General features: G+C 37.5%; 2 protein-coding genes, 1 long non-coding RNA gene and 1 pseudogene across 5 annotated transcripts; 3 read left to right on the top strand and 1 right to left on the bottom strand.

Annotated features, from left to right (window-relative positions):
- Positions 1–1692: 1692 nt before the first annotated feature.
- Positions 1693–26592, top strand: LOC121762589 (protein SHOOT GRAVITROPISM 6-like). 3 transcript variants are annotated; one of them, XM_042158518.1, is made up of 51 exons: positions 1693–1840; positions 1951–2041; positions 2152–2206; positions 2315–2446; positions 3255–3326; positions 3864–3954; positions 4050–4145; positions 4701–4779; positions 4862–4925; positions 5028–5131; positions 5343–5451; positions 5853–5942; positions 8087–8164; positions 8357–8424; positions 8506–8605; positions 8685–8861; positions 9363–9452; positions 9566–9631; positions 9760–9858; positions 10264–10338; positions 11255–11314; positions 12188–12277; positions 12618–12739; positions 14595–14724; positions 14845–14924; positions 15354–15489; positions 16413–16494; positions 16909–17054; positions 17481–17561; positions 17640–17740; positions 18337–18575; positions 18735–18844; positions 18982–19110; positions 19255–19329; positions 19442–19575; positions 19680–19752; positions 19918–20049; positions 21309–21490; positions 21566–21688; positions 21783–21843; positions 21920–22015; positions 22745–22845; positions 23629–23734; positions 24255–24368; positions 24452–24526; positions 24637–24735; positions 25200–25271; positions 25382–25467; positions 25558–25651; positions 25804–25911; positions 25992–26592. In XM_042158518.1, the coding sequence occupies exons 1-51, from the start codon at positions 1801–1803 to the stop codon at positions 26166–26168; spliced, it is 5190 nt and encodes a 1729-aa protein (XP_042014452.1). In that variant the 5' UTR covers positions 1693–1800; the 3' UTR covers positions 26169–26592. The 3 variants fall into 3 exon arrangements, with proteins under 3 accessions (XP_042014452.1, XP_042014453.1, XP_042014454.1); XM_042158519.1 differs by lacking the exons at positions 1693–1840; positions 1951–2041; positions 2152–2206; ... (4 more) ...; positions 4701–4779; positions 4862–4925 and having other exon boundaries at positions 5125–5240; XM_042158520.1 differs by lacking the exons at positions 1693–1840; positions 1951–2041; positions 2152–2206; ... (5 more) ...; positions 4862–4925; positions 5028–5131 and adding an exon at positions 5146–5237.
- Positions 26593–29368: 2776 nt separating this feature from the next.
- LOC121762608 (UDP-glycosyltransferase 73E1-like) lies at positions 29369–31093 on the top strand. Its single transcript, XM_042158556.1, has one exon. The coding sequence runs from the start codon at positions 29477–29479 to the stop codon at positions 30917–30919; it is 1443 nt and encodes a 480-aa protein (XP_042014490.1). The 5' UTR covers positions 29369–29476; the 3' UTR covers positions 30920–31093.
- Positions 31094–42784: 11691 nt separating this feature from the next.
- LOC121760768 lies at positions 42785–44033 on the top strand (annotated as a pseudogene).
- Positions 44034–54735: 10702 nt separating this feature from the next.
- Positions 54736–56683, bottom strand: LOC121762653. The gene is made up of 4 exons (XR_006042267.1): positions 56406–56683; positions 56273–56332; positions 56147–56201; positions 54736–54910 (listed from the first exon to the last, which is right to left on the bottom strand). It is a non-coding gene; the product is annotated as an uncharacterized LOC121762653 (long non-coding RNA).
- Positions 56684–64687: the final 8004 nt, after the last annotated feature.

Consider the following 64687-nt stretch of genomic DNA (forward strand, 5'->3'; position numbering starts at 1 on the left):
AATGGACTCCGAGAAGTTTCGGGCAGGAGTCGATGCTGGCTGGCCGAAGAAGCAACGCCTGAACTATATCGGTGATTACGCCGGCGGCAGCAGTGGCGGTTCCCACGACCTCCCTGAAGATGCTCAGGAGACCCCGTCCCTCCCGCGTTTACTCGCCGCACTCGCCCGGTTGGTCAAAGGCGGCGCAACGGGCTCGCCAGAGGTCCGAGGAGGTCCAGTCGCCATCCCCCACTATTGGCAGCCCGACAGCTGACCTCGTCTTCTTGGCGCGTCAACAAACGCGAGCTCAGATGTACAAGGTCATATCTGACTGGAAGAATGCCACTGACCGCGAGAAGAAGAGTTTTTTTCACGCACTACTCGTGAGTGTGCGAGCCGATTTGACTGCCACCGCGGCACAGGTGGAGGGCTCAGACGCGAGCTCAGATGCCGCAGATTTGGGGGTCCAGGATAGCGGCGACAACGGCGGGGCGTGAGGCGGAGACGGGGGGCTCGTGCGTGGAGTAGGAGTTTTTTTTTAATTAAAGTATTTTTTTGTGTTAATGTATTTTTTATAATTAATGTACTTTTTAAAATTTTAATATTATTATTGAATTTTCCCGTATATGTGTCGTAAATTTAATTCCGTATTTTATGTGATTGTTAATTATTTGTTTTTAATAATTTTGTTTATTGTGGCTGAGCTATGACTGGGCTATTGCTTATCTAGTTGCTTGTCCTGATGATGTGGCAGGAGAAGTTTTAGTGCTGATGATGTGGCAGGAGGAGTTTGTAACTGGGCTATAAGGCCATCCACAATAGGAATAGCCCAGCAATAGCCCAACCATAGCCCAGCCACTGCCACATCAGCAGCACTAAAAATCCTCCTGCCACATCATCAAAACAAGCAAATAGCCCAGCAATAGCCCAGCCATAGCCTAGCCACTAATATCCACATCACTATTAACAAATATATACAAAATGAAATAATTAACAATCACACAATATGCGAAATTTAATTTACGAGACATATACGGGAAAAGTTTAATAATACTATTAAAATTTAAAAAAGTACAATAATTTAAAAAGTACATTAATTAAAAAAATACAATAATAAAAAAAAGTACATAAATTTAAAAAAAATACAATAATAAAAAGGAGTGACAATTCACTCCTCGTCTCCGTCGTCACCGCCTCCGTCGCTGTCGCCTCCGTCGCCACCATCGCCGTCGCCACCATCGCCGCCGCCGCTGCCGCCGTCCTCCCTCCGTATCGCCTCCGAGATCCATTTACCGTTGTTGATCTTGAACAGAAATTAAGATAGAGAGAATACTCGTTAAAACAAGTGGTGCGAATGAAAATGACGAACAAAGCGCGTATATATAGTGTTTCAAAAAAAAAAAAAATTTATTTTTTCGCACTAGGCGGTGCGCTGGGCGATCCGGGCGCTGCAATAGCGCCGAACGGACCGCCCAGCGCTGCGCGGTTTCTCTCTCCAATCGCCCGCTGGGCGGCTGCAATAGATCGCCCAGCGAACCGCCCAGCGCCTGCGCTCGGCTGGGCGGTCGCTGGGTGCCTATTGTGGATGGCCTGACTGAGCTATGGCTGGACTATTTTTATTGGAGATGCTCTTTGTTTTCTGGTAATGATCTTAATGTGAATATCAAAATATAATACATTATTCTTTAAAAAAAGCAGCAGAGACAGCGCACCGTTAGGCACTAATTGTAAATTATTTACTCATTTTCTTTAATACTCCCGGCATTTTTTTTATTATTCTTCTTCGTCATTTCCTCCTCGATCTCAGTCTTCCCGGCATCCATGGCGTCTTCTAGTTCCGGCAATCATGTGCCTGCTCCCGGTATGCTCGATGACAATTCTGATTCAATTTCGACCAATTTTTGCGTGTATTTCCTGATGATAGTTTGCACTCCAAATTCTGTTGTGTGGGGGCTTCTTTCAAATTCTCAGAGGCAGTTCAAGTTCTCGTCTCGTCGTTGGCGGACGACTCTCCGGTGGTCAGAGAGGCGTCGGCCGCTACTCTCAAGGACATTGCTTCCGTGTAATTTCTTGCTCCTGCTTCTCCAATTTTGAGCCTGTTGATGTCTGTAGTGATGGAACGAATTGTTTTAGTCATGTTCAAGCTTGAATAAGTTTCTTCAATGCCTACAGGAATCCGCTTCTGGTCCTTGATTGTTGCTGGACCGTGTCGCGTGGTGGTCGAAGGGTACTGTCGCGTTTCATGCTCTTGTTTGAGCACAAATTGTGTGACTATTGAGTCTGAGTGATAGTATGATATCAGTAGTAATGAATGAGCATTTTACATGTATTTCAGAGATTTGGGAAAATTGCTGGATTATTTCAAGTTATGTCTGTGGCAATTCGCGCGTTGGATAAAGCTGATGTTGATCCTCAATATCTGGCAAAGTTTGCTAAAGTTGCCTCTGCCGAGATCATCTCAACCAAGGTACTATACTATACTATACTAGGTTGCACGTATCTGAGCCTGCAAGGTTAAACAAATGTGAACTTAGGCCTAATCAGCTCTTCTGATTTTAATTGATCTTATTGACAGAGCCATGGAGATGCTGTTCATCTCATACCTCATTTTTTCGTTTCTGCTACATCTATTTTTTTAGCTCTGAACCAGCACAAGATTTTAACAGCCCTGAACTTAGTCTAATCTAATCAACTCTTGAGATTCATCGAGCTTCTTTTGAGAGTAATGGAGATGCTTTTCTTGTGAGCTTCACTAGTTCTTTTTTTAGTTGCCTGAGTACTTGAAATGATTTAGTCCATGTCTTAACGCAACAAACTGATAAGACAATCTTTACCACATGAATTATGACAGTTGAAGGGTCAAATTTGGTCCTGGTAAAATGCAAGGAGTTCAAAATTCTAGGAAAGCGATATTTCATTAAATATCGGCTTTATGTTTGTCTTTGTTTAAGTTTAGACTTTAGACTCTCAAGAATATTATTGAATTAAATTAGAGAAATGCCATCATAACCTCAATCATAAAATGAAAATTTTGATGAAACGCCAGGGCAAGATAGAAGTTTCTGAAGTGCATAGCCACATGGGCTACATGATTGAATATTTGAAGACACGTCGTACTCATTAGCTTGATAATGTCTTTATCCAGTTCACAACTTACAAATTCCTGGTAGAATTCATATTAACGATTCAAATGCTGTTTGGTCCAATGTTTTCATTTGTTTGTGGGTATAAACTGATAATGAAATACTATATAAATGTTTCTCTTCTTCTTCCAGGAACTTAATGCAGATTGGCAAAAGGCTGCATCAGGTGTGCTTGTTGCGTTAGGTTTACATCTCCCTGACCTGGTAAGTTCCTTGCTTAGATCAATTAAGATGAATTTATTTATTTATTTATAATTTTTTTTATTTAGAAGACTCAGCAAATGAAGCATGTTTTTTGAATTTTTACAAAATGACCAAATGAGGTTTTACAGTCACGCATAGTACTTCTCTGCACTTACATTAACATTTCCTCTGGATTACCTAAAACCTGCTTCAAGTTTTGATCCTTGACTTTTGAATGGAAAATATTTCATAACCTTAATACTAGCAGTTCATTTGGTGTTGGAGCTGAATCATCAAAGTATTCGTCATTTGAGAATAGTATACATTTAAATTTACTCTGACATGAATTATTGGTTTGCTATCAGAGTTATGTGACCATAGGAACATCAAATTGTTACAGTCTGATGGCTACTCATTGTAGCCAACTCTATTTTCATTAGCTGCGAGTCTACGACCTGCCAAGTCATTGGCCATAACTGATAATGAGTGTCAACAACTTCTCTGTTGACCTGTGATGCAGATATGCTATACATGTTGTTTATCTACTTATTTTTTCAGATGATGGAAGAAATATTTCTTCATCTCTCTGGAACAAATTCAGCTCTTCCTGCCATGGTTCAAATACTTGCAGATTTTGCTTCTTCTGATGGTATTCTCGTATCTCTAGCCTTTTTTTACTCTGACATATAGTTACATACATCATTTTAAATGGGTAGTTGATGTAATTTTCTTTTATATGTGAAGCTATTCAGTTTACTCCACGACTCAAAGGTGTACTTACAAGAGTGCTTCCTATTCTTGGAAATGTGAAAGACATACATCGACCTATTTTTGCAAATGGTATGCTAACTTTTGTTGCATCTATGATACAAGAGTATCTTGTGATTTATATTTTCTATTGCTTCAGTATTCTATTGAATGCCAATTGCCAAGAGAATAAAGCATGCTATGCCTCTAGCCTGACCATTCAGTCCATTCTATTATTCAAGACTCAAACTATAATAGCTAAGATGATGAGATTCAATGATAATGTGGGCTGTTGATGATAGTTTGATTCATACATGAACAACTCTATTTGGTTCTCAGCCCAACAGAGGTGAAATTGCATAGGGCTTGTAGAAGTGAATTGGTAGATGCCATGCTCAGCGATGAAACAATTTTCAGATGCCAGTGATACAAGAACGCACAAACTATAGATCTCTTATTTGGAAGAAGTCATAATGGTCATTTATGCCGCTGTTTCAATTAACTCTCCCTTTTCTGCCTCCACTTTAGGCTGTTTTTTTTCCCATTGATTTATTAGTATTTAGTAGAAATGGCATCACATTATGATACTCTTACAGAAACTTTACACCATACTCTACTTGAACCAAGAAACTTTTTGTCCTCTTGCAGCATTCAAGTCGTGGTGTCAAGCCTGTTGGCAGTATGGAGTTGATTTCCCGATGCATACAGCTATTGATGGTGATGTCATGTAAGGCTTGTTTTGAGATTTTGCTCTATTCTGCATACCTGCGCACCTTTACTTTAGGCTGTGCTGAGGCATTTTGGCGCAGGTCTTTCCTGAACTCTGCATTTGAGCTTTTATTGAGAGTTTGGGCAGCTTCACGGGATCTCAAGGTTGCTACTTTTGTATTTAGTGATTGACTATCTCTGCTGAAGTTCAGTAGACAATTAGAAATGTCAGAGCTTTGTCAAAGATAGTTTGTTTTGTTTCTGCAGGTTCGTGTATCTACAGTTGAGGCCTTAGGCCAGATGGTTGGTCTAGTTACACGGACACAATTGAAGTCGGCTTTGCCAAGATTAGTGCCCACTATGTTGGAACTGTGAGCTGTTAGCTTGATCTTTTTGGTCCATGTATCTTCTCAGTTCACTAATACTATGCAATATTCCTGCTGTAGAAGCCATTGTTCAGAGTTTAAATCTGACTTGGTGGTGGTTATCTGAAGTTGGTAACTTGATAATATATTGTTTATCAGCTGAATAAATTGGCTAATATTTCCCATTTCACCCCCCCCCCCCCTTTTTCAAATATAGGTATAAGAAAGATCAAGAAGTGGCAGCATTTGTGGCAACATGTAGTCTCCACAATCTCTTGAATGCTTCGCTACTTTCAGAAAGTGGACCACCTTTGCTGGACTTTGAGGTTGAATATGGTTGTGCTTTGAATATTGTGAAAGATGAAGTTTCGGGTTTTAAGTAGTATGTTTTATTGCATGTTTGGCATCATCATAGAAGCTTTCCGGCTTTCTAATATATTTGGCCTCCCTTTTCTCATTTTGTGGTTACCTACTGAAATGTGGTTTGCTTGATTTTCTGAGTAATAGCAATGCTCTCATCAAATGAGGTCGAACCATTGTTGCTGTTTTTTAGCTTCCAACTTTTTCTTAGATCATACTGACACAATGAGAACTGCGGACAGATTACTGTTGAATAATCAGTGGAAAGTTGTGTTAAAAATACATATACTAGAAAATTACATGATGGATTTTCTAACTTGAAGCTTTTGTTTTGTTTGATTTGGTAAACCTGTCCTCTTGTTTGCAGGATCTCACTGTCATATTGTCAACCCTTCTTCCTGTGGTTTGTGTCAGTAATGACAATAAACAGCAGTCAGATTTTCCAGTGGGATTGAAGGTAGGATCTAGTGGTATTCCAATGGGTTTATAATTACAAATAATTTGATATGAAAAAGAACAAGTTACCAATGCAAAAAAGAGTTAAGTGCAGGGGTTAAAGATCCCAAAGTGGAACATAATGCAATAGATAGTATATTTATAGACATAATGTAATCTTAATATAATATGGCAGGATTACTTTCCTGGAGTGTGAATGCGTGACTAGTTGTGCATTCTCAAAATGAGTAACACCCGTTTTCAGAAGTAAAAAAGTGACTCATTTAGGTTATTTTGATTAACCCATTTTGAGAATTTTGCCCCTCTTTACTCTGAACTTATTGTACACAAGAATATAATTATCTTCGTTCCTATATGTGACCTATTTCTTTCAAACAAGATTTAGTATTTTCTGCAATGTTCATGTTACAGTTGTTTACATAATGGCTATTATTTCCTCCCTCTTTTCCCCACTTATATTCATGGGACGGATTGCAAAGGAAGTTTTTATGTTTTTATATTCAACATTTTTGTAGATTTTTTTATGAGCTTGCTAGGTGAGAACAAAAAAATTTAGACTTAAGTGAAAAAGTATAGAAACATATCAGAGAAAAGTAGTACTCCAGTTCTTTCGTTATCACTTTCTCCTTTATAATATTACAAGAGACTAAGCCTGACTAAGGATACATAACCAATGTGGGATACTTATTCTACAACATTCCCCCTCAAGCTGGAGCATGTATATCGATATTGTCCAACTTTGTACAATGTTCTGATTTTCCCTCAACAGTTTAGTGAAGACATCGACAACAATAGTAGTAGTAGTAACAAGAGTGATAACAGTATTAATAGTACTAGTTGGAAACATTTAAAATGGTAGTGCTCTCTGAATTAGGTTTGGAATTAAAATATTCAACGTTATCGACGATTTGAAGAAGCCAAAAACCTAAACAAAAGTTTTAGTAGAAATCGAGCTAAGTCGGTAGAGTAGTTAGTAGCAGCGGCAACACTTAAGAAGACTTTAGTGGCAGAGGCAGTCAGAACCGAACAAAGTCGGCAGACCAGTTGGGGAAAAGTCCCAAAGTGGATTTTTAGAATCTCTGTTCGACGTTAGAGTAGGAATTCAAAGTAGTGTTAGAAACCATGTAGAGTCTGCTATGAACAGTGTAGCAGTGGCAGAACAGGATAGGGAAGAGCGGAGATGGTCCTGGTGAATAGCCTATTCGCCAGGACCAAGTCATGACAGAGCAATCATAAGCAGACCAAGTTCCGTAGTTGGCATCTACTTGCATCCCAATATAAAGTTTATAATAGGACATATTTAAGACAGAGAGCAAACCCTAAGCAGATCAGCCACGGTCGTAGAACGGTCAAAGTATAGCAGATCAGTTGGAGTGGTAGAACTGGTGGAGTAGAGCAGCAGAACAGACAGAGCAGTAGCAGAGCGGCAGAAACAAAAACCTTAATTTCATTTTTTACAGACTAAATTAGCGACATATCTGATTGGGTGATTTATATTGCTAACTTTTTAAGCTGCTAACTCATCAACGCAACGCAATGTATTAAACATGTCAACACGATGACATTAAAATGTCAACACATAACGTCAACACAATATATTGAAGTGTCAACAAAATTATGTGTTGACATATTAATGTCATCATGTTGACATTTTTAATACATTGCGTTGATGAGTTAACAACTTAAGAAAGTTAGCAATTGATCACACCTCCATATCTGATGCCAGTAGAATAATAAATAGACATATGTGGAAAATTATAGAAAAATATTAGAGATAAGTAGTAAGTAGTTCTTTTATTATCACTTTAAAGCTCCTATAGTATATTACAAGAGACTAAGCCTGGCTACAGATAAATAACTGATGTGGGATACCTATTCTACAACACTAGGGATTTCAGGTGACCATGGTTTTGTGGTTTTATATTAGGTAATTATGAAGTTTCCTAATGGAGATCCTTTCTCTTGGAGTACCGAGCATGAAGAAGCTTAACAGTTTTAGCCCCCCCCCTCCCATGAGATATCCCGTAATGTGAATTTGCTCATGCATTATAGTGATCATGCCCTACTTCATATTCTTTTTTCTTTTTCTGTTGGCCAATACAATCTTCTACTTTAGCTTATATGATGTTTGTTATGTATATGCAGACCTACAATGAAGTTCAACATTGCTTTCTCACAGTTGGTCAGGTTTACCCTGAAGATATCTTTGCGTTCCTTCTCCATGTGGGTAACAATTATAGAATCTTGTCTTAGTGAAATTTTGTTTAGTTATTTTTCTGTAAGGCATAAGGTTCAACATGAATCACTCTCCCCCTTGAGAAAAACCCATGCCCCAAGAAATGACAGAAATAAAACAAGTTGAAAAGGTTGGATTTTAATGTCTTTTGTAGAGTATCTGAATGATGTATGTTCCAGAAATGCAGGTTAAAAGAAGATCCTCTTACTTTTGGTGCACTTTCTGTCCTAAAGCATCTTTTACCTAGGTTAGCATTCTTTCTTCTTCTTCTTTAAACTTTTGGATTTCAAGATCTTATACCAACTTATGCTCTCACTGGTTTCTTAAGATTGTCTGAATCTTGGCATGCTAAACGGCCTTTGCTAGTGGAAGCAGTGAAAAGTTTGTTAGATGAGAGGGATTTGGCTGTGTGCAAGGCACTTTCTGAGGTAGTGTCTCCATAGCAAAGATGCAATGTCCATATACAATATAATGGCTTGCACTTACAATGGTTACCTTTGATTGCAGTTGATTGTTGTTATGGCTTCCCATTGTTACTTGGTTGGTCCAGTAGGGGAGTTATTTGTGGAATACTTGGTACGACACTGTGCTGTAACAGATTTAAATGGGTCAGATACTGAGAGTTCAAAGGATTTTATTAAGTCGACTGGCTCTTTCAATCCTTTCATGTACAAGAAATCAGAGGTTGGTTGTCTGCTTACTGTTTAGAATGTCTGGCTCTCTTGTTTGACTGCATATTGTTGGACATGATCATCTGCTGACAGAATATGATGATAATACACTGTGGAGTGACTGTCCTTTACTTATGTCATCACGGTATAGTGTGTGCATGTATATAATATGCTTCATCCTTTAGTAAGAATACGGTACTTGGATGATCAACATAAGATATTTTCTGACATCATGCTTTAATTTGCTTCTCCTACTGAAATATCTATTTAAAAATACATTAATTTGGGTTTTAAATGATAAATATGAGACTTATTGAACACCATCCACATGAATAGGTCTGCCAACTTGTAATAGTGGTAGTATTCCTGCGATATTAAGCATGGAAGAAAACAAATGGTTTTCAGGTGAAGATTGGAGGTGTATTCCTGCGATACATTATTGGACCATTTACAAGTATAAATGGTTGTCCTCGCGTAGTCTTCTCTTTATTAGTAACTCTTGGGTCATTTGCAGGTGAAGATTGGAGGTGTATCCCCAACTGAGCTACGTGACACCTGTGAAAAAGGTCTCCTTTTGATAACTGTGACCATCCCTGAAATGGAGGTATAATAATGCCTTGGGTTAATTCTTTTGTCTGTGGTACTCCTTTTCATAACCATTTTTATGCTAGTTATGTTTAAAACTCAAATAGAAGCTATTGTGTTTGAAACTTACAGCATGTGCTCTGGCCATTTTTGCTGAAAATGATCATACCACGGGTTTACACTGGAGCAGTTGCCACAGTAAGAAACACTATATCTCTAGCATTTTGGCTCAGGATTCTACTCACTTAGTTTTCTCTATCAGCTGGAATATGATCCTCATTATGTAAATTGTGTTTTTCTTCTCAGTGATTTGATGTTTTATGTAGGTTTGCAGGTGCATCTCCGAATTATGCAGGCATAAAAATACCCAAAGTGATATAATCGTTTCTGATTTTAAAGCTCGTGCAGATCTCCCGATTCCAGAGGTTTGATATCCTCTGTTAATGTCATTATAATTATAATTAGAGTGAAGGTCAATTTTGGTCCTAAACATATGACCAAAATACTAATTTGGTCCAAAACATTCACCTTTTGAAAAACAGGTCCATAGCAAATAAAAATATCGATGAAGTAGTCCTTTTTTTACGGTTCTGTCAAAAAACTAACGGTCAACGCTAATTGCACAGCGGCATGACCCTTAGATTTTTGACGGAACCGTAAAAAAAGGACTACTTCGTCGATATTTTCATTTGTTATGGACCTGTTTTTCAAAAAGTGAATGTTTTAGACCAAATTCGTATTTTGGTCATATGTTTAGGACCAAAATTGACCTTTATTGTTATAATTACTCTTCTGATAGAAAATTATCACCTAAGAAACATAAAATTCAGGATCTTTTTGCACGTCTCGTGGTACTTCTTCATAATCCACTTGCGAGAGAGCAGTTAGTGACTCATATTCTGGCTGTAAGTTTTCTTTACCACTGTCTAATATACTATATATTACAGTAATGTATTACCGAAGAGTGATTGTTTAAATCTGTAGCTTTGTAAGCTAGCAAGTATTGCCGACCATTAGATAGGGAACTTGGCATACCAAGTTTATTCACCTACTTAGAAAAATAAATGTTCTACCCAAAGAAAATATACAATTACCAAAAGTTCGTCTTCTTGATTTGATTTGACTATTTCTTTTCGTTTGTTCACATTTTTCATTCTATTTTGTTTTACTTTTATATTAGTTTCGAACAAAAGAACACAACTTCTGAGTTTTGAACATTGATCAAAACAATATAAAATCATTTGATTCATGGGAGAAGGGAGGATTATATGGTTCTATGCTTCTAGAAGAATGAATTTCAGTTTTGGCCAGTCATTGCATGTAAAAAATGTGCGCACACAAAATATTAATAACCGTGTCTTCTTGATCACCATTTTAGGTAAACCTGTACATTGTTCTTGTCTACCCATTTGTTTGTTATTTACATGATTGTATGCTGTTGTTTACACTTATGAGATTCAAATAACCTATTAAAAAGGTGTACTCTTAAGATGCAAAACAATTACATTTGCTTCTCCTGCCATCATTTAATTGGCCTTTCAATTAGAAAAGACATATTAATTTTTGTTTCAAGCTGAGCCCACAAACTGCATAGTCCTTTTAAATTTCTAATGATCATTTCAAAACAACTCCGACTTTGTTAGGTACTAGGTGGCATGCGTTGAGCATGCAAAATTTAAGGGAATACTCATTTGATGCCATTTAGCAAGAAGCACTAGCAATACACACCGTGATTTGTCTCCTTGAGAAGTGAATCATAGCACCTCATGGAAACTGGGCAGTTTTTTCTGTTATTTAGTCTTTACATCTATTTTTTTGCAGGTCCTAAATCAGTTAGCTTCTCTATTTCCGAAGAACATGATCTTATTTTGGCAAGATGAGGTATAGAAGTTTGCTGTTAGGTTTTCTATTGTTTTTACTTTTGAAACTATATTTTTGCTTTATGTGGACTGCTTTTATATGCATGCCGTGAGGTATTTTTGTTTTACTATATGCCATAGCGCCTGGTGCTTGAACATCAGCCCGAGAACCCCATCTGGCAATTGAATGCGCTTTTTAGTTCCATGAAGTCGAGGGATGAGAATAAAGAACTATCCCACTGAGTGGGTGGACAATGGTAGATTCATCCGCTGTGTATTTATAGGTAGAGTAGCATCAAAGATGAACTCCAAGCATAAATTGTGGCCTTCGTTTGCTTAGCAATAGTTTGATTTACTAATAGGTAAACCCCATGTGGTAATTAGTTGCATTTTCTAGCATCATGGAGTTGAGGGATGAAAATAAACAAACTATAGAACTGGGTGGGTGGACATAGAAGTTTGATTGTGTAACTCTAAGGTAGAGAATGATGAACTCCTTGCATAAATTATGGCCTTGTTTTTTCAGGGATATTAAATTAATGAATGCCTAACATAATTCACGCACTGGTAATGTTTATTTAGTATACTGTCTGTATGGTACAAATTTTCTTTTGTAGTTGGAATTGTATGGCTTCATATTTGAGAGTATTGTTGAATCTTTCCACTGTTTATATTCACCATCTTTTCTAAGCATGACCATTGTGAGCCAGACCACTTGCTGATGGTTAGGTGATCGATGTAAAATTGAGGATATTGCTGAATCTAACCTTTTTTTTTTCGTATCTATTGTTTATAAATTTCTACCATTATGAGCTAGATTGCATGCACATGTTTAGTTATTAGATATACAATTATAGTTCTCCTATAACCGTTTGTCTTCTTTTGCAAGCTCTAGATTCCAAAAATGAAAGCTTATGTGAGTGATCCAGAAGACCTAAAGCAAGATCCATTATATCAAGAGACTTGGGATGACATGGTTGTTAATGTAAGCTTGTTTCTCTTTCTTTCTAAATTCATGCATTTTGTTCATAGCCGTTATGGAATTTTTTTTTCGGATTTACCAAATCAAAAGCTTTCTTGACTTACCTAGCAACCCTCACTGTATTGGAGAAAAGTTTGCTGACATGTTTGCATTGCTCTATTATCTTGATGCTGAAGCATTCATAAAGGAAGGATATGTTGGTTTTGGTTAATAGTGATTAACTCCTTTAGCTGTACTTTGCATATGCTTCTCAGCTCCTGATGTCGTGGATGTTGATATGGTTTGAATATACATGACCACATTTTATTGTGGATAGGTGTATAATCTTTGTCTGTTGAAACAGTTTGTTGCGGAGTCATTGGATGTGATTCAGGATCCTGATTGGGCAATATCTCTTGGGAACTCTTTTGCTAAACAATATGAACTTTATTCTTCTGAGGATGAGCATTCTGCGCTGCTTCACAGGTATGATGTATTAGTTCATCCTTTTTCCCTATGTCTCAGGAATAGCTACTGTTTCTTCTACTTAAGTTATCTGCTGTCTTAAAATCCGCCATAACCTGAATCCAGAATCCTGAGACGGAGAGTCATTAGATATTTCAACAAATTCTTTTCCTGATGCATTGATTCCATAATTTTTTGTATAGAAAGTATTTATTTAGTTTCCCATAGAGACATGATACGGATTGGAGGAGTGGAAATAGGGAAGTAGCTGGGCCAGCTGATGTGGAGGATTTGGTGGAAGAGGCAGCAGAGCAAAAGGGGTTAGAGAAAGCAGCGGCAGAATTTGATAGAGAATGGATTGATAAGAGTAAAGGCTCGAGACTAACGAAAGAGACCTTTTACTGGGAATAAAGAAAAATAATTGAATTGAACTAACGACAGAAATACAAGAAACTAATCCTCACGACCGTCTCAATTCTGATCTCTCCAAAAGATCCGCTGCTCTCATTCTTAAGTTCTATTTATAATAATCCTATAACCCTAAAATATTAAATCAGATCCTAACTAGTGAGGTAAATAAATCTAATCAAATCCTGACTAATTAATAATTAACTAATTAATAACCTAAAATATTAAATCAGATCCTAACTAGTGAGGTAAATAAATCTAATCAAATCCTGACTAATTAATAATTAACTAATTAATAATTAAGAATAAAGCGTTAATCTCCTTCTCTATCAAATTCTGCCGCTGCTTTCTCTAACCCCTTTTGCTCTGCTGCCTCTTCCACCAAATCCTCCACATCAGCTGGCCCAGCTACTTCCCTATTTCCACTCCTCCAATCCGTATCAACTGCCTCACCCTCAAAACAGCCTTGTCCGCAAGGCTAGTCAAATTCGCAGATGAAGATCAGGTGGAGGCTCAAACTCAAGCTTGTAGATGTGAATCTGTCGGTGTGGTCGATGTACTAGTTGATTCCCTGGCTTGTGTGAAGAGGCACCGAATAGAGACCTGGAGAAACACAATTCCTTGGCACTATGCTTCATCTGCCGTTCCGACGAATCATGAGATGAGCTGATGAATTCGAGTACAGACAGTTGGGGCAGGGAAGGTGATGATGGCGCCGAAACAGGCACCATTCCCATATATGGATCTTTGAAAAACTAACGAAAGAAATACAAGAAACTAATCCTCATGAAGGAGGCCAATCCTCACGAAGGAGGCCGCGGCTTAGCCGTCTCAATTCTGATCTCTCCAAAAGATCCGCTGCTCTCATTCTTAAGTTCTATTTATAATAATCCTATAACCCTAAAACATTAAATCAGATCCTAACTAATTAGGTAAATAAATCTAATCAAATCCTAACTAATTAATAATTAAGAATAAAGCGTTAATCTCCTTCTGTATCAAATTTTGCCGCTGCTTTCTCTAACCCCTTTTGCTCTGCTGCCTCTTCCACCAAATCCTCCACATCAGCTGGCCCAACTACTTCCCTATTTCCACTCCTCCAATCCGTATCAAGACATCTTGATAATTGATACTTTCTACGTTATAATTTAATGAAAAGAACTTTAGTATATGTGTTTGATTCGTTGATCTTCTTAACAGTTGGTTTCTTTATACTTTTTACTTATATCTTTTCCTGTTAATCCCCCTCTTTTTTGCCCCTATATCTCTTTGCTTTGGGTAGTATTGGTACTGAAAAAGTAGATTTACATATGGTCAGGATCCTATTCTTTTTACTATATATTATGTATACAGTGACACGTATGTCCTTTAGTCCTAATATAGAGCTACACGCTTAAATACTTTTGCATGCATGATCTGCCAATTATTTAGATGGAGAGCTGAAATCCATTGGTTTTCCCTAATGCAGATGCTTAGGCATTTTACTGCAGAGAGTTCATGACAGATCCTATGTCCATGCTAAGATTGACTTGATGTACACACAAGCTAACATTGCTTTGCCAGTGAATAGGCTTGGTTTAGCCAAGGCCATGGGACTGGTAATCATTCTTTGTATTAAAGTGCTATGTAACATGCTTGTATCAACTCAATACTCTGAAGAAGGTTTCTATTAATAATACTATATAAATGATGCTTTTGGCTGCTGTCTTAACATAAAGGTCGCTGCATCACACTTGGACACAGTTCTGGATAAGCTAAAAGACATTCTCGATAATGTCGGTGATAGTTTCTTTAAAAGGTAAATGCAGGGAGCTTGTCTTTGTCACTTTTTATGGGATCTGAATTCTCAGATCTGAATCACATACATGTATGCGTCCATGTTTTCACTTTTGATATAAGAATTTCGACCATGGTTATCAGTCATAAGGATGGTTTGAAGTAGACAAATCATGTCTGAGTGTTGGAGGATTGACGTTTCAGAGTCACGATAGAAGGGGAAAAAAAGATGTGTTAGTGTTGAAGGATGTGATGTTCATAGTCATAATATAAAGAAAGTGCTGCAAACTTTTATTATATTTTGCATTTAGTTATATAGAGCATGGTGTATCTTGTATTTACAATATATAGATATATGGAGTATTTATTTATATTTCAGTGTTGTATGATAGCATATGTGTATCCATGCTCTCACTGCATCTTGCTATGAATGTGACAACCGCCATTGCAGGATTCTGTCATTCTTTTCTGATAGTGCTAAAATGGAAGAGTCAGATGACATTCATGCCGCTTTAGCTCTTATGTATGGCTATGCTGCTAAGTATGCTCCATCTACAGTCATTGAAGCCAGAATAGATGCGCTTGTGGTAGAGTGGAATCATTGCTTTATTATTTCATTATGTCTTCATTGTTGATAAATCTTTTTATGAACATACTCAGCATGGGTCTATTTCTATGTATGTGCTTTTCTTTAGCATAAGTGCATAACTTAAATATAAATGATTCCTTCAACTCAGCACCTGCTCAAAAACAGTTTTGAATTGAAATTGTATGTGGTGGAAGCTTAATGACATTTGGTGGCATGTGCCAATATGCATGCATATTAACTGGATTTAACCAAATCTTTTTAGTAACATGTCTTACTACTATAGGTGTCACTCAAATCATGTTTTCAACTGAGGCAGTGAAAGCTTAAGTAGATGGGAATGAACTCCATTGATTCTGCAAATACTATACAAATAAGACCAAAAGGCCAATTTTTTAATTCTTCAAAATAATACTGAGATTGCACATAGTATCAGTTTCCATTAAAATTTAATATTGCCAAGACGATAAACTCAAAATAAACTCCTTCCGTCCCTTGCTAAGAGAGGCAATTCTTTTTGGCACGAGATTTAAGAAATTGGGGTTTTGTTAGTTAAGTGGAGAGAAAATAAAATAGAGAGGAAAAGTAAGAGAGAGAATACCAAAAAGGAAATGACTCACTTAGGACGTCACAAAAAGGAATACGAATCACTTAACAAGGGACGGATGAAGTAAAATATAGTAAAAGCTTAAAGCAATATGATAATTCCTGGTCTGTTGATGCAATTTACATAGCCATCAGAAACAGTTATGCAGTTTCTTATGCAATTACATAGCCATCAGAAACAGTTATGTAGTTTCTTAGCATGTTGTCTTGATGGGCTGGGAATTGTTGCACAGTCTATAGTGTTTTGACTCCTGCCATCTGCTTATATGTGTTTGTTTTAATATTTTATTTTTGATATATCTTTCTGTTGTATGACAGGGGACCAATATGCTTTCACGTCTTCTTAATGTTCGTCATCCTACAGCAAAGCAGGCAGTTATCACAGCTATAGATTTACTAGGTTTGTGGGTTCATTTTGCTGTTGTTCGCTGTCTCGTCAATCATGATGACATACATCTTGCTTCTCTAACGTCTATTTCCAAATGTTTTTGTCTAGAAGATCAAATTTAGTAAGATAAGAAGTATTGTAAAATGGAGATCCATAATTGACTACCATAGCTCTGAAGAATCTGTATAAAGTTTATGAAAAATATTAATCTATTCCCCCATGTTGCTGGAATTAGTGCATCCTTGTCGCCTGGCTGTGGTTAATATATTCTTATACATGTTGTCCTAAGTCATAACATGTGGTGTGGGCATGATAATGCATCTTCTGTATTGTCATCCTGCTGTAAATTTATCATTCATGAAGTACCTACTCTTTGGTTGATCTATTTCATAACTTCATATTGATTATCTTATTTTGACAATGTAGGTCAGGCTGTTATTGGTGCTGCTGAAAGCGGTACATCGTTTCCATTGAAAAAGAGAGATGTGCTTCTTGATTACATATTAACTTTGATGGGCCGAGATGATGAAGATGGAATTTCTGATTCTAACCTGGACCTATTGAACACTCAGGTTTATTTTTGAGATTCTTGATCTTTGCTCACAACCTGGTAATTGTACAGAATCATTTTTTCTTGATGGTTGGAAAACCTTAACAGCGATAAGAATGTTCTGTTGGACACTGCGTGTATCTATTAGAGGAAATAATCCTTCCTGAAAATTAGCCTTATAAATAGGTGACGCAATATTATTCTATAACTGGAAACACACTTCCTCTTTAAAGTGACAACTGACAAGATAGAAGGGTTGGGTGATCGATTTGTCAAGAAAGACGTAATGTTCTGTCTTTTGCAGAACTTGTCTTGCCACCTATCTCCACCCCCACCCACATCTTTATTACTATAGCAGATATCTGGGGGCATGTGTTTTTCACTCGTGATTATCTTCCTTGACAGTATTTCCTTTCTGTTTTTCCTGAACTTAGATTCTTCTATACAGTGCCTTGCTTTGAGTGCTTGTACAACTTTGGTTTCTGTGGAGCCAAAATTAACAATTGAAACAAGGAACCATGTTCTGAAGGTGAAAGTTGCAACTAAATGCAGTTTTTCTTGCAACAATTATTTGGTTAGGGTGCTGAGTATTTTACATTCGTGACAGGCCACTTTGGGATTCTTTGGTTTACCAGATGATCCCCCTGATGTTATTAATGGTCTCATACAAAACCTTACTACTCTTCTCTGTGCGATCCTAGTTACAAGGTACTCTCCCTCAATAATGCTTGCTCTAGATTTTTGGTTTAGCTTGGGTATTTGAAAATTTGCTTTAAAGCTATCTATGTATGCTTGACACAGATTCGTTGAAGGCCTTGATTGATTTGTTGCATGTCACTGAGACATTTCTAGAACAATGTGCTTTAAGGTTTAGTTTAATTTTTTTTAAGTGTATGTGACCAGTCTGGACTCTGATCTTCTTTTCCTAATCACATGCCTTGTGAGAAACTATTGTCTTCTTTGTATTTTCGTATTCTTTCGATATATTACTGGGGATTTTGTTCAATTTATCTTTATAAGGCTGGAAAATATCCGGCAGATTCCTTTTCTTCCTAGAAAAAAAGGGCAGTAGCCTTCATGCATGTTTCAGAAAATGTTCTCCCACTTTAATGAAAATATTGATCAAGACATAAGCATTTCTACATTAGGTCATATGGATGCAGACTGCCTGGTTTACTGATTATTTTGATTAGTCATTGTTGCATGGATAAACATCTAAGCGTGTTGTCACTATGGTTGTTGGTTTAGTACTATGCCCTTAGATACAGTCATCTGTTATTTAACTTGTTATTTTTTCTCATTAGTGGGGAGGATGGAAGAAGTCGAGCAGAACAGCTACTTCATATATTGAGACAGATTGATCCATATGTTTCTTCCTCTGTGGAATATCAGAGAAAAAGAGGCTGTCTTGCGGCATATGAGATGCTTCAGAAGTTCCGAACTATATGTGTTAGTGGTTACTGTGCACTTGGTTGCCAAGGAAGTTGCACCCACAACAAACGAATTGACCGTGTTATGAATAATAACTTTTCTAATTTACCAAGTTAGTCTCTCTCTCTCGCTCTCTCGCTGTGTATATATATATATATACTATATAGATATATATATATATATATATATATTATATATATGCATAGCTCTTTATGCTATTTGACCGTTCATCTGTCATTTAAAGCTTACGATAATTTTGGCTTTTTTCAAGGTGCATTTATATCCCCGAGTCGTGATGCTTTGTGTTTAGGGGAGAGGATCATGGTTTATCTGTCACGCTGTGCAGATACAAACCCTGAAGTTAGAAAAATCTCCGTTCAGGCCAGTAATTTGTGATGCTACCCTTTTCTCCTTTATTCAAGATCAAGAACCACATTACATGATCTATGGTGTTTATCTCTTATTTCTGCTGATCTATCTCTGATTCTACATATTTTGATAATTTTCTGTACCTGCAGATTCTTGATTTAGTTTTCAGTATATCCCTTTCTTTACCGAGGTCTGCAAACTCTAGTATTGATCTTGATATTGAATTGTGTTATGGAGCTTTGTCAGCACTTGAGGATGTGGTTGCTATTTTGAGGAGAGTAAGTCAAATTATAACCTCTTCTTTGATACATCACTTTATCATACTTTCTTACGGAAAGCAGAAAGGCAGGATGGGTTTCTTGCTCTAAATTTCTGCTTCCAGTTCATGAATAGTCTTCCTCACTACTAACTTTTTGTATAAGGATGCATCACTTGATCCTTCAGAGGTGTTCAACAGGGTCGTTTCATCTGTGTGCATATTATTTACTAAGGATGAGGTAATAATTTGACTGTCCTTATCTTCTGTGTATGTATTAACTTTCTGAGATAGTTGAAAGGCTTCTAAGATGTGCACTAAACTTCATCTCATCTCATCTCAATTTTGTATAGCTTGTTGCGGCTCTATATAGTAGCTCATCTGCTATATGTGACAAGGTCAGACAGTCTGCTGAAGGTGCTATTCAAGCTGTGGTTGAGTTTATCACTAAGAGGGGTAGGGAGCTAAATGACGCTGATATCGCAAGGTGGAATGACTAATGAAACAATTTTGACAGAAGCGTAATTTGATTTATGAAATAAATTAGCAATTCTTTTGACTTATCAGATCCTTATGTGCATGTGTTATCAGGACGACACAGTCCTTGCTTTCTGCTACAAACCATGTAGTTGAGAAGTATCTACGCCAAGAAACACTTAATGCTGTATCCTCTTTTGTTATTTTTTTTTCATTTACCTGGTCATGGTGGTGAAAGATCTATTTTCTGTTGATGTTCATGATTATTTATTGGTTTATGAAAGCTGTCAAATGATGTGGATACAAATGATTTAATCTGGTCCTATGGGTAGTTTCTTTTGACTGTTAAAAGATATCTGCCCTTGCTGAGAATACGACATCAAGAATTGTTTTTGATGAAGTGTTGGCTGCTGCTGAGAAAGATATAGCTACAAAAGATGTATCTAGATTACGTGGGGGCTGGCCAGTACAGGATGTATTTCATGTAAATTCCTACTATACGCCTAGATACATATAATTGCCATTTCACAATTTTGGGGGACTTTTTTTGCATCATTCCTTTTTATATGTTTGAAATATTCATCAATACTGCTTTTATCTTTTGTCCCAAAACATGCAAACTACTGATGTATATACCACACACATAGGGGAAGGATCTGGTGAGAATGATGAAATGAGAACAATGCATAAATATGATTATATGAATTACACATTCATAAGCATGTCAAAATTCCATGCATAATAAATCCGCAAATAGCTCCTGTACTCAAATCCCATTAGTGGCTAATTATTTGCGAATATCTTATGCATCGAATATACTGTGTTTTTACTAATTCATGAAAAGTACCTATGTTCGAGTCCCATTAGTGGCGAATTATTCATGAATTTGTTTTACATGGAATATACTGCCTATGCATGAGTAATTCATATTTATGTGTTATGTGTAATCCAGTGAGAATGATAAACATTTGCTAGAACTGAGAATGACACATAAGCACGTTAAATGCGGATTACACACACATATACACATTATAAATTCTATAGATAAGAAATTCATGAAAAGCACCTGATTTCGAATCCCATTATTGGCGAACTATTCATGAATTTTGTATACATGGAATATACTCTACTTATGCATGCGTAATTCATATTTATGTGCCATTTCTCAATTCATACGTGAAATAAATTCTCACTGCATCCCACCCCTATATCTATTTTACTATGGTATTTCTTTTCAATTTTTTCTAAACATAGTTATATACTCCTTGAACGACATTCTTTTCATTTTTTCACGTACTTTTAGTTACTTATTTTAAGAGGAACCTTCTTCTAGAAAGGTTACTCAACCATTCTGTTGAAATACACAGCTATACAAGTCAAAGATATGAGCAATTGAGGCTGGTATTTCTCATCCAGCTTATGGGTTAGCAGCACTATTTTCTCATAGAATTGGGACCTTATGTTCCAAATCAGGGACGGATGTAATGTATTACTAGGTGGGGCAAATGCTCCTCCTTAAATATATTGATATATACTATTTTATTTAATAATTTTGCAAAAATTTTAAAATTTCTTTATATTTGCCCCTTCTTAAATTCTCAAATTTCCTATACATATAATTTTGCCCCCTTCCATTTACATTCCTGGATCTGTCCCTGTTCCAAATGACATGTTGCATTGGGTGGTATTCCCTTTATTGAGGCTGTTGTGCCTTATTTTCCTTTTATTTCTTGAAATTGTTAGGCATTTTCCCAGCACACAGTTCTTTCACATTCTTTCTTGGAGCATATTATCTCGATCCTGAATGACAGACCTATATTTCAAGGCGATTCAGTTAAGGGGGAGAATTCCAATAATGTTGGCGAAAGTAGTGTAGAAGATAATGTGCTGCACGCTGCTATGATAGCTCTTACTGCCTTCTTCAGGTATATCTTTAATTGCATTATTATGTTTCTCCATCAGTGTCTATGGTGGTGAATGGTATATTATTGTATATGCAGAGGTGGTGCGAGAGTTGGAAAAAAGTCTGTGGAACAAACTTATGGTGCAGTCTTTGCAACTCTTGTGCTTCACTTAGGAATTTGTCATAGTTTATCTAATTCTGGCCAACAGGAACCACTGCGGTAATACTCATGCTGCTCTTAAATGCACACTAGAAGAATCTAAGTATTGATGCTGTTGCATTCTTTTATTTAATCTTCTAAATATGACTTTCAGCGCGCTATTGGTTGCATTTAATGCATTTTGTGAATGTGTTGGTGATCTCGAGATGGGGAAGGTATTTTGGCCGCTATTTAGTGGAAATTTTACAACCTTTTGAATTTGAGAGGTAATAAAAAGAAAATCATATGCAGATTCTGGCCAGGGACAGGGAACAAAATGAAGAGGAGACATGGATTGGACTAATCGGGGACCTGGCTTGGTGTATTTCCATTAAAAGGCCTAAAGAGGTAGTTATTGCCACCAAACTCTTAACTGCTGGCTGATTTTTGATCTCATCAAAAGCATACTGTAAAACCACCAATAGGAGCCTAGAATATATTTGAATTCTGTGCATGAAAGTCTCACCTAAACAGGAACCATATCTGACAAAAACACTCTTTAGTTGTGTATTTAGTTTCAAATCTATTATGCTCGCATTTGGGAGTTGGGCAATGACTGGTCCTAATAGTTCTGGAGTTGTTGTTGCTGCAAGTTCTTTATACATGCCATGGAATTATTGAAGTGCTTCACGCGCCCTCACTAGAGTTGAATAAAACTAGAATTGAATTTTTTTTATGTTACTTTTGACACTTAAAGGTACAGTTTTGGATTCATGTGTTATGTTACTAGAACCTTTTGACTGCTGAGATATTTTTGCACAAAATGTGTTCATATGCTACTAGAAATTTTTTACACGGGATAATAACATATGAACACTACAGTTCAAAGGAAAAGAATTTTGGGAATTCAATTCTTGAAATATGCGGTCTTAGAAAGATATAATAGATTTGATCGCATTTTGAATGCCTTCCTGGTGTCTGGATCTGTTCTTGTTATTCCTATAACTTTGTGAATTTTAAATGCCTCAGGTTTCAGTTTCCTCTTTGTAAGGTTACAAATATTTCACTCAGTTTAATTGCTAATTCCTATTTGCTTCATTAATTTATGATTTCTTACATTACTTATTTATGACACAGGTCCCTATAATTTCTTTGATCCTTTGTAAATCACTGGATCAACCCTCAAGGTATTCAAGGGAAGCAGCAGCTGCTGCACTGTCAGAGTTTGTGAGGTTCAGGTATATTCAGAACCCTGCTCTTTCTCTCTCTATGAGATGCTGGACTTTGTTAAGGCTTCAGCTTGTACACACGACAATTTAATTGGTAGTAATACTTTCTGGAAGTCTTGGTTTACCCTGTATATGGCTTGGCAATGACAAGCTTCATACTATGCTAGCAACATTTCTCTCTCAAAATTGTAGTATTGAATTAGGCTCTGAAAACTTATGCAATTGCCTTCCTTTGAGAAAATTGCCTTGTCTCACTTTCAGGGATTAGGAAATAAATAAATTTAGTTATTATACCGTTTCTTTAGGTACTAATTATTTATTGATCACATGGCGGAAACTGATCTACTGAACTTGTTAGTGACTTGCTATCAACATTGATGATTCAGCATAATATTGGATGGTTCCTTGAAAGATCTGGAAAGTTTTGCCACCATCTACTATCACTTGAAAGCTAAGCACTGGATGAATCACAAATAATTTCTAGATTCCTAGTTGTGAACTGAGATTTTCTTATTTGAACACTATTATTTGGTGTGTGTCCTGCAATGGAAATAACCTGTACTCATGTTCATAAAAACCCGTCTCATTTCCTTTCTTTTTTGGTAAAAATATATATTATAGGTTCTAGCTAGTCTCATTATTACTAAGGTCACATGTTTTTCTCCCCATCTCCCGGTTTTAAAGTTAAATTATGATTTTTGGGTAGATGGGTGTTGGTCCATCTCAAGTTACGTTAAACTTTTTCATGTTCTCAAATATCAATATCTCTTGCTGAGGTTCATCATTTTGCAGTGAGAGTTTTGGTCCTTTGTTGGAGCAGCTGGTTGAAGGATTGACTCGACATGTTTCTGATGATTCTCCAAATGTTAGGCGACTTTGTCTAAGAGGACTTGTACAGGTAGCTGATTATAATAGTACCATATTAAGAATCAACAACTTTTGTCTCATGAATTTAGAAGATTTTGTGTCTACAAGGACTACATCTTTACATCCTTTATGCAACCTGTGGAAACTAGAAGTTTGACAAATTTTAATTATTGCTGCTATCTGTCGACTCAACTTTTCTTTTTGCACAACATTCACAAGGCTTCTCCACTGTGCCCCTTTCTTCTTTCCGTTTACTGGTTGTGACGGCTATGCCACGATATTGCTGACCAAGATAAAACAGAGAAGAGAAAACTTCATGTTGTTGAAATAAGCAATCGGAGAAGCTTATGGTAGCAGTAGATATGTTTCTTTTTTGTTTTTTTTTAGTTATAGAAGTGTGTTGAGGGAAGCATTGTATGGGGTGGGCGGTGTAAATGGTCTCGCACTGTGAGATGCATGTTGCTATATGGACATTATTTGAGAGCATTAGTGACTTTTATAGTTAGTCTTCTGGGATTTTTAATAAGATCACTTGCCTGCATTCCGTGCAGATGCCACCAGTCCTTGTTATCCAGTATACCATTCAGATTCTCAGTGTTATTGTTGCTTTACTGGATGACCCAGATGAATCAGTTCAGCTAACTGCTGTTTCATGCTTGCAAAAGGTGATTTATCTCATGCTTTACTCCATTAACAAGTCCTCACCACATTAAGAATCTCACTTGTCGTACTACTGTTGACCATTTAGGTCCTTGGATCTGCTTCTACTGAAGCTGTAGAACCCATTTTGTTTAATCTTTCAGTTAGGCTACGTAATCTTCAAGTAAGTTTATCAATACTCATGCATCATAGTTTTCTAGGTCTGTATTTGGTGAAAACTTTTGGTTGCCTCAAGTAAGTTTTTCAATGCTTCTCTCTTTTGGCTTGCAATAGGTATGCATGAATGCAAAGATTCGAGCTAATGCATTCGCAGCATTTGGGGCAATAAGCACGTATGGTTTTGGGCCACAACATGATTCTTTTCGTGAGCAGGTGTGTTAATTCGATTTACTTGACATTCGAAATGATTGGTTTATACCAAAGCTGACATTTCAATGATACTCATGATTATTCTCATAAAACCATAAAATAATAGACTCATTATATTTTGAGGATGATCATGTGTTCGAATTCTCAATGACTGAATGGCACAGGGACTGATTAGATGTATGCATATATAAGACCACGTTTTTCCATATTCCATATAATAGTCTAGTAGATTTAGAGTTTGCAATGTATTCCCCACTTAAGCTATCCCACTAATGTGTTAGTTGCCAATTCCAAGTTCTCCTCTGCAGTGGTAACTTTTGCTACATTATTTTTTTGCGTATGCCCAACTATTCAGATCCATTTGGTGCAAAAATGAATATTCTGCTACAGTATATGTTTCTAGGTAGATATTTGTACATTGCTATGGTTACCAAGACATTTCAATTTGGTTAAACTTGTATGATCAGGTTCTTGCTGCCTTTCCGCGCTTGGTCTTGCATCTGCATGATGATGACCTTGGTGTGCGACGCGCTTGCCGGGTATAGAAAACTTTAGAGAAGCTTCTTTACAGTCCCTTCAACAAGATTTGGATTCTAATTTTTAGATGCTAATGATTGCTGATTTTGTAATTTACATTTATGTCTGTCAGAACACATTCAAGCGCATTGCTCCTTTGATGGAACTTGATAGTATTGTTGCTCTTGCAAATACACATAGGTTTAGCTCTGATCATAGGTATGTATTAGTGAATCCCAACCTAAGGTTTATTTGATGACTTTGTTATGAACTCCCTTTTCTCCTAATGCTCTACAAATTCTGCCTCAGAGGTGACTATGAAGACTTTCTTAGAGATATTGCAAAGCTATTCACTCAACGCATGTCTTCCAGGATTGATACTTACATGGCCTCACTAATACAGGTCTGCGTTTGCTGACGAGATACTCTTTTAGATCACAGTAAAGTACTTTCATGGTTTTCATCCATGTCAGTAATCAATACATGCATATGTGATTCAATTTTGGGTATCTAAAAGGCGCGATCTTCTGAGTTAGTCGGGTTGTATATTTTCAGGCTTTTGAGGCACCTTGGCCAGTAATTCAGGCAAATGCAATTTATTTGTGTAGCAGTATAATTGCTTTGTCAAGTGTTCAGCATATCTCCACCCTTTACTTAAGTCAGGTATTCATTTACTACACTACTATTCTTCTGCTAATCACAAAATGTTGAATTTTCATATTTAGAGCTGTCTTTGATTTTAGGTCTTCGGCATGCTGATTGGGAAGATAAATAGATCTCCAGATGCAATTGTTAGAGCAACAGGTTCTTTGGCTCTCGGTTTGCTACTAAAGTCAACCAATTCCTTTTGGAAATCCACTCGTCTAGATCCACCAGACTCGCACCTTGTGGGACGCGAAACGGAATCTTCTCGGAGGTGATGAAGCACAGATGCAAGAAGGCTGCAGATTTGTTAATATCTCAACCCTGCAGTGTTCACACACGAATGTAAGATGAAGACTATCTAGTAAGAGTTGTGTTCAACAATGAAGGTGGTTCGACCAAGTGCTTTTGGGTGGCGACAAAAGAGATGGTTTTTGAAGCTCTTGAAATCGTTTAACTCAAGTATGATTGTATATATTCCAAGTGATTTCATTCATTTGTGTACATGCAAGTATTGTGTGTGTAACTTTTTGATGTATAGCAGTTGTGACTTAGTAATTATATTGTGTGCACTGGTTTGTCTGAGCTTTAAATACAAACACCTTTGACAAATCGGAAGTTTGGAATCTGACATTGTTTGACAAATCGGAAGTTTGGAATCTGACATTGTCTGAGCTTTAAATACAAACACCTTTTATGGAACCATAGATTTTAAACCTTTCTATTTTATACGGGGTACTTATAATTTAATTTACCATTTCAGCAACAAATTTTGTTCCATGTCAACATGCATTAAAATTAATGAAAATTAAAAAGTTAAGTTTCCCAATTTAGAAAGTTGAATTATAGAATTGTTGATATGAAGGTAAACTGAGAATGATGTATATACAGTGCCCAAAGAGGGGATGCACCAATTAATGCTAGCCATAGCCATAGCCATAGCCATAGCCATAGACATCGTCATCTCAATTCCTATGGTTCAAATCGATTGATGCGAGTTTAAGAGTAAAATGCACATGTAATTCGTTCTGTGATTGAGATTAACTCGTTAGTCGTCCATAAATTAGTACACAACGCTCATGTAAGCACTTATGTATAACTCTATATCTAAGGTTAACTTTACTACTAGTAGTCTAGTGTAGGGAGTACTAACTTTTGTTGTATTCCCTCCGTTCAGTAGCGGGGGCGTTTCTTTTCGACAAATGATTTAAGAAAAATTGTGTTAAGTGAGTTAAGTAAAAAAATAATAAAGTAGGAAATGAAAAAGGTAAAAAGATGAAAAGAAAATAAAACTACCAAAATGATAAAATGTCTTCACTACTATAGAACGTACCATAATAACAAAATGATTCCACTACTATGGAATGGAGGACGTATAATTTAAGATTTAAAGGCTTCTTTAGAATCAACTTAGCATTTTGGATCAGACATACTTTCCAAACATAAATTGTCAGTATAAAGTGAGTGTCACTACAATAATAAAAAAAATCGTTAAAGACATTTTTTAATGCTATTAAAGACGCTAATTTATGTTTCTTATACACTACCAACACTTTAAAAAGCGTCCTTATTATTGATGTTTCAACTAAAATTAGTTGACACAGATGAAAGCATCCAAAAAAAGTAAAAGATTAAGTTAATTTGTCCTTAATTTAGAAACACTTTCTTTTGCGTCTTAAATTGTTGTTATTTTTTAAAATTTTAGAAAGCAAGTAATTGCGTTTCGATTTTTGTGTCCTTAAAAAATAAGTTTTTTTAGTGTGTATTTGTTACACTTGTCCAACAATCAAGAACGTTAGAATCCAAACAGAAATTTTAACCAGCGCTCATGTAAGCACTTACGCTTACGCATATGAAGTAAGAAAATGAATGTATTTTTGTTCATAACTTTGTCTTTCTGTATTGACATATGTTAGAATGTAATTTTGTCATAGCCCCACAGCAAAGTTATATTTGTCTTTCTTTATTGACATATGTTAAGTTATTTGTCTTTCCTAACATTTGTCAAAGGATATGAGCAAGGATTCCACCGCTGATCATGTTTAAAATAACTTGGCTACAAGGCTGTATACTGATAGGTTAAAGGACAAATATTCAACTTTGTTAGTATTTCGTTTTAACGATTTAATGAAAATATCTCAATCGTATAATAAGTATACGAAAGTATCCAAAGAGTTTAATAGTATTTTATTTTAAAATGTCCTAAAAAATATTTGGCCATCATTTTTTAATGTATCAATAATTTATTCTCGACTTACGTGAAATTTTCCATCAATAAAAATGCTAATTAAGTTGCCCATTTTATCGTTTCCCCTTACCTCACGTATTTCCCCTCAAAAAACCTTTAGAAAATAATTCCAAAATACAAAAAGTATGAGATGAATTTCTTCACCCTCTTTTCGCAGTGCCATTATCAACAGGGGCGGATGCAGAAATAAATATCGATAGAGGCTGAAATTTCTAAATTTTAAGTTGATGTATATTTTTAAGTAATTTAAATAATTTGTAGGGGATTTTACATTAGATTTTACACTAAATTTGACTAAATTTAAAAAAAAATCAATACAAAAAGTCAAAAAAAAATATTTCATTGAGGGCTTAAGCCCCTCCCTCCTTCTCTTTGGTTCCGCCCATGATTATCAATCCAGTCTCCTCTATTCCACCATGCAACCCCCTTCGCCAAGAGTATTGACAAGAAAATGGATCATTTTTATCTTCAGTGTTTCACATTCTCAAAATGCAAAATCATGTGAAATAGTGTGATATATATATTTGCAGGAATATAAAAGATATGCTATATACTACTACTATTGTTTAGTAGATACTCCTTCCATCCCAACTTAAAAGTCATAATTAGTTAGAGCACGGGTTTTAAGAAATGTAAAGAAAAGTGAGTTGAATAAGTTAGTGAAATATGAGTCTCACTTAGAACTCTTAAGTTGGGATAGACGGAAATGGCAAAACAAGACTCTTAAGTTGGGACGGAGGGAGTATTATGGAGCAATTTTCATTTTGTGTGAAATTCACATTCCAATCAAACTAAATTTTTCCATATATTCCATTAGTTTGTCTTCTTAACTATTTTCTTCAAACTATAATACTCTCTGTCTCATGATAGATGTCACACTTTCTTTTTAAGTTTGTCTCACAATAGATGTCACATTTTATTTTTTTTAAAAAAAATTATCTCTAGCATCAATATATAAATATAGTACTATTTTATTTGTCAGCTTCACACACAAAATAAAATCTCCTAAAATCTCGTGCCATTATCCAAGTGTATCATCTATTACAGAGAGAGGGAGTATTTCCAACAAACTTTAATACAACTATTTAATTGTGGTATTATGAGTATATTTACGAAATTTGATAGCCAAATTTTAACGTGAATTGTGGGAGTTATTCGTGAATAAAGGGTCCATAAAAGTATAAATAATGTGAGTAAAAGAATAAATTAAGGAATGAGGCGTGCGTGATCATCTCAAATAGCAATTCATCAACAATCCCCACTATAAGACGGAAAAGCCTTAGTCCAAGACAAACAAAGAGCTAAAGTTGAAAGAAAAAATAGGCATAGCAAAGAAGCATGTCCATTTCCATGGAATCTCTTCACATCGTGTTGCTCCCATTAATGGCCCAGGGTCACATAATCCCAATGATCCACATGGCCAAACTCTTATCCAAACGCGGTGTCCGAGTCTCCATCTTCCTCACACCCCTCACCGCCTCCCGCTTCCACCGCGCCGCCTCAAAAATCCACCTCCTCACAGTCCGTTTCCCCTGCGAGGAAACCGGCCTCCCCCCCGGCTGCGAGAGCGCCGAGCTCCTCCCCTCCTTCTCCCTCCTCCCCAACTTCTTGAACGCCATCAACCTCCTCCAAAAACCCATCGAATCCCTCCTCCACCGCCTCTCCCCTCCTCCCTCCTCCCTCATCTGCGACAAGCACATCCTCTGGACTCTCCAAACCACCAACACCTTCCACATCCCGCGGATCGTCTTCGACGGCATGAGCTGCTTCTCTCAAGTCGTCACTCACCACATCTATGCCTCCAAAATCCACCAAACCCTCCCTCCAACACACCTCTTCACCGTCCCTAATCTCCCTAACAACATCCAGTTCTCCCAATCACAGCTCCCGGGATTGTTCAATCCCGGGCCCACCGACATCAAGGGCTACCGCGAACGCCTCAAGGAGACCGAGGCTCTATCCTACGGCCTCGTCGTCAACACCTTCCAAGAACTCGAAAACGGATACGTGGATGAGTTCCGCAAGCTCGAAAGAGGAAAGATTTGGTGTATTGGGCCCTTATCCTTATCCTTATCCGTATCCGATGATGATGATGATACTAATCCCATATCCGATCATGACTGCTTGAAATGGCTGGATGACAAGAAGCCCGGGAGCGTCGTGTACGCCTGCCTCGGCAGCCTGAGCCGCCTCTCGCGAGCTCAGTTCACTGAGCTCGCGCTAGGGTTGGAGGAAACCGGGCGTGATTTTATGTTGGTGGTGAAATTTGACACGGGGATCGAGAGATGGATGGATGAGGATGGGATTGAGGCGAGGGTTGAGGGGAGAGGGTTTTTCCTCCGAGGCTGGGCGCCTCAGGTGGCTATCCTGAGGCACCCGGCCGTGGGGGGTTTTTTGACACACTGTGGGTGGAACTCGACTCTAGAGGGGATATCGGCGGGCGTGCCAATGGTGACGTGGCCTTTGTTTGCGGAGCAGTTTTTGAATGAGAAGGTGGTGGTGGAGGTGCATGAGATTGGGGTGAGGGTGGGGGCGAGGGGGGTGGTGCATTTGGGGGTGGAGGAGAAGGGTGAGGATAGAGTGGGGAGGGATGGGATTAGGGAGGCGGTTGAGAGGGTGATGGATGTCGGAGAGGAAGGGTGTGCGAGGAGGAAGAGAGCCAAGGAGCTGGGAGAAATGGCTAGGACGTCTGTCAGGGAAGGTGGATCTTCTTATCGAAACATTACATACCTAATTCAGGACATTGCAAATTCCATGATCGGACACAGCTCAACAAATTAGACAAGCTTCGATATGTAATCAAAATAATTTTATTATTTTGAAATCGAATAGTTTAGATTGTGTACCGAATTAAATGATCCCTTTATTCGGTTCATTTTTTATTTTTTTATTTTTGCTTGCAAATTTATAACAGAATGGCAAAACACATCGTTGAGTCCATATATACTTTTATCATTTGTTTCGTTGGATTAGTTCTTGTCTCGATCCCATTAAAAAGAAACATTTCCTAAATGTAAATAACATCATCTCTAAATGTAAATAACATTTTCTAAATGTTTGTGTCGACTGCGTTCCCGATGTGGTCTCGGTTTGAGGGGAGGTTTGTTGGGTTACAAACCTATCCCACATCGGATGAGTGAGGGAAGTTGGAAGGTGTATATAATTCCTGTCCAACCCCAATTAGTTTGAGGCCTAGTGGGAGTGACCAAAAAATAAATCCGACCCAAAGCGGACAATATCAAACTAATGTTGCAGTCGACTATCCTAACATTATTAACTCACAAAACAACACTACATTAAATTCCTTCCTGGAAACCATCCTTCCTGGAAACCAAATGTTTTATATTTATTGGGACGAACACAATATTATTTTTATTTTAATAAATTCTTCTACTATTGTACTTAGGATCCTTATTTAATGGAGCTGACAAAAGATTTCTAGTCCAGCTTAATGCGTAAACTCAATTTCAAACCATTCCTGCATAGGCTTCAATTTCTTGTCCAAGAAAAAGAATAAAAAAGCTTGTTCAACTCGCTCTGCAGATTTCCTTTACAAATTTCTTTATATTTATTGGGACGAACACAATATTATTTTTATTTTAATAAATTCTTCTACTATTGTACTTAGGATCCTTATTTAATGGAGCTGACAAAAGATTTCTAGTCCAGCTTAATGCGTAAACTCAATTTCAAACCATTCCTGCATAAGCTTCAATTTCTTGTCCAAGAAAAAGAATAAAAAAGCTAGTTCAACTCGCTCTGCAGATTTCCTTTACAAATTTCTTTATATTTATTGGGACGAACACAATATTATTTTTATTTTAATAAATTCTTCTACTATTGTACTTAGGATCCTTATTTAATGGAGCTGACAAAAGATTTCTAGTCCAGCTTAATGCGTAAACTCAATTTCAAACCATTCCTGCATAGGCTTCAATTTATTGTCCAAGAAAAAGAATAAAAAAGCTTGTTCAACTCGCTCTGCAGATTTCCTTTACAAATTTCTTTATATTTATTGGGACGAACACAATATTATTTTTATTTTAATAAATTCTTCTACTATTGTACTTAGGATCCTTATTTAATGGAGCTGACAAAAGATTTCTAGTCCAGCTTAATGCGTAAACTCAATTTCAAACCATTCCTGCATAGGCTTCAATTTCTTGTCCAAGAAAAAGAATAAAAAAGCTTGTTCAACTCGCTCTGCAGATTTCCTTTACAAATTTCTTTATATTTATTGGGACGAACACAATATTATTTTTATTTTAATAAATTCTTCTACTATTGTACTTAGGATCCTTATTTAATGGAGCTGACAAAAGATTTCTAGTCCAGCTTAATGCGTAAACTCAATTTCAAACCATTCCTGCATAGGCTTCAATTTCTTGTCCAAGAAAAAGAATAAAAAAGCTAGTTCAACTCGCTATGCAGATTTCCTTTACAAATTTCTTTATATTTATTGGGACGAACACAATATTATTTTTATTTTAATAAATTCTTCTACTATTGTACTTAGGATCCTTATTTAATGGAGCTGACAAAAGATTTCTAGTCCAGCTTAATGCGTAAACTCAATTTCAAACCATTCCTGCATAGGCTTCAATTTCTTGTCCAAGAAAAAGAATAAAAAAGCTTGTTCAACTCGCTCTGCAGATTTCCTTTACAAATTTCTTTATATTTATTGGGACGAACACAATATTATTTTTATTTTAATAAATTCTTCTACTATTGTACTTAGGATCCTTATTTAATGGAGCTGACAAAAGATTTCTAGTCCAGCTTAATGCGTAAACTCAATTTCAAACCATTCCTGCATAGGCTTCAATTTCTTGTCCAAGAAAAAGAATAAAAAAGCATGCGTAAACTCAATTTCCTTTACAAATTTCTTCTGGAATTGTCAGAGCATGCGCAGCGGTGGCGTCCGTCGCCACCGCCGTCCGCGCCGCTGGCACGGACGCCATCCGCCGCCGCTGCGCTCGCGCCGCTGGCACGGCGCTGCTCGATGTATCGAGCACGTCCGTGCCAGCGGACGCACACGTGGCGGCACGGGATTGGGCAACGGCGTAGCCGTTGCATTCAAACTTTTTTTTATTTAATTATAAATAATGCTAAAAAAAAATATTTTCCAAATCCCAAAAATATGGCCGTTTTTTTCCCGTTTTTCTGAATTTTTTTGATTTTTTTTATTTTTTTTCCCAAAATCATCTATAAATACACACATTCATCACTCATTTATCACATCAATTCATCTCTCATTCATCTCTCATTCATAATTCTTATACAAACTATCAACACATTCAACCTTCACTCAAAACATCAAATGGATTTCACTCATCTCATGGCGGAAGCGGAGCGCGAAGAACAAGAATACTACGAGCAACATCGTGCCGCTTACGAAGCCGGAAGCTCAACAGCGAGGTCTCCCCCACGCCGAGGCGAGCATACGACGGTTGGCCAGAGGATAGAGACAATACACACAATGCGCGATACTCGAATCCACAATCAACTACAAGGAGACCTAATCAACCATATGTGGGCGAAATTCGGCAACGAGTAGTGGTTTTTTTAATTTTTAGGATTTTAATTATGTAATTTTTAATTTTTAGGATTTTAATTATGTAATTTTTCATTTTTAGGATTTTAATTATGTAATGTTTAATTTTATTTGTCATTTGTAATATTTATTGTGGTTTTTAAATGAATTTTAATATTATGGAAATGTTATTGTTTAATTGAATTTTAAATTAATTGTGCTCGTCATTGCGGAAGAGCACAGTTTTGGGTGTTGTGCTCTTGCCAGAGAGCAGGCATGAATAGTACCGCCCGGGCCCACAACCGTGCCGCTGGCAAGAGCACGGTTGTGGATGCTCTCAAGCTTCATCAAATATGGCTACTCAATCCGTTTGCCTCCTATGAACAATCTTTTTTTCGTTTAAAATTTTTAATAATAGGTTAATTGATCAACTGAAGGAAAAGTTAATAATTTTGTTAGTTCCTTTCATTTCATGGTATCAATATGAAAGTAAAAAATCTAATAATACAAAAAAATTGTACAAAAATTCTAATAAAACAGATTATCAGAGTATATGGAGTTAATGATGTGTGAGCTGGAAACCAAATTTTGAACTTTTCTGGAAATAATTACTCATTTGTCCTTGGTTTTTTAGATTTTTTGCGTGAGAAATGTATGAGCTGCTATGGACCACATAAACCTTATCAACTGTTTTTTTCTGCCAAGTTCATATTCTTTCATAAAGCGACCTTTCATTATGACAGTTCAACGGAAACAAAAGATGCCAACCACATAATTTCTCCACTCCAATCATATAAACATCATCATTCACCCTAGAAGAAAAAAACAAACAAGGCCGTCTCGAGCTCATCGACCAATGGCTACCAAACCCCACCCTCTCCACTTCCTTCTCATCCCACTCATGTCGCAGAGCCACATGGACTCCCTAACCTCCATGGACCTCGCCCCCCGTGTTCTTCGCGGCGTGCGAGATGTGTTGAGTTTATTAAACTCAATTACTTCAATATTAAGAAAAATGATGAAGCTGCTGCATCACCACCTCATAATAGTGGTGAAAATTTTGTGATTTCTCATGGCTAAAAAGATGCTTACAAATCCTCTACGTTATATAATGGAAGAATACTTATTTGTTCATGAAAGGATATAGGCTAGATTAGATTAATATGGATTAAATAATTATAGTTGGGCTACAATTATAATTAGTCCATAAGCCCAACAATCTAATAACCCTAATGACTCTTTGTCTATATATAATGGTTATTTATTCTCCATTGTGTGAGAAGAGAAATAGCGTAACATTAGAGAGAAAATACGAAAAGCTTTGTAGAGAATTCCTAGCTTTCTCTATAGAGCGATTGTACCGAGGAATTGTTCCTGCATCGGATCATAATACACGTGGACCTCGATAGTAGTGGATTCAACTTGCAGGACACAATCGAAGAAGAAAACAACACAACAAGTAAGATTTAGTTCCGTTGTGTATTACGTACTCAACTTGCAAAATGATTATGAATCTAGATCTGTTATTCTTGTCTGCAATTTCCGCTGCGCTCATTAGATGAACACAAGAATTACTAACAGTGGTATCAGAGCCCGGGGCTTGATTCATAATTAATTTTGTTTCCTAATTAATTTGTGGATGATTTTGGAAATCAAAACTCTGATTTGATTCATTTAATTGATCTGTGAAAATTATTCAATTTTGAATATGTATCTAGTTAGTTTCGAACTGACGATATAATATATTAATTAGATTAATAGATTGTGATTCTAAAAGTAAGGTGAAGATTTGCTGATCAGATGCGCATTATATCTCGTGAATGAATCAGAGAATTGGATAAACCCATAATCCAAATTAATAATAATAATATATTTATTATTATGAGTATCAAGTAATCTACTGCAACATCGTTACTTTTAAATAATGATATTCCACAACAATGTTGTTGCTGTGACTATTCATCGACTGTTCGAGCTGCGATTTCGGCGACTTTGCAGTAGCTGCTGAAGCTGGGGGAGAGCGATTGTGCCGTGGTCCTCGGCTTTGAGCCCATGGCGGCAGCGGTTGTCGCGGGGATCCTCGGCTTTGCGCCCATGGCGGCGGTGAGTGGCGATGGGCTGCAGAGTTGGTGGAATAAATACGGCGTGAAGGCAGCACCACAGAGGGGCGTCTGTTCTTTTCCGAGAACCCTAGCGGGTTTTGAAGATCCGGGTCGGATCCGAATTGTGGTTTTGTTCACTGTAAATCACATTATTAATTTAGAATTAATAATATTAATCAAGCCAATAACTTATTTACTATCATTATTTTGAATAATAATAGTAAATTAGTTTTAATATTGTTTTAGAGTTAATATTAAATATTTGTTTATATTAGTTTGGAATTGATATAAATTAGATGATGAATTAATTAATTGGATTAATGAGCTAGAATTTGTTAATATTATTATTTTGGAATAATAAATAATATATGTGCTTGATGATGATTTGAAATTATTACTTGATTTATAAATTTATTAATTTAGAATTAATATAGATTGGATTAGTTTCGTTAATTAGATTAACAAATTGGGACATAGTTATCATCTGGAAATGATATATACTCCACAACACAATATTAATTTGGAATTAATATTAAATATGTATAATTATATTAATTTAGAATTAATATAATTAAATCCACATTTAATTAGAGAATAAAATTTGATTTTATTTGGTGAGCATTATTTGATATCTTATGTGATAAGCATGCTATTTGATTTTATGCTTATTTTTTTAACTATAGTAGTTAGAGACCGCTTTATTGTCTGGGTACGCGGCGCCCAGTATGTGTAGTCCGTGTTATATTATGTCTGGGTAGGCGGCACCCAGTATGTGTAGTCCGTGTTATACTATGTCTGGGTAGGCGGCGCCCAGTAATTGTTTGAAGTTTAATATTAGATATTATATTCACAGAACTAGTATCACACTTTTCCCCACAAAATATAAGTCTTGTTTTGAAACAAACGCGTCGTCCATCACAATTGTTTGATGTTCCTAGTCTTTTCGACCACGAGTTTTACGCCCTCGCGTTTACTCTAAATCTACAAGGTTTAGGCTCATTCATAGATGCATGGTTGGCATCGTGTGATGGGGTTGACTTGCTTAAATTATTTTGAGTAGCCCTCGCAACCAGAATAATTTATGGACGTATATTAATTAGATTAATAAACCAAGAATTGTAAAATTGTTGTTACAATTGGCTTGGAGGCCTACCTGGTGATATTATTGTAGTCATCAGCCCTCGCAGAGGCTACAACTATATAGACTTGGATCTTGGACCACTAAAATTTATATTCGATATAAATTCGTATTTTATGTTTGGGGTCATAATATATGTTAAAATTAGTGGGAGCTAATCAATACAATAAACCCTTGTCTGATTAGTGATACAAATGTGATCTTTATATGCTTTTCTGATTTGCTTTCATTTTAATTCCTGTTCAGATAAAATGTCAAACTTGGCTTACAAATGTTTGATGGAAACAAATAAGTTGACTGGGTCAAATTTCACGGATTGGCTCCGTTGTTTGCGCTTGGTGCTAAGGCATGACAAGGTTGAGTATGTCCTGGACAAACCAATCGGTGTCATCCCCGATAAGGAATCTCTTGAGTTTGCTACGTTTGACGTTGAAGCTCATCAGAAACACATTGATAATGCTTCTGATGCTCAGTGTGTCATGTTGTCATCTATGAGTTTGGAACTGCAAAGACAACATGAACACATGTTTCCATATGAAATGCTAAAGCACTTGAAGAGTTTGTATGCTTCACAAGCTCAAACTATGGAGTATGAGATACTTCGCGATCTCTTCAACTGCAAGCTTCATGATGGAAGCAAGGTTTCTGAGCATGTGCTGAAAATGATTGGTTTGATTGAGAGGTTAGCATCGAATGGAACAGTGCTCCCCGCAAATGTCTCAACAAATCTAATTTTGCAGTCTCTTCCTAGTAGTTTTGAGAATTTCATTGTGAATTTCAACATGAACAACACGAAGGTTGGGCTGCCAGAGCTGCACAATAAGCTTAAGACTTATGAGTCTTCCACTGCTAAGGTAAAATCTGTGCTCATGGTGAGCTCTTCTGCGAAATCTTCGAAATGGAAGAATAAGCAGCAACAGAAGAAGAAAGCATCTAAGGATGCTGTTCTAAAGCCTAAGAGTGGAGGGGCCAATAAGAAGTCGAAATTATCAAAGGATGAGTGTCTTTTCTGTCATGAGAAGGGACACTGGAAGAGAGACTGCCCAAAATTCAAGGCACAAGGTGCAGAAAGTGGGAGCTCAGGTATGTTTGTCATTGAGATAAATATGTCTATGAATAATTCACAATCTTGGGTATTAGATACAACTTGTGGCTCACACATTTGTAATAATGTGCAGGGGCTAAGTGACTGCAAGAAAGTGAGACCTGGGGAAGTTGATTTGCGTGTTGGAAATGGAGCAAGAGTTGCTGCCAAACGCGTGGGAACTTATAGATTAGATCTTCCCTCAGGACATAGACTAGATTTACATAATTGTTATTTTGTTTCAGTTGTTTCAAAGAATATTATTTTCATTCCGATGTTAGACATTGAAGGTTTTTCCTTCCATTTTGCAAACAACAGATGCTTGTTTTCTTTTAATGGATTGTTTTATGGAAATGCCACTTTTGAAAATGATTATATACGCTTGAATACGAACAAAATATTCTCAATGTGCAAAACAAGAGACCTAAGCTAAGTAATACGAATAATGCAACTTATATTTGGCATTGCAGACTTGGTCATATTAATGAGAAAAGAATAGCAAGATTGAGAAAGTTAGACTATCTCACTTCATTTGATTTAGAATCCTATGGAGCTTGTGAATTCTGTCTCAAAGGAAATTGACAAGTAAACCATTTTCTGGGAAAGGAGTGCATGCCAAAGATTTGCTAGAGTTGATTCACACAGTTGTGTGTGGACCGTTTCCAACTCAAGCAATGATGACTGATAAATTGGAAACTAAAGTGAGAAATGTTATCTTGTGGGATATCCTAAAGAAACTAAAGGGTACGATTTATACTGTCCTAAAAATCACAAGGTGATAACATCAACGAATGTGACGTTCCTTGAAGACCGTTATGTCTGCAAGGAATAAGGTCAAAATACAGTAGATCTTGAAGAAATTCAAGAACCACAAGTTAACAATGAGGATGAGGTATTATCCACTGGATTGGACAATAACTCAGTGGGAGTTTTGATGATCTATTGGGAGGGGAAATTACTCTTAGAGAGGACCTTAGAGAGACTCTCGAAAGACCACCTCAAGACAATGAGATGCATCAAACACAAGATGATACAATAGTTGCATCACATCTACCTCAAGAAGATCATAGTGATATTCTTGAACCTTCTCACATACAGAATGAACAGCCTGAACCATCTATGGACTTAAGCAAGCTTCGAGGAGAGACAACATGATCTTCTTACGTAGACAAGTTGCTAAGGCGCTTCTCAATGGAGAACTCTAAGAAATGTTTTCTTCCTATGGGACATGGCATTGTATTGTCAAAGAAGGATTGTCCTTCTAATGACAAAGAAAGAGACAACATGAAAAGGATCCCGTATGCTTCGGCTATAGGATGTATTATGTATGCCATGATTTCTACTAGGCCAGATGTGGCCTATGCGCTTAGCATGACAGGCAGATTTCAGCAAAATCTCGGTGAGGAACATTGGAAAACTGTTAAGACTATTCTTAAGTACCTTAGAAGGACTAAAGAATATTTCTTAGTCTATAATGGACAATCAGAGTTATCAGTTACTGGGTACACTGATGCTAGTTTCCAAACAGACCATGACGACTATAAGTCTCAGTCTGGATATGGTTTTGTCCTCAATGGTGGAGCAGTGAGTTGGAATAGTTCCAAACAAGGTACAACTGCCGATTCCACCACCGAAGTCGAGTATATTGCTGCATCTGAAGCTGCCAAAGAAGTTGTTGCTTTGTTAGAGTTCGTTAAAGAACTGAGTGTCATTCCGAGTGCCAATAGTGCAATACATTTGTATTGTGACAACACTGGTGCTGTTGCGCAAGCAAAAGAACCCAGAGCTACGAACAGGAACAAGCATGTTCCTAGAAGATATCATCTGATCAGAGAAATAATTGAAAGAGGCGACATAAAATTAGAAAGAGTACCCACTGATGATAACTTGGCTGATCCTTTCACCAAACCGTTATGTATAGCAAAACACAACAAGCACTTTGAGAGCTTAGGTGTTAAGCATCTTGGTAGATGACTTTGAATCAGTGGGAGTTACAGTTTTATATGTCTTAGAAACATTTTGTGTTGGGACAATATTACTTGATCACATTATATGAAAATTTTATTTTCTATGGGTTTTGTGCACTTATTGGAATAATTGTTTTAAATGTTTGATTTTATTCTAAATATTTGTTCCCTTGAATTATGACTGTCGTTAATGGTGTGAGACATTAATGATATAGTATAATTCTAAAATAGCCCTAACCAATGATCATCAAGAATGTGATATTGATGATATGTTATAGGTTAGCATGGGGTTTGCATCACATTCTTCGAGAACTTAGTTGTTCTCACAACTATGAGATATTAGATACTCGTGATGGACACATGGTATACTTTGGAGAGTATTGGTATACCCTACTATTAAACTGTTTTGTTGAGTGTCTACAGTTTATTAGTGCATGAAGTATGTAATAGTCCTTGGATCTGAGGTCATTACACATTTTGTTTGTTGAGTGGTGTGCTTTGACCTTGTACAACGCTTTGCCTCCCCTCGGAGGATTAAGACACGGACTTGTGTTGGGTACATCATAAGATAAATGGAAATGGTAGTTGAGCCAAGAATGAGATTCATTCCTCGATTAGAATTTCGAGAGAACACTCAAATTCTCTATATTACTTGACCATTAAGTCATTGGCCAATGCAAAGATATATTCAATTAAAGTAATTGAATATGATCGAATGGGTCATTTAATAAAGATGAGATAAAGTGATTGAGCTATTTGGATGACACATGACAAATCTTAGGCTCAATCGGGTGGTTCGTGAATGAAAGGATATTACTATAAACTTTGTGTAAAGGTTTGTTTACCGAATTCACGTAAACGTCCGTCATATATCGAGCTACGCTGCCAACGCAGTCTAGGAGTTTTGTGCAGACTTCGATTAGATCGTCGTCGATAATGGGGGCCTAAAGGGTCACACTATAAGTGTATTTTGGATCCGCTCAAGGGTACAAAGTTGGAACTGCGTATTATATCTAATGCTAGTCCAAGTGGGAGATTGAAAGGATATGGGCTAGATTAGATTAATATGGATTAAATAATTATAGTTGGGCTACAATTATAATTAGTCCATAAGCCCAACAATCTAATAACCCTAATGACTCTTTGTCTATATATAATGGTTATTTATTCTCCATTGTGTGAGAAGAGAAATAGCGTAACATTAGAGAGAAAATACGAAAAGCTTTGTAGAGAATTCCTAGCTTTCTCTATAGAGCGATTGTACCGAGGAATTGTTCCTGCATCGGATCATAATACACGTGGACCTCGATAGTAGTGGATTCAACTTGCAGGACACAATCGAAGAAGAAAACAACATAACAAGTAAGATTTAGTTCCGTTGTGTATTACGTACTCAACTTGCAAAATGATTATGAATCTAGATCTGTTATTCTTGTCTGCAATTTCCGCTGCGCTCATTAGATGAACACAAGAATTACTAACAATTCATAGTCAAAATGAAGCCACAATCCAAGTATGTAATAGGCGGTGGAATATATGGTTCAATGGCGGATCACCGATTTAATAATCGTGGGGTCGAATTAGACAAGATAATAAATATAATATTAGATATATTTATGCAAAAATACATAAAATATAAATATCACAATCTTTTGTTATGCGGTATAGTTTACTTTTACGAATATCAATATTTTGAAATCGATTCAAATTTTTTCATTGGGAATAGTTGCAAACACCCTCCTTCTAATTCTATACCATTAAAATGGCATTCAACCAGTCATCTTTTATCTTATTTTGTAGCTCTGACTTCACAAATTTTATTATTGAAAACACTCTTTCAACATATATTGTGTTGTTTTTTCATTACCGGTATAAAGTAAGATCAATTTAATCCTTCGACAAACCAATGGGGATTACTAAAAGTAAGATAACACGATCAATCCTCTAAAAAATTATAATTTATATTCTCTCTTTAATACTCCCTTCGTCCCATAGTAGATGTCACACTTGGGAGATGTCACGAGATTTTAGAAGACGTTATTTTGTGTGTTAAGTGGTGAGAGAATATATAATTTTATAATTGATATGAGAAGGAACTTTTTCCAAAAGAGAAAATGTGACATCTTTTGTGAGACAAATTAAAAAGGAAAGTGTAACATCTACTATTGGACGGAGGGAGTACTAATTAATCACATTCTATAACATTTTGAATTTAATCTCATTAAGGATAAGATAAATAAAACAATTAAATCAATAATTTAAAATTTAAATGCTTTATGAATACTTATTAGGCGTTAAACAATGGGTGGTAGGCCCATTTTGTGCCAACTTAAGTAGTACTACTCCTACTATATAAAATATATTGGAACTTGTGCCACCTTAATTAGTATGTGAGGTAGGCCCATTTTATGAAGCCCAATTACTTGGTAAGAATCAATTGTTTCTATCTTCTTCTCGGCAGCAGATTTAGCTCACAGCAGCGAGCCAGTCAGCCAGAGACTTAGGGCAGGGGAGTTGGCGCCGTGGGGTCGGCAGTTGAGGGAGGGTAATATCCGGCGATTCTACGACGATGGTGGTGGGGTCGGCCGACCCCATCCGACCCCACCTGGATCCGCTGATATGGTTAGTATGTGATGGCTTTCTAATCAAGCTAATCACGACACGAAGTGGATACGTGTATACTAGGTAGCTAGTTTATCCATCTTTGAATATCTATAAATAGGTGTAGTTGTAGTTCTTTGTATCATCAAGAAAAGAAGAGAATTGAGTGAGTTAGAGAGAAAGAGTCGTAGTTCAAGTTAGAAAGAGTGAAGAGTGTTTTGTAGTGCTGAAGCATTGTTTGTGTGTATTTTGTAATCCCTTTTGTGACAAGCCTATTAATATTTATCCTCCATATTTCATCCTTGTCGAGTGCTCCTATATTTTGTGTGTCAAATATCCAACAACATGCTCGAGGCGCCGCTGCTGAAGCTGATGGCCAAGCTGCGTCTGAGGCCGAGCTGCATGGTCTCCACCAACGCTCCGCCTTGGACGCAGAGGGTCGCAGACAGCTTCAGCATTCCAAGGTATATCTTCGAAACCATATCGTGCTTCACTCTGTTATGCTCCCACGTGCTGTCTCTTGACAGCACGCGTGAGATGATCACGGTAGCAGAATCCGGCTCAGAGCCGTTTCTGGTGCCGGATATACCCCACAGAATCGAGCTCACCAAGGCGCAGATGCCGCAGCAGGCCAAGAAGAAATCTGCTGACGATAACATTGACACAATCATTGATCAGATTAAAAAAGCTCGAAGCTCTTCAGCTTCGAGGAGATTGAGTCTGGATATGTTGAGGGGTATGCAAAGGTGGCACGAGCGCTCTGGTGCATCGGCCCAGTGTCCGTGTACAACAAGAGACCCAACAACGAGAAACTCGACAGAGGAAACAAGGCCTCCATCGACGAGCGCCAATGCATGTCGTGGCTCGACTGTAAAGAAACCGGGACGGTCATCTACGCGTGTTTCGGAAGCTTATGCCGAATCTCAGCTGCGCAGATCAAGGAGATGGGGTTAGGGCTGGAGGCCTCGGGTTTCCCTTTCATTTGGATCATAAGAGATGCTTCTCTAACCGCAGAAGTTGTGGAATGGTTGGAGGAAGAGAAGGGTAATAATCTGGAGCAGAAAGTTTGAGAGAGGGGACTAATTATTCGGGGGTGGGGCCCGCAGATGATGATACTGTCGCACGCGTCGGTGGGAGGGTTTCTGACCCACGGGCGTGCCCATGATAACATGGCCCATGTTCGCGGAGCAGTTTTACAACGAGAAGTTCATCGTGCACGTGGTTGGGATCGGGGTGGAGGCGGGAGATGAGGAGGGTGCGTTTGTGAAGTGGGATCAGGTGAAGAGGTCGATTGAGGAGTTGATGGAGGGAAGAGAGAGAAGAAAAAGAGCAAAGGAGTTGGGGGAAAGGACGAGGGAGGCGTCGGAAGGAGGGTCTTCTTACAGGAATATTACGTTGTTAATTCAAGATGTAGAGCAGCAAGTTATGGAATTAGGAGGTAGGCCATTGTTGGAAGAAACTTTAGCTTAGTGATGTTAAAATTAATTTTGACCCTTTTTTTTTAAATGAATTCTTATTAGTGGTTGTCATGGTAAAACGACTGAAATTTGAAAATTAATTAAGCCACCACAGAGTTAATTAATTTAAGATTGCATTTGCATGACAGGTGCTTGGTTTGTTTTAAAGTTTGAAATAAGGCTTATCAAATTATAAACACAATACTTTAAAAGCAACAATCTTCATAAAATGTGTCCAGATTTTGGTTCACTAAGATGCTAAGAAATATGATCAACTTAAAATCCGTGCAGTGCGCACCGAAGATGGCTCCCCGCAGGGATTCCCCAGAAGACTATTACTATCACGACATAGAAAACTCGGTTTATCGTGACTATAATTAGATTGACATAAAAAACTCAGTTTATCGTGACTATAAGATGATTAAAGAAGCGAAGAAGAAACATTGGCACAAATATCGTGACTATAAGATGATTAAAGAAGCGAAGAAGAAACATTGGCACAAATAAATCATTATATACTACTCCCTCCGTCCCATAAAAATATAGGTCATTTAGAGTTAACACGTGTTTTAATGAGTAATTGGTAAAGTAAGAGAAAATGAGAAAAAGTAGTTGAAATTGTATAGTAAATGGTTGGAGCCATAAATGATACTCCCTCTGTCCCTCTGTAGCTGAGTCGCATTCCTTTTTGGATTGTCTCACTGTAGCTGAGTCATTTACTTTTTTGACAAAAAGTACTTTACTCTCTTTAACTTTTTCCTTTCTACTTTATTCTCCTTTTACTTAACTTATTTAAAACATTTTTCTTAAATTTCGTGCCGAAAAGAAATGTCCTACTATAGAGGGATGGAGAGAGTAAAATAAAAGAGGAAAAAAATATTGCCATAAATGAATGGACTATTTCTAGAAGATGGATACTCTGTGCTCTCACAACACAATTTTTTTAAAAAATTTAATTAATATTTTAATATTTTATTATATTAATAAAAAATTGGGCTGTGAGAGCACAACACTCCCTGTTGTGGTGGGAGCACAGCCGGGGATCCATTCCCCTATTTTTATGGGACGGACGAAAAATGAAACATGACCTATTTCTATGGGACGGAGAGAGTATGTAATTACGATCATATTCAATGCTACTCCCTCTGTTCATGAAATAGTCTCATTTTACTATTTTGGGATTTTCACAAAAAATTATCCTATTTCAAAAACGGAAATTTTTAGTCACATTTTATCCATTTTTCTACTTCTCTCTCCTAATTTACCTACTTTTTTTTCTCTCCTACTTTACCAATTTATCATTAAAACTCGTGTCGTCCACAAATAAGACTATTTTTTGTAGATAAGGGGAGTATTTGTTAATTAATTAAATTCGTTGTTGTTTTATTAATAAATTAGCAGTAATTTTTTTGTAGCACATGTTCAACAAGGAAATAAAAGAATTTGTGTTATTCACATTTCTTCTCTTTCACACACAGTAGAAGTTGATTATGACCAAATCAGCTTACTTTGAGTATTCCTAAATCGTACCCCTCATTTTCTACGCACTTCTTCTCTTACTCACCCCTCCGTTTCTTCTTCTGTCACCGTGAAATTGTCGCCATCGTTGTGGATTCCGGCGAGCAGCACTGCCCCTACCTGTCAGTGTCACGATGCTGATCTCCATCGTTATTGGCCTCTCTTCACCATATGTCCCTTGAGCTCATTACTGTAATTAATTTTAAATTGGGGAATTTTAAAGCGATGTTTGTGTTTCGTTTATACGTGAAATTTTCCTTACTTATGCTTTAAAATTGTTGGGATGAAGTCGAGAATTCTGTTATGATTTCACCCAATATTTTGCTTTAAAATTATTGGGATCTCAGAAAATTACTACCATTTAATTGGGGGGCGATGCATTAATTTATGCCACCTAATTCCATGCATCTCACATGTTAGTAATGAGGAAGACAAACCATGAACTATAATTCTACTCAATCAATGAAGAAAATTACATATGCTCAGGCACACAGATATACATTCAAATCCACAGCACTCAAACACAATCTCATGGCAAAGGTCACATCTTCTAAACTCACCAGACGCAGCCTCGATGTGTGATGTGGGTGAGATGCATGCCTTATGGTTGATGGTAGAGATGCACATTTCACATCTATGACCATCTTGAACTTTTCACACTCATACACCCTTCCATTTGTGATCGAACCACAAATATCACACCAACATAGACTTTTGAAGAAGTTAAGGGTGATACACAGACATCGCATTCATTTTTGTATTACAGTAGATGCAAATGATTGTTGGAGAAATGCAGCTCCCAAATTTGAATCATGTTATTCACTTATCTCTTGTTCATTAATTTTATTTATTTTGTTCATCATTCTCATTTCTCACAACTATATTACATTCGAAAACATTCTTCTAAAACCCTAAGACGATATTTCTTTGAGCATTTTAAGGGGTTTTCATTTTGATGAATTAATTAATTTTTAATTATTTTATCGTAATATTATTTGAAATGAACACTCCCTAAATAAACAAATTAATTTATATTGCAACAAGATGGAAGAAATATGTTTGGCACTGGGCTCTTGGTGACATACTTGGATTTACATGGTTTTAGAGGGTGATTTTGTATGAATTTGGTCATATTTTATCTTTTATTGGGTGTGTTTATATCTACATCTCTATTATGTTAGTATGTTGACCGTTTTGTTAAGAATGTGTAGAAAAAAGGTACAAAATATGTGGATGTGCAACAACCTTGGTTTGAGATAATTTTACTGGAGATTTTGAAGTCCAATCAGCCCCTAGTACATATCAATCTCTTTGTCTTTGAAAGAGCTTCGTGTAGGTATCTCGCACGCCTCAATTGGAGTTTGGTAGAAGAAGTTATGGCCGTTATAAGAACACTGCGGTATCCAGAAACTTTCAAGCGGCCGGATGAATTATTACCCTGTAAATTCACCCGGCTGGGTACAAGTGAATATAGCGTTGGACTTCCATTAAGGGTCGAAAATCTTGACGCCGCAGGGTGAATTTTACCCTTATAAACGCGGCCGGGTGCGCTCTTTTATTCATGTATTTGTTGAATTCCTTTGTATTTGACTTGGTTTTCTCCATGAACATGAGTAGCTAAACACTTTTTGTAGAATTCTTGGTGATGATGCACTAATTTTATAGTTTTTATTCAATCAATCTTGTTCTTACCTTGCTCTTGTAGTTGTTTGATTATTCTTGGGTTTATTCTTTTCAATTGCTTGATCACCACTTGATTGTGTATGATTAATTAGATCAATCGGGAGATGAAAAAATTAATCCAGAAAGAAGAATAATTCACACATTAATACAATAGAACTCGAGAGAGTTGAGGTTTTGAGTGAGGTCTTTGATCTTATCATGCTTTTGGGAGTTAGAGGTTTAGGATTAGAAGGGGACTTCAATCCCAGCACCCAATCTACAGATTTCTCACCCCGGAAGGGGGTTTAATCTATAACTGTGATCAACTTAATAACTCTAGGGACACCAAAAGATAAGACAAATAGATTGGATTAGAGCTTGAAATTATGCATCGGATCCTTGAGTTCTATAATTTTCTCCATATCATCTTCTCACATCATGTTTACTTGTTTTCATTTGTTTAATTGCTTGTTATATGCTTTCAATAGTGTTAGAACAAATCAATCATTTTCCGATTGCTGCACTAGCCCCGTACACTTGCATGTATTACTTGTGTTAAAATAAGTCGAGTCAAGTTTTTGGCACCGTTGCCATAGACAATTTTGTGTCGTTAGAGCTTAATATCGTGATAATAATTGTGATTACTAGTCTAGATTTTATCTGCTTTATTTTTATTTTTATTTTTGCGTTCTCTAATCCTTGTATTTCCTTGTTTTGGTTGTATGCACACGTGTTCTAAAGGACCACCTTTAGAACTCATCGATCCTGAGATCGAAGCATACAACAGAAAGAGGAATGCTCAGAGGAGGTTAAACCAATGGATTTAGGTATCTTCACCCGGTCATAGGCGTCCACCTTCTCCTATTCAGAGAACTCCTTCACCTATTCCTTCACCATCTCCACCTTCATCACTTATACAATACGAGCCTCATTCTCCAATCATAATGGAGAACGAAGCGGAGAACAACCCTGAAGGGAACAACAATGAGGGACCTCAAGACCCTGTCATCCTCCAACTCCGTGAACAGATGGCCGCCATGCAAAGGCAATTGGATGAGCAGAACGTGAGGGCAGTGGTAGTGCCCGTACAAAATTAGTTTGCATATAGACGAGTTGCTAATCCACCAGTCAACAATGAGGGAATAGCTGCCAACCGTTTTGAACTTAAGTCGGGTTTGATAAATATGGCAGAGGCAAATGCATTTGGTGGTAGGAGCGCAGAAGACGCCATCAAACATCTAACCAAATTTATACAGATCATCAATACTATGAAGGCTAATGACGTCTCAGATGAACAAATCCGCCTCAGACTATTTCCGTTCTCTTGACAAACTCATAGTTTAGGATGTTAAGGTGGGTGATTAACACAAGTTGTTGAGTAATTTGAGGTATAAAGTTTAGGTTTCATCCACTTATTTGCTATTTTTAAATCTAACGAGAGTGTCAAAGTCTTGATGCAAAAACAGGTCTAAAACGAGCTTAAACGGAGTTGAACGGGGCAATACAAAGAGTTTTGCCCGCCCGGGCATTTTCTAGGCGAAGAAATACCCGCCCAGGCGTTCTGGCTGGAAAACTCCCCACAATCAATCCCGCCTATAGGGAGTTCTAGTTTCTGTTTCTACTATGTTTTCTTTCATTTCCTTTGTATTTCATTTTATTTGACTTTGATCATGTTTAGTTAAGTTTCTAGTAAGGATTTGGTGAAGTTTGATTGGATTGTATGCATTGATCTTTGGTTTAATGTTTTTCTGTTTCATTTTGTTGATTTTGTTGATTGTTGAGCTTTTATTATCTAATTGCTTAGCTATCAATTAGATACATTTATTGCTTAATTGTTGTCACTGAGAAATGCATTATTAGGATAGATGTAGAATCAACAACTCCGTGCAACCCATGTGATCGAGAATGCATGTGCTAGAGAGAGGGCTTGAGTCCGTAGAATTAGGGAGTCGTTCTCGAAGTGTTGGGAGGAGACTCCGACATTAGAGGTCGATCAACGCATTAGATGCACTCGAGAGAGGGTCTAACGAACCATCCCGACTTTCCTAACCACAATCGAGGCCCAATAGAATTGCATGACCCATAGGTGACATCCTTGATCCATTCTAATGGATCCATTTCCCTATCAGTTCCCAATTTATGTGAAAACCATATTTCACTTGCTTTATTTAGTTAATTGTCTCTACTTGCTTACTTGTTCTTTGTTTCTATTTAAGAAAACCCAATACCCCTATTATTAGTCTAAATAGTATTTGACATTGCATCATAGTATTCATTCCATCATTTAGTGTTCGAGGATCGATAATTTTAACTTGCCACGTGCTACATATCTCGTACACTTGCGGGTGACGCTTTTGATTGCTAAAAATAGCACGAGTCATCTCTCTGAAAGATGATGCCAAGGATTGGTATGACAACATGGGACCCAACTCCGTGCTAACATGGGATGCAATGGTGGAGCTGTTCTTGGATAAATATTATCCACCTATATGCACTCAAACGACAAGCATAAGTCATTCAGTATGCAATGCAGCCTCAGGAAAATGTTCAAGAGGCATGGAAGTGATTTAAGTATCTGATGAGAAGATGTCCCAACCATGGTCTGAGTGGGGGCCAACAGATCTTAGCTTTCTACATGGGAAGCACTCCAGAGGCAATGCGTGAATTGAACATGAGTGCATGGGGATAACTCCTGAAGTTGGGAGAAAATGAAACATTAGAAGTGATTGAAAGGGTGGCCTCCAATGATGAAGGATGGAGGAATGAAAGAAGCAAATCCTATAGGGTGGCATCTACTTCTAACTTTGATAGGATGGAGATAATGTCCAAGCAGCTGGACTTCCTAACTAGCAAGCTTGGTTACATGGGAACATAGCTGACTGGGTTAAAAAGCCAATTGGGAGTTGAAGAGGTGAACTATGTGCATCAAGGTGGCAGCAACAGGAACTTCAACAACTACCGTCCCAACCAAGGGGTGGAAATTACAATCACTATGGGAACAAGGTGCACCCTAATCTTTCTTATGGGAACCCCAATAATGCTCTGCAGCCATCACCAGGGTTCCAAGTGTCAGATGAACAGATTAAGGAGTCGAAGAAGGCCAAACTAGAAGAAGTCCTGATGACTTTCATGAAGCACACAGACGAATGCATGACACAATCTAATCAGAGGCTGGACAAGGTAGAAGCTAATGTGGAAAGTTTGAACATACACATGAAGAAGATCGACACTCAACTCAGTCAGATTTACCAAGCTGTGGGAACTCTACCCAAGCCGCGGCAATTTCCTGGTAATACAAGTATCGATCCCGTCAAACACAAAGAGTGCAAAGTTGTGCACGTTGTAGAGGTTCAGAAGACTCAAGTGGCGAAGCCCAAGGTTGAGAATATTTCCTCCCCACGGTGTTTACTTGGTCCATGTGGAGGTTCAAGTCATTCCAAAGGAAGACAGAAAAAACTCAAGGAAGTGAAGGACAAGAAAACAGAGGCATCGAGCGAACTCGAGTTTGAGCTCAGATCAAATGATAGCATGGTGAAGAAAATATGGTGGAAGAAGAGGTTGGCAATATCATACTTGTCTAGACGCGAAGAAGAAGCCAACGTCCCCATTAATGGGGAAGTGAAATGATGAGCTTAATGAAGATGTTAAGCCAACAACGATAACTAAAGGCATTATAGGGGAGGTAACCCCTAGTAGGTAACTTTTAGATTGTTTTTGTTTTAGTTTGTCTATCATATAAGTCTCTCTTCTCCACCAACTTTTCAAACTTATTTTTTGCATAGCCTTGAATAAGTTTGGGGGGTGATATGGTGGATAGTGAGCCTTATGAGTACTTTACTGCTTTATTTTTGTTTCAGATTGATTAGTTGTCTTTTGTTACTTTTATTTATGTTTTAGGATAGATTTTTTTTTTTGCTTCAGACCTCCGTGAGTTGTATTGGTTTTAGGTTGTTGTGGAATTGAATTTGAACTTGTTTGAATTTTTGGTTTTTTGGGTAAAGACTAGTTGTTAATGACAAAAACATCACCCATCTTTTAAGCTATCATGGTCTTTGACTTGAGAGTTTGAGTAATAGGTGCATAAGTAATGAATTGCTTGTTTTCCTTGATTCATGCTATTATCCAAGTGAGAATTGAGCCTTAATCTTTTCATGTGTGATGTATCATCAATCGTACTATGTTTCTAGAACATGCTCTTGGTCTTCTTAAGTCTACAAGTGAATTTAGAAAGAGGAGGTGACGTTAGGCTATTTTTGTTAGCCATATGTTTATCCAAACACTAACCGTACTCATAACCTTTTGTTAGCCAATTTTGAGCCTTAAGCCTTTATATTTGACAAGCTAATTAATTGGGTTACGAATCTTAGACTCTACATGTAATGAATTATGAAAAATGAGAGCTGGAAGAATATAGTGAGAAAAGATATCTTCAAGATGTGGTGAGATTGTAAAAAAAAAGAGGTATAAAGCTAGGCGAAGTCTAGAAGAGTTACTGGTTGGAGTTCTAAATAAGTGGGGACCGGATGTGAGAAAGAAGTTCGACAAAGTCTTACTTATCTAAGATTTGTTTTGGGAAATGGTCTTTTGTTGGGAATTGTAATGTGTGGGTACTTGAGCTTCTTATACTTTTCAGCCACTTTAGCCTAAATATTCCCTACCGTCCAAAGAACGACATTACAACCATAAGAAAAGACCTTTCGGATCCTTGATCTATTATCACAACGTAGTAGAAAGGATGTGATACCTTGAGCAAGTCTATGGTAAACTATTCACTTTGTTTGATTTGAGGGTATGATTTCTATACACATACATACACTTTTGAGAGTGAGATACACATACACATATCTTGAAAGAAGCATGAATCAAAGGTGATATACGAGTTAGTAGTAAAAGTGCACTCGACGGCTTGACTTGATAGAATTTGTATTTTGATATGCTCTTTTATTCCATACTCTTTGAAACAATGATGATGTCTAAACCCCTTTAAATCCAAGTCTCTTTTAGTTCTTTTTCTTCATTGCTCGAGAATTAGCAATTATGTAAGTTTGAGGGAGTTGACATACTTGGATTTTACATGGTTTTAGATAGTGGTTTTATATGAATTTCATCATATTTTGTCTATTATTGGGCTTGTTTATATCTACTTCTCTATTATGTTGGTATGTTGACCATTTTGTTAAAAATGTGTAGAAAAAGGTACAAAATATGTAGATGTGCAGAAACCTTGGTTTGAGACAATTTTACTGGAGATTTCGAAGCCCAAGCAGCCCCCAATGCATATCAATCTCTTCGTCTTTGAAATATTTACGCGTGGGTATCTCGCACGCCTCAATCAGAATTCGGTAGAAGAAACCATGGCCGTTATAAGAACACTGCGTTGTCCTAGAACTTTCACGCGGCCGGGTGAATTATTACCCTGTATATTCACCCGGTCGGGTACACGTGATACAACGTTGGACTTCCAGTAACGGATCGAAAATATTCACGCGGCCGGGTGAATTTTACCCTTATAAATTCACGTGGCAGGGTGCGCTGTTTTGGCGAGTTAATTTTGCTTAAACACAATTTTTGAAGAAGAAAAAGGCTAGGGTTGCAGAGATTACCGAATTATTCACAACCTACTGCCTACCACACTTACACACACCCCAAGAACACCTTTGAGAGAGAGAGATTTGAAGATTGAAGACTCTACATCGGAAGATTGGAGCTTCACTCTATAGATCTATCTCACAGGAGTAATTAGTATCTCTTATTCATGTATTTGTTAAATTCCTTCGTGTTTGACTTGGTTTCTCCATGAACATGAGTAGCTAAACACTTTTTTGTAGAATTCTTGGTGATGATGCACTAATTTTATAGTTTTTATTCAATCAATCGTGTTCTTACCTTGCTCTTGTAGTTGTTTGATTATTCTTGGGTTTATTCCTTTCAATTGCTTGATCACCACTTGATTGTGTAGGATTAATTAGATCAATCGGGAGATGAAATAATTAATCCGAAAAGAAGAATAATTCACACCTTAATACATTAGAACTCGGGAGAGTTGAGGTTTTGAGTGAGGTCTTTGATCTTATCATGCTTTTGGGAGTTAGAGGTTTAGGATAAGGGGACTTCAATCCTAGCACCTAATCTACAGATTTCTCACCTCGGGAGAGGGTTTAATCTATAACTGTGATCGACTTAATAACTCTAGGGACACCAAAAGGTAAGACAAATAGATTGGATAAGAGCTTGAAATTGTGCATCAGATCCTTTAGTTCTACAATTTTCTCCATATCATCTTCTCACATCATGTTTACTTGCTTGTTATATGCTTTCAGTAGTGTTAGAACAAATCAATCATTTCCTGATTGTCTAGATAGTAGTTAACATTATTTCGTGGTAGTTAAGTTGGTACAATTTTGTCTCTGAGGGATACGATACTCTTGCTTGCTAATTGCTGCACTAGCCTCGTACACTTACAGGTATTACTTGTGTTAAATTATTGTATTACTTGTGCTCGGCATATGCTTCATCACCAATGTTGCCGAGAACATTTGTGAGCACAAAACTAGATTTTCCGAGCATTTTCGAGTGCACGGAGAAAGTGACCAACTCCTCTATGTGCATGTTTCCAAGCACCAATTTTTGCTCGTTGTAATCCACAGTTCCGATGAGTTTTTTGTGCTCTTTCCTAGTTCGTGTGTGCTCGGAGTATGCGAGCACTCCGAGCACCAATAGGTTCTTGAAGTATGCGAGCACAGTTTGATGCTCGGAAAGTTTCTAATCATTCATGTTATGTTCCGAACACATTAGTGCTCAGCCTTTTGTGATATTTTTACATATTTTTCATTACATTTTGTTTTTTCTTATTATTTTTTTATCTATTGCTGTTAAATATAGGAATAAAGTAAACAAAATAAAATGACATTAAACTAACTAGAATTGTTTTACAATTCATTTGAATTCAAAATGAGGATTCACATAAAAACAGAGTATGTGGTATGGATCATTGAAAACCAATCAGCACGAGGAGTAATCCCACTATAGAACTAGCTAGTAGTATCATTAGAACTTTATAGAATTACGCAATAGAGAGTAGAGTCACGTAAGTCGCATGAGAAAAGGTGGGAAAAAATTAACAATATTTGAAGTTTGGATGTCACAATCGCACTCTCTACGGTTAATAAATACGAATGGTCGTGACTAATAGGACTTTAAGAAAGGGAAAATATTCTAGGGTTTCAATAATTGAAAGAGTTTGACCAATATATTTAATATTCAAATAACCGAAGGAAATTCAAAGTAATGTCTTAAATCCAACGACAAACAATTATTATTTCATAATTAATAATCCAAGAGTAAAGGGGTTCAAAACATAATTGTGAAAATAGCACTCCCTCCGTCCCATAGTAGATGTCATACTTGAGGATTGACACGAGATTTTAGGAGGTGTTTTTAGTGTGTTAAGTGGAAAGAGAAAATAATATATTTATATTAATGTGAGAGGGAACTTTTTCCCAAAAAAGGAAATGTGACATCTTTTGTGGGACAAACTAAAAATGAAAGTGTGACATCTATTATGGAACGGAGGGAGTATTATCTCAGCGGAAGCGTTAAAGAGAAAGAGTGACATCATGTATGAAAACATGACGACACTCGGAGTTCAAATAATAACCAATAAGGCTTCAAATTAAGCTCAACACCACCCCAAGCTCGTTGCCGCTCAATCTGCACATAAGGAAAACACATGTAGGGATGAGTACTATAAAATACTCAGTGGAATTATGCCGAAAATATTTTAACGATTATGCCATCCATACCATAGTGAACTCGAGTATTTGAGTTAAGAAGAGAATATCATTGAGTATCACAAAATAATTTCATAGACTGGCCAGTCAAAACAATCTCCATATTTTCTCAACAGTCCATCTATCACAACTTTTCCATGGTGCGACCAACGTGTGGCACACTATTTGCCCACGAGACCGGCCGACTAGCAAGGACGGCTCCAAATCTCAACATTGTACACTAGCCTGATAGGGTTTGCGGCCCTACTCAAACCCGAATTCATTTACATAGTCCTATAGCCTAATGGAGCGAACTCGCAAACTAGGCATCAGACAACATAACCCTATAGCCTAATGGAGCGAACTCACATACTAGGCATCGGGCACACAACAACATCATCAAAAAAATCACAGGCATGTCATACCATTTAAACCACCCTTAAAACACCATAGTCATTATTTCAAAATATAAAAGAGTTAAGGAAATAAATCCCACCTCGTTTGCTTAATCCTCAATTTTATTCTTTCCCTTGTGATCACGACTCGCTTACGAGTAATCACTTTTAGAATTTAAAGTATCACATAGATCAACACAAGAAATCAAGTAAATAAATAAGATGCATGCATTTTATGAATTCAATTAATTTTATCGACCGGATTACAAATTTTTCAAATTAGAAACATAGTTATTTCGATTATTCTTGGCCACCCAAGGCGTCACGTTGACGCCGGCTGGCCGCTCACGTCCCCAACAATTTTGCGAAGGAGGAAGGAAACGGAGGTAGATCCTCAATATGGCTCCAATACCATATTGAGGATTCCATGAAGTACACCACCTTTATTCGCAATATTATCTTTGCATATCAAATGCACAGCTCCACCATTCAAAACCGGCTCACTCACACTTATTTCACTACATGAAGATTTATCTCTCTGAAGCTCACCAGTGGACCGAGGAAGCAAGCTAACATCGAGCAGCCCCGAAAGTTAAAGTCTTTTACTCCAGTTTTCGATTTAAGGTTTGAGTTAATGCCCGTTTGATTAAAGATTCAAGTTTGTTGGTCGTTGATTCACTCATTCTTTGTCGTTGAAAGGGGCAGATTTTGCGTATGATAAGTGTTCATGCTTTAGCTAAACGTGGAATGGAATTGGGGTGTTTAAGGAGTGTGGTGATTACCTTGGAGAACTTGGAACAGAGAGTAAAAAAAAATGAGACGTCTCCTTGTTGGTTTCTGCCATGTAATTTTAGGAGTGTGAGTTAAAAGATTAGAGACATGTGAAACAAAACACGGTCGGAAATTACCTCTGGAAACTGAGATAAGGGGAATCGAATTGAGTGTGTGTGGCTAGAAAAACTATGCGCCTGTTCAACAAGAATTGCCATGAGTTGTTGAGAAATTTGGGGATTTGAGATGGCAGGCATGTTTAGGAATTACCTTAATCGAATGAGGGATTAGAGGGATCAGCCTGGTTCTTGTGAGAGTCTTGAGATGAAATGCAGAATCAGAGTTCTTATGATTTGTGTGAGAGAAAAGTGTGAGGAGCGGCTGTGTGATTAGGGTAGTGATAACCGATTTTGAGCATGAGTGATTTTGGTAATGAAAAGCGGTAATTGCTGAATTAAAAGGAAATGATTGCTGATTGAATGGTTTTTAATTTGGGATGTTATTTTGCAGATTATGGGAGAAGAGGAACACGCGTGGAGAAGATTGGATAAAAGATTCACGGCAGATTGGGAGAGGAGAAATCTGCGCTGGGATTCTTTATTTTCCTTGTTCACTTGGTGTAGGATTTAATTAATTTAATTTGGGCTCAAGACCCCTTTATACTGTATTTAAATTATATAATCCGTAATTTATATTTCACAAGATTGGACTCCTTTTATTTATTTAAGTTATCGTACCAAATACGGAATTGAGTCCAATAAATAATCCTCAAGGAAATGATTTTTTTTTTACATTCGATTGTGATTTTACCATCACAATTTCAAGCTCATAAAACAAGTTATCAAACATTCGATCAACAATTACATTCACCAAACACCAACTATTCAATAGGCATGTCATAAATGAAATTAATTCAGTCAATGCATAGTCAAAACTCTAAACCAAATTAGGTCAGAGGTCTATCAAATAATCATTTCACTTTGTTATGGTTTGTATACTAGAAATCACTTTTTCAAGTGATTGAATACTGTAAAACTCTAATTATTATTTTTCAATGAATGCAACAAATTTTTTTTGTTATGATGTTGTTATGATTTACATTTAATGGATGTTTATTGCATATTTAAATGTATAAGCGAACATAACAAAGTCTAAGTCTTTGTTTAGTAGATCGGTTGTGGGCTGCGCTCAATTTAAGGTACGCGGTCAGTCCTGAATATAGAAAAATAACAATTTCACAACCCAGATAGGCCTAGACTACCTATCGTGAAAGGTTGCAATGTCAGTCCGATTATTTCTAAGCCTTATTGAAATAAGATGACGTTGGTGTGGTACAGCTCTGAATGGATCTAACAGCAAGACGAGTCTTTATGCTATCTACTGAAAGACGATGTCTTGATAATTAATTTCTTAATCAATGTACGTTAGCATTGAGCATACGATATTGAGTATCTACTACTTTGACTTACCAAAGGTGCGAGTTTTTCGTCACCCAACGATCCAGCCATATTGGGTAGTGGTGATCATTATCTAGCGGTGCTAGGATTGCTATTATGTTGAATCGTGCACGATTAGAGTCTCGTTTGATAACATCCACAAGAGGAGCTCGAAACAAGGTTTTATTATTCGGAACCTAGCTAGTTGGAGTTTGATTACTCTATGAATAATAAATAAGAGTTTCTTGCTAAGTCCACTCTTGGAGATTAAAATATGTTAATTAATTAAGTCCATAGCAGACATTGATTAATTAATGGATGTTTCTATCTTAAGCATGGGAAATGAATTACACACACAAAAGGAAACCCAGAATACATGTAATTTCAGATTTGGAAAGGCAGTGCAATATTACTTCTGTAGTGGCTGCTTGTAATATTCCAATATAACCTTTTATTAAATTGTGGTTCAATTTAATTAGTAAAAAGCTAATTGGGTGAGGCCATGTCCAAATTCTTCCTTAGATCCCTGACTGGGCCCAATATGTGACTTAATATAAATAGAAGAATAAAGGAGACAGAAAGTACACTTTTTCCACATAATAATTTCCGTCCCCCTCATAATTGAGAGAGGATCGAAAATTGCTCTCCTTCCGTGAGCAGGTTTCTGTTTTCGTTATTTAAGTCCTAGTACACTGGTGAGATTTGCCTACACAAATATCAGTCTACAGTCCGGGACACCAGTCAGAAGATCCGAGGTCGAGTTCTCAAGATCTTCATGTGGATAAGACGCAAGCCATCTTCGATTCTTAAGTGAATCACTAAAGGTAAATTGGCTAACTTCGTAGTAAGCATGTTTTAGGAATCATTTGTGCTAAAACATGTTTAAAATTCAAGTTATGAGCATGATACATGTGATAATTACGCGAATAGAATTTATCTAAATAATCTGCTAAATAGATCAGTATTATGTGATCCGATAGAAACGCACGTTTCCGCTGCCAACCCCTTCAATTGGTATCAGAGCCAGGTTTTGGCTCTGATTATTTGGATTTAAATCACGCGAAATTCATGTATGCATGTGTTATTTGATTGCGATGCATGTTCTTGGTGTTTTGTTTATTTATTATGCATGTTGAACTCAAGAACAATCGAATCAAACAACTTGAATTTTTTCGATCACACGAGACGTGCGATCCGTCGGCACTCACGCCGAGACGGATCGCACTACGCGCGATCGGGATTAGGGTTGTCGATTGAGTGGGAGCCAAGGGTTCACGATCACGGGGCGACCCGCAGACGAGCAATGGCTCGTACGCGCCGCCGACCGAGACCGAACCCTAGGCGGCGCCCACACCAAGGTCGACACCGAGGCTGGCGCGACGTGGTGGTTCGTCCGAGAACCACCGAGACATCGCGAGACACCACCCCGAACCTTAGGCGGAAGGTCAGCCGAGACGATGCTCCAGGCCGTGGCTGAGAGCGACGCGCCTTCGTACGCGCAGCTGGCCGAGACAGTGGGAGCTTCGGGTCTCGGTATGCCGAGACGGGCGACAATCATCGACCGAGAGCAGCGGCACCGACGTGTAAGCCGCTGGCTGAGAAACCACGTCAATCGACGTGCCGAGACGACGAGACGGAGGCGACGGGCTGGCCGAACAGACACGCCACCCGTCGCGACTGCGTGGCCGAGTGCAGCAGCGTCGTGTGCACGTGCGGCTGGCCGAGACGTGGTCATAGTCGAAGCGTGGTGATCCGGCGACGAACTCGTCGGATTTTCGTCGTTCATCGTTCGTGCGAACCTCGTGCAATGAGATAACGATGAAAGATTATTTTAATGATTATTTAATTATTTTATTAAAAGATATCATTAAAATATTATTATTTAATGGAAGTAAAATCTTTTTTGAAGATTTACCTAGATTTTAGGAATATTTTTATTATTATCTATATCTATGGAAATAAATAATATTATTTTATTCCTAGATGATATGGATGAGAATAATTTAATAGTTTCCTAATATTTATATATCTAGAATCCTAATAAGGATAGATATGTATGAATACATTAAATAATAAATCTTCTCTTCCTAATCTTGAACATGGAAATAATTTGAATTTAATTTTTCATGTCTTATTAAGAATTAAATAACTTAATTATTTTAGATATATCTTTTAGTAGACATGAATAAGAATTAAATTTTAGAATAATAATTTCCTAATGGAAGATACCAATAAAATAAAAGATTTAATTATCCAGCATATTAAATGCTAACAAAATTTAATTAAGCCTTAAACTGCCTCAAGGCCAATGATAATTAAAGAAAAACCATAACCCAAAATATCTAAGCTATAATTACGAACTCAACGTTTGTATATGGTCTCCATCAATTGGTCTACAATTCATGAAGCTTTTTTCTAATATTATCACCACCTGCTCTGTGGGGACAATAATCCTAAGAAATAGCGAGTTCATGAGGGCGGACTTCTCAAAAATAAATAGTATGAACTAGAATGTGGTTTCCAATATTATCGTCACCTGCTCTGTGGGGACAATAATCCTAAGAAACTGTGAGATTCAGATGTTTGCACAGGATTTATGAGATAGCTTGATCTTATTAGCAGCACATGAGCATTGTTATGAGAGTGTGTAGTAGGAATGAGACTCTGTAATGCTAAATTCGGTGGTCTTGCTTAGGCAACATTAGGCGGCCATGCCACTCTGTGGTCTCTGGACTATTCGTCGATGTTGTGACCAGTAAAATTGTAAGATTTTAATGCGTATTGACTTCCTCTGGAGGGTACAAAATTTTAATTTTACAGTTGTAAGATTTTGAAAAGTTTTATGGTTAATCTAATCAAACATCTTACATAAGTTTATGACAAATAGTAAATACTCTGTTTTACAGTGCAAATCAAATAATCAAGATGTCGTTCAATCATCTTTCTGCAATTCTTAAAGAAAACAAACTCGAGGGCCAAAATTACATAGAATGGAAACAAAACCTGGACATCGTTCTTACAGCAGATGAGTACATCTTTGTACTCACAACCCCGCGACCTCCAGTGTCGGCGGCTAATGCTGCGGCATGAGTCAGAGATGCACACAGACGGTGGCATAAGGTGAATGAGATGGCTAAGTGCTACATGTTGGCTTCTATGTCTTCAGTACTCAAGCATCAGCATTCAGCCATGGAAACAGCCGCCGAGATCATGCAGAATCTCAAGAATCTTTTTGGTACTCAGAATCGAATGGCTAAGTCTCAAGCCTTTCGGAGTATCATGTCGAAGACAATGAAGGAAGGCACGTCAGTGAGGGACCATGTCCTCGAGATGATGAGCAATCTCAACCATATTGAGGTCTTGGGAGGGACGATCGATCCCGAGTCCCAAGTGACTATTATCCTTCAACGTCTTCCCCTAGCTTCCAGCAGTTCAAACTCAATTTCGAGATGAACAAAAGGAACTATACCTTGGCAGAGCTGTTGATTGAACTTCAGTCGGCAGAGGACCTTATTGTCCAGGCTAAGGCGGCCATGATGACTTCGGAGCCTCGTTCCTCTGGCTTTAGGCCTATCAAAGGAAAAAGGCAGGCACCGAATTCAGAAGCGGCCAAGATGGCTAAGGGAAAGAAGAAGAAGAGGGCTAACAAGAAGCCCACGGGGAAGTGTTTCAAGTGTGGGGAAAAGGGGCATTGGAAGCCAGACTGTCCTAAAAAGGGCAAGGCTACAGGTATGCACCAAGCTTTAGTAGTCGAGTCATGTTTGGCATCGACGTCTACTTGCACTTGGGTTATTGACACAGGAGCCACTGATCATATTTGTTTTGATCCTGACTTAATGCAGGTGACAAGACGGATACATGATCGTGAGATTGAAGTCCAGCTGGGCGACGCTACAAAAGTGGCGGCCGTGTAGTGGGAGACGTTTATTTGCACTTTAGTAGTGATAGATTTTTGATTTTGAAGAATTTTTTATTGATACCTTCTTTTAGAAGAAATTTAATTTCATTTTCTAAATTAGTTTTTGATGGATATTCGATTTCTTTTAATGACAACTGCGTTATTAAGAAAGATGGTTCTTATATCTGTCGTGGTATCATGGAAAACGATCTGTACACAATCACATCTACACAGTTTAATAATCGCAAATTAGAACTTAATACAACATCGAAAATTTCAAAGAAACGAAAGGAACCTTCAAGTTCAATGAACGAAACGTACTTATGGCACCTTAGACTTGGTCATGTCAATGAAAGGAGGACCCATTCTCTTGTTAAACAAGATCTTATTAAAGGTCTAGATGAGGAACCTTTTCATAAGTGTGAGTCATGCTTAGAAGGCAAGATGACCAAGAGGCCTTTTCAGGCTAAGGGCAATAGGGCCAAGGAAGTACTTGAGCTCTTTCATTCCGATGTATGTGGACCAATGTCTACTGAAGAAATAGGTGGTTTTTGATACTTCATCACATTCATTGATGACTTCTCAAAAATTGGATATGTCTATTTGATGACCCACAAGTCAGAGTCTTTTGACAAGTTCAAGAACTTTAAGGCTCAAGTGGAGAAGTATCATGGTAAGAGTATCAAATGCCTGCGATCTGATCGTGGAGGTGAATACCTCAGTGCCGAGTTTTTGGACTATTTATCGGAGTCGGGAATTGAATCCCAACTGACTGTGCCGGGCACGCCCCAGCAGAACGGCGCGGCTGAAAGAAGGAACATGACCATGTCAAACATGGTCCGATTGATGATGAGTTATGCACGGCTACCTATTTCATTTTGGGGACATGCCTTGCTTTCTGCAAGCCATATATTAGACAATTTACCGTCAAAATCTGTACCTACTACTCCTTATGAGTTGTGGACTGGGCGCAAGCCCAATCTAGCACATCTCAAGATTTGGGGTTGCCCAGCTCATGTATTGGAAAAGGATCCAACTAAGCTAGGATCAAGGACGGAGGTATGTTTGTTTATAGGGTACCCCAAAGGGACGAAAGGTTATGAATTCTTTAGTCTCCGAGATAAGAAAGTTATTGTGAGCACTCATGCCACATTCTTAGAGAAAGACTATGTAATGAATCATAAACCCAGCAGTGAAGTGGCTCTTGAAGAGCTAACTTCTGTCACAAGTTCCATTAACCAAGAACAAGTACCAAGTGTACAAACAATTCCCAAAATTTCAACTTCTACTCCAAGCATTGTAGTGTCGCGCCGCAGTGGGAGGGTCTCTCATGAGCCCGATAGATACATTGGTTAGGAGGAATCTATGGATCACTCCACAGACAACAATGTATTAGATCCCTGGAACTTTGCAGAGGCGCTGGCAGATGTCGATCATTGCGAATGGGTGGAAGCAATGGATTCGGAACTACAATCTATGATAGACAAAGACGTCTACGATTTTTTCGTCCTACCCGAAGGCTGTACTGCCATTGGGAGTAAGTGGATATATATACGTAAACGTGGACCCGATGGACGAGTTAAAGTCTTCAAGGCAAGACTAGTGGCCAAGGGGTATACCCAAAAAGAATGTGTCGATTACGACGAGACCTTCTCCCCGGTGGCCATGCTCAAATCGATCCGGATACTATTGTTTATTGCAGCTTATATGGATTGGGATGTATGGCAGATGGACGTTAAGACTGCATTTCTAAACGGCGGTCTTGAGGAGACCATCTACATGGAACAACCCGAAGGATATGCCATAAAGGGCAAAGAACACGTGGTTTGGAAGCATAAGAAGGCTATTTATGGTCTTAAGTAGGCATCTAGATCATGGAACCAGTGTTTCGATCAAACTGTTCAAAAGTTTGGATTCGAAAAGTGCCCAATGAAAGCTGCATGTATAAGAAGGTTGAAAAGGGGAATGTAGTGTTCTTAGTTTTATATGTAGATGACATTCTTCTAATTGGAAACAATAAAAAAATGTTGTCATCAGTACGAACTTGGTTGTCAAACCAGTTCGAGATGAAGGATATGAGAGACGCGGGACACATCCTTGGAATCAAGGTTCTTCGGAATCGAGACAAGAAGATGTTGTGTTTATCTCAAGAACCTTACATCAACACAGTACTTAGTCGTTTTAGCATGCAGGACGCCAAGAAAGGTTTCTTACCTTTTAGACATGGCATTCATCTATCTGAAGAGATGTGCCCAAAACGCCGTCTGACATACAAGCAATAAGAAGGATTTCATATGCTTCGACAGTTGGAAGTCTCATGTATGTTATGCTTTGTACGAGACCTGATATTTGCTTTGATGTTGGCATGGTGGCAAGATATCAGTCTAATCCAGGCCAAGGACATTGGACTGCCGTAAAGAACATACTCAAGTACCTTAAACGGACTAAGGACTCTGCTCTTGTTTACAATGCAGTCGAGCTCTGTCCTTTGGGATATACTGACTCAGACTTTCAAGTTGATCAGGACTCGAGAAAATCTACTTCAGGATATGTGTTCACCTTAGGAGGTGGAGTCGTAATTTGGAAGAGTGTGAAGCAGAAATGCATCGCGGACTCGACCATGGAAGCCGAGTATGTGGACGCTTCGGAGGCTGCAAAAGAGACAATATGGTTCAAGAACTTCCTTATGGATTTAGGTGTGGTTACGAATCTGCCCAAGAGCATCACCGTTTATTGTGACATTTCTGGTGCTGTGGCGAATTCGAAGGAACCGAGAGCTCACAAAGTGAGCAAACACATAGAGCTGAAATTTCATATCATCAAGGATATAGTGCAGAGAGGAGACATACAAGTGGTCAAGATTGCGTCAGAGAACAACCTGCCAGATCCTTTTACAAAGGCATTGGCGGTGAAACCGTTCGAGGGCCACATTGAAGGGATGGGAGTTCGACTCATTCAAGACCTCAACTCGCTTTCAGTATAAGTGGGAGAAATTTAGACGTGTGCACTACTGTTTTGTATACTCGAAAGCTGTTTTGAGTATAAGTGGGAGATTGTTAGGGTTTGTATATTAGAAATCACCTTTTCTAGTGATTGAATACTGTAAAACTCTAATTATTATTTTCCAATGAATGCAACACATTATTTTTATCATGATGTTGTTATGATTTACATTTAATGGATGTTTATTGCATATTTAAATGTATAAGCGAACATAA

The sequence above is a fragment of the Salvia splendens genome, chromosome 13, assembly GCF_004379255.2.
Source record: "Salvia splendens isolate huo1 chromosome 13, SspV2, whole genome shotgun sequence".
NCBI classification, from domain to species: Eukaryota; Viridiplantae; Streptophyta; class Magnoliopsida; order Lamiales; family Lamiaceae; genus Salvia; species Salvia splendens.

Bases quoted from the DNA above. Each gene is read 5' to 3' on its own strand.
- LOC121762589 (XM_042158518.1), top strand. From the start codon at position 1,801: ATGGCGTCTTCTAGTTCCGGCAATCATGTGCCTGCTCCCG. The intron at 2,447-3,254 runs GTACTATACTAT...TTCTTCTTCCAG, and splicing joins CCGAGATCATCTCAACCAAG to GAACTTAATGCAGATTGGCA. The intron at 19,576-19,679 runs GTGGAATGACTA...ATGTGTTATCAG, and splicing joins AATGACGCTGATATCGCAAG to GACGACACAGTCCTTGCTTT.
- LOC121762608 (XM_042158556.1), top strand. From the start codon at position 29,477: ATGTCCATTTCCATGGAATCTCTTCACATCGTGTTGCTCCCATTAATG.